The sequence below is a fragment of the Daucus carota genome, chromosome 8 (genome assembly GCF_001625215.2).
Source record: "Daucus carota subsp. sativus chromosome 8, DH1 v3.0, whole genome shotgun sequence".
Lineage (NCBI taxonomy): Eukaryota > Viridiplantae > Streptophyta > Magnoliopsida > Apiales > Apiaceae > Daucus > Daucus carota.
Window position 1 is genome coordinate 13,172,962 of NC_030388.2, and position 52,336 is coordinate 13,225,297.

Genomic DNA, 52,336 nt, shown 5'->3' on the forward strand with positions numbered 1-52,336 from the left:
GAACTTCTCAAACAAAAGGAAAGAGCATTCATCACAAAGGATGATTGGGCAGCTGGAGATGATTCTGATGAAGAGGAGGAGTTTGTCAATCTAGCTCTAATGGCCAACTCCACAGATCAAGAAGAAAACACTGGAAGCAGTAGTCAGGTATTCACTACAAACCTAGTTGAGTTAACTAAAGATGAATGCAATGCTACTATTAATGAAATGTCTACAGAATTGTATCATTTGCATGTTTCTTTAAAATCTCTCACTAAGGAAAATAGTAGGATTAAGGAAGCTAACACCTTTCTTAGTGATAGAAACAGTGTCTTAGAAGCTCAATTTATTGAGTTTGAGAAGCTGAAAATTGAGTGTCAGACAGCCAAGGATGATCTCTTGGTTGTTCTGAAAAGAGAAGAGATCATAAGAAAGCAGCTTGATAAGGAACAAGAGATTATTGCCAAATGGAAATCAGGTAGGGATGTTTCCACCAATATCATCAACATGCAAGGTAGAGAGACCTTTGTAGAGAATGAGTGGAAGAGGAATAAGAAAGTGCTTGAGATATCTGAGAACAGTTCAAGTGATGAGAATACTGATGATGATCATCAGTTGAAGAGCAAAGTCTCAACTGATGAGAGTCATCAGTTGAACAAAAACTCATCAGTTGACAAGAGTGTTCTCAAGAAGCTTAACAAGAAATATGGTCCTGTTAGAAAGAATTTTGTTAAAGGTGAGAATAGTTCTTCTGAGACCAGTAATAGTGTTAATAACACTCTTAATTCCAGTAACAAGAACAAGAAGAAGTTGGATACTAGTGAGCATAAATCTGAGGAGACTAAAAAGAAGAAAGGAAATAGAAATGGCAAAATAGGAGTTAACAAGCACACCAATTACACTCCCAATGCTAGTGCTCTTAGGAAAACCTGCAGTAAGTGTGGTAGTGTAAATCATTTATCTGCTAATTGTAAAACTGTGATTGCTCCTAATTTGTCTTTGCCTATTCCTATGACATCTGTTCCTCACATGAATTTATCTGCTATGAATATGATGCCTGGTTTATTGGCTCACAATCCTTATTCTCAGCCTAACATGCCATATATGTTCAATCCTTATTTCAATGCCTTTAACATGCCTCAATTTCATTCAAATTTGCATGGAATGAACAATGTATGCATGCCTCAAAGGCCTGTGTTTGAAAACAAAGTTGATATTCCAGTTTCTCAACCAAAACCAAAGATTGAACCTATTCAATCCAAGGAAAAGGTTGAGAAGGTGGAAAAGGCTGCTAAGACTAACAAATCTGGACCCAAAGCAATTTGGGTACCAAAATCAACTTGATCTGTTTGTGAAATGTGTGCAGGGAAACCACAAGAAGAATTTGTGGTACTTGGATAGTGGATGCTCCAGGCACATGACTGGTGATTCCTCCCTGCTCACAAAGTTTGTGGAGAAAGCTGGCCCTAGCATTACCTTTGGAGATGACAGCAAAGGATATACTATGGGATATGGCTTGATTGCAAGAGAGAATGTCATCATTGATGAAGTTGCATTGGTGTCTGGTCTTAAGCACAACTTGCTTAGCATCAGTCAGCTCTGTGACAAAGGTTACAAAGTAAATTTCACTTCTGCAGCCTGTGTTGTCACCAAAGGAGATGACAACAATGTGGTTCTGATTGGACAAAGAAAAGGAAATGTGTATGTAGCTGACTTCAATTCTGTCAAGTCTGAATCTATCACTTGCCTTCTCAGCAAAGCAAGCTCAGATGACAGTTGGCTATGGCATAAGAGATTGTCTCATCTAAATTTCAAAACCTTGAATGAGTTAGTAAAGAAGGACTTGGTAAGAGGTCTACCAAAGCTGGAATTCTCAAAAGATGGACTTTGTGGAGCCTGTCAGCTAGGAAAGCAAAAGAGAAGCTCTTTCAAAAGCAAAACTCTTTCATCAATTGTGAAGCCCCTTCAGCTCTTGCATATGGATTTGTTTGGACCAGTTAACATCATGTCTATTTCAAAGAAGAAATATTGCCTAGTGATTGTTGATGATTTTTCAAAATTCACTTGGACTTTCTTTCTGCATTCTAAGGATGAAGCTGGGAAAATCATCATCAATCATATCAAGGCATTAAACAACAATCCAGATGTCAAAGTTGGAAGGATAAGAAGTGACAATGGGACAGAATTCAAGAACTCTGTGATGAAAGAATTTTGTGAAGAAGAGGGAATTACTCATGAGTTCTCTGCACCAAGAACTCCACAACAAAATGGTGTTGTTGAAAGGAAAAATAGAACTCTTATTGAGGCTGCAAGAACCATGATTAATGAAGCTCAACTTCCAACCTATTTTTGGGCTGAAGCTGTGAACACTGCTTGCTTCACTCAAAACATTTCACTAATTACCAAACCTCATAATCTAACTCCCTTTCAACTCTTCAAAGGAAAGAAGCCAACAATTAGCTTTCTTCATGTATTTGGATGCAAGTGTTATGTTCTAAGAAATCAAGGTGAAAATCTTGGAAAATTTGAGGCCAAGGCAGATGAAGCTATTTTTGTTGGATACTCTGATGGAAAATCATTTAGAGTATATAATCTGAGAACCAACATTGTTATGGAATCAATCCATGTGGTTTTTGATGATAAGAAGATTCAAGGATTCTCAGATGAAGGATTTCATGATAATCTCAGATTTGAAAATGAAGGTGAAGGTGATCTGTATGACAGTGATGATGATGATGACATTATTCAAAATGTTGGAATTAATCCTGGAATTAATATTCCAACTGATGACTCTCTAGTGCAAGGAACAACTGCAACTGGAAATTCAACTGAAGCATCAGTTGAAACTACATTGGAGGGATCAGTTGAAACACCTCAAGGATCATCAGTTGAAAGAATGTCTCAAAGTTTCAATCAGTCTAGAAATTATGAGATGTCAAATTTAGGGGGAGCTTTCCAACATGGAAACCTGAACTTCAATAATGAAGCCACATCATCAAGACAATCACTTCCACCACAAAGAAAGTGGACAAGGGATCATCCTTTTGAGCTAATTATTGGAGATGCAAATGCATCTGTACAAACAAGAAGAGCAACTCAAGATGAGTGTTTGTACAGTGCATTCCTTTCACAGGATGAACCTAAAGTCATAGAAGATGCTCTCAAAGATGCTGATTGGGTTCTTGCTATGCAAGAAGAATTAAATCAATTTGAGAGAAACAATGTATGGAAGCTGGTACCCAAACCTAAAAACAGAACTATTGTAGGAACAAGGTGGGTATTCAGAAACAAAGTGGATGAGAATGGAGTTGTCACCAGGAACAAGGCAAGGCTTGTTGCTAAAGGGTACTCTCAATCTGAAGGAATTGATTTTGATGAGACCTTTGCACCAGTTGCAAGATTGGAAGCAATAAGAATCTTCCTGGCCTATGCTGCTCATGCAAATTTTAAAGTTTATCAAATGGATGTCAAGAGTGCTTTTCTAAATGGTGAACTGGAAGAGGAGGTATATGTCAGTCAGCCTCCTGGTTTTGAAGATCCAGAATTCCCAGAGTATGTTTACTTTTTATTAAAAGCACTCTATGGACTAAAGCAAGCACCAAGGGCATGGTATGACACTCTGTCTCAATTCTTGTTAGATAATCATTTTTCTAGAGAAACTGTGGATAAAACACTATTTTACAGAAATGTAAATGGTGCCTTTATTCTAGTTCAAATTTATGTAGATGATATAATTTTTGGTTCTACAGATGAGAAACTTTGCAAGAAGTTTGCTAATCTAATGAAAAGTCAGTATGAAATGAGCATGATGGGAGAGCTCACCTACTTTCTTGGTTTACAAGTTAAACAAGTTAAGGAAGGTATATTCATAAATCAAACTAAGTACATCTATGATCTACTTAAAAAGTTTGATTTATTGGATTGCAAAGAAGCTAAGACTCCCATGCCAACAGCCACCAAATTAGAGTTGAGTCCTAATGAGAAATCTGTGGATATCTCTAATTATAGAGGCATGGTTGGTTCTCTTTTATATTTGACAGCTAGTAGACCAGATATTATGTTTTCTACATGCCTCTGTGCTAGATTTCAATCTGATCCTAAAGAATCACATCTTATTGCTATAAAAAGAATATTCAGATATCTTAAGGGAACACCAAATCTTGGTATTTGGTACCCTAAAGACTCTGGATTTGATCTAATTGGATATTCAGATGCTGATTTTGCAGGATGCAAAATTGATAGAAAAAGTACAACAGGCACCTGTCAATTTCTTGGTGACAGGCTGATTTCTTGGTTTAGCAAAAAGCAAAATTCTGTATCAACCTCTACAGCTGAGGCTGAGTACATTGCAGCTGGAAGTTGTTGTGCACAATTATTGTGGATGAGAAATCAATTACTTGATTATGGATTAAATCTCTCAAAAATCCCAATATTTTGTGACAACACCAGTGCTATTGCTATAACTGAAAATCCAGTACAACACTCAAGAACCAAGCACATTGACATCAAATATCACTTCATAAGAGAACATGTGATGGCTGGTACTGTTGAAATGCATTTTGTTCCAAGTGAAGAACAGATTGCAGATATTTTCACAAAGCCTCTTGATGAATCCACATTCACAAGGTTGGTAAGTAAATTAGGTATGTTAAATTTCTCCTAATTTAGAGTGAATTTTTCTGTAATTTGGCAGCCAGAATTTGATTAATTTTGATTTATCAAAATTGAATTAATTATATTTCTGGATAAAATCTATAATATTTCAACTGATGGACTAGTGAAATTGTTTCAACTGATGCTTGAAACAATATCCTCTTGCGTTGTTTTTCATTCAACTGATGACACCAGTTGAAGACGCCTTCAACTGATCTTCATCAGTTGAATAGGAAGTTTAAAGAGGCGCTTATTTCATCCGTTGAAAGTATTATCAGATCTGAGCCGTTGAAATTTCTTTTGTCTCTCACCTACTTTATACATACGATCGTGTGTGTAATTTTTGTAGAGATAAATAAAAGTAATTTCTTCTCAACGGTAATTTCTCAGCCAATCACAGCAATTTTCTGAGAAAGTATTTAAGTGTTTTAATTTATTTTCACTTCTTTTCATCTCACTCTTTCGAATTCTTCAAGTTCTCTTCTCTCTCTGTGCAAAAGCAAACTCTAATTTTTCCTCAAGCTTTCTCTGTAACTACAATGGCACCCATGAAGAAGTATACTGCACCAAGTGGGTTTATTTATGAGAAGAACAACTTTGCGTCATTTGTGGATACTAAAGCTGTGGAGGAGAAGGAGTATCACAGGATGATGGAGTTCATCAAGTCAAGCCAGCTCTCTTATGCTATGACTGAAGCTCCTATCATCTACCATGAAATAGTGGAGGAAATGTGGACCTCTGCAGAGTTTAATAGTAAGGATGAAACTCTAACTTTCTCTGTCAATAATAAAATTCATTCTGTCAATGCTGATGTTATGAAAGCATGCTTTAAGATTCCTGAAGATACTGTTTTATCTTTGCCTAGTGATAATCAGTTGGTTAATTTACTTTATGCCATGAATTATGTTTTGCCAACTGATGCCTTAGGTAAAATAGAAAGAAGGGGTCTTAGGAGAGAATGGAGTTATTTATGTGATGCTTTTATTAAGGCATTTTCTGGTAAGATTAGTAATTTCAATGCTCTCACTTCCCAGATTTTACAAATGCTTTACATGTACCTGACTAATGAATATTTCAATTTTGGTGGTTTGATGATCCAAGAAATTGGGGAGAAACTAGGTGATAAAACTGGTAGACCTAGGAATATTTATTATGTCAGATTTCTGATGATGCTAGCTAAGCATCTCAACAAAAAGCTAGTTATTACTAACAAGGAAGCCAAGCTTCCCAGTTTTGTGCAGGAAAAGAGAGTCTTTAAAGACCTCTTCAGGATGAATTTGTACCCCTCCTTGGAGGTGGTGTACCTGCCAATAATGGAGGCTGGAAAGCAAAAAGAGGTACATGGCTTTCCTACTACTCTCTCTCAACCCTCAACTTCTTTGCTTTCTGCTATCAGGGCTGTTGAAGAGGCCCATCAACAGCCTACACAAGTAGCAAAACCCTCTAAAACCAAGTCTTCTAAACCAACCTCAGATGCCTCCCAAAAGGCATCTGTTGTAAAAACTAAGAAACACAAGCCTGAGGGGAGTGTGATTGGAGGAAGTGAGGGGGAGGGAAAGGGTGATCATCAAAGAAACCCTAAGGATAAGGATGGAGAGGTGAGTGCTAACCAGCCTAGCCACTCTGCAGTCTCCCAAAAGACTGTAGATGTTAATATGGATTTAAGCACATCCCTAGCAGCATCCTCCCAAAAGGATGTTGTTATTGAAAACAGTCCTCAGCCAAGGACACAGTCAAAAAGGGGGAGGGACACCACTTCTTCACCTGTTAAAGCCTATGGGAGAAAGAAGAAAAGAAGTGATGAATCAAAGCACTCTGCACACACACAGGAATGTATTCCTGTCATTTCTCAAATTCAGATTGATGTGACTCCAATAAATGTGGAGTCACAGCCCCCTTCTTCAGTAAATCCAATTACCCATATTCATGATCTTACTATTTCTACAACTCAAACACAATCCCCAACCTCTTCTGTGGATGTGGAATTGATTCACACCACACTTGTAAATTCTCCATCTTTAGATTTCATGGAGAAGTCCCCCTCTGAGATTGATCATCATCACTTTGATGATTTGTTGGATCTTTCTCTTCCAATTCCTTCTTTTGTGAAAGTGTGCTCTGTGGATATACCATTAAAATCAATCACCACAGACTCAACTATCACAGCCTCTAACCTATTTCTTCATTTTCTTCAACTGATCTCCCTCATCAGTTGACAAGTGTTTGTCCTTCAACTGATCTGCTTAACAGCTCTCATCAGTTGAATGCATCCTCTACTCATGTTTCAACTGATGTCTCTCATCAGTTGACAACTGCTGCTACTTCAATTACTTTACCTTCTTCTACAGCAGTTGATCACATGGTAGCACAAACACTTTTAGGATTGAGTGAAGTGAGCTATGGAGTGGAGAGGCAGCCTAGTGAGCTGGCAAAAGGAGAGGGTGTGGAGAGTCTGGCATTTTCTTCTAGCCAGGAAAAAGGAGAGGATAAGAGTGACCCTTTAGTAAGGGTAAGTGAGGGAGAGGTGAGTTGTGTGGTGAGCCAAGGGGAGCCCTTGATGCAAGAACAGAGAGAAATTGAGAGAAATGCAGGTGTCAGTGAAGGGTTTAGTGAACAAGAGTTTCAAGCTGAATACAGATCCATATTGGATGGTGTTTCACTAGACCCTGAGACTTTTACTCATGGAATGTCTTCCATTCAAGATTTTGCCAGATTGGACAATCAAGCAGCTGAGAGGCACCTTAATCTAATTCACACTACATCTTCTATGCTTAGAGCAAAGGAGGCATTTACAGCTCTGCCTGCCAATGCTGGAGATGATTTTCAATATGATGATAGTGATGAAGACCTCAATGATGCTCTTGAGGAATCCCTTGGTGAACAACCTACCACTTCTCTACCTTCATGGCTCTCCATGCAGTCTGCAAATGCAATGGTTGTTAGCATGGAGCTGGAAAGGCAAGCCTCCACCATTCTTCAATCACAACCTGGAAGCTCATCCTCCTCTCAAGCCATCTCTGCCACCATTGCCAGTCAAGCTTTGGAAAACCTCAAGCTTCACAAATATCAATCTCTCCACTTTCAGAAAGAGATAGAGCATCTCAGTTTTCTTATTGGCTCTGTTAAGACTGATCTGACCAAACAAATTGATGAAAAGCTTCCAGCTCAGGTCAAATCAGCTCTTTCTGCATCTGAGCAAAAACAACTACAATTGGAGAAGCAAGTGGAAGCTCTGGAAGGAAATGTCTATATCTTAAACTCTAGAATGGATGAGATGTTGCAGCATCAAAGAATTCAGACTGGACTTCTTCAACATCTTCTTCTTGCCTCTGGTGTTTCTCTTCCTAGTCCATCCCCTACACTTGCTGCTAACAAAAAGGGGGAGAAAGAATTACCAACTCCTGCAGAATTGATCAGCCAAATTCCTCCTCCTTTCCACACTGAAAGGGAAAAGCAAAAGATTGAAAGGATGAAAGAATTGGACTCCATTGCAAAGAGAGTGGCTCAACTAGGCAAGAAATCTTCCACATCTTCTACAGCCACTACAGCTCAAATCTCTTTTCCAACCACAACCACAATTCTCAGGGTGATTACACCTGAGATTGTTATTCCCTCCAAGACAGAGAAGGGTGAGCCATCATTTCTGAATGAGTTCAAGCCAACTCTGTTTCCAAACAATTGTGGTTACTCCAGGCCTGGAAAAGACTCAAGCTCAATCTACTTTCCTTTAGCCAGGCCTGACAAAAATGAATACAAGCTTTTGGGCCAAGAAATCAAAAGTTATAAAGATTGTGCAGATGTGGCCTTAAAGGCTCATTTTGCCATCATCTACAGAGAAGGCCAGAAGTTGTTTATTGGAACTGGCCATCCTCATTACTCATATGCAAAAGCTGAAGAGGTGGCCAGAGAATGTGAAAAAGAGGAGTTTGAATCCCAACTCTCTTTAAACCAAATAGAGGTGGATGAAAGGTTTGCTATTGAGCTGGAAGAGGAGTTGGCAGCTGAGCTTTTAAATGAGAAAGGATTGCCTCTTGAATCTTCTCCAAAGAAAAAGAGAGTCAAATCTAAAACTAAGATGCCTGAGGCAGCCAAGAGAAGAGAAGAAGTGCCAGAAAAGCCTATCTCAAAGCCTTCTTCTCCAATCAAGGATACCACAGTAGTACATCCAGATGTCAACTTCCATGATGAGCCAATAATGCCAAAGGAGGAGCCAATTGACTTGGAAGATATTCCAATTCCAGCTTTTCTTGTCCAAGAATCTTCCAAGCCAAAGAAGAAGGTCAAGTCTGTGGCTAAGAGGATGGCTAACCCTCCTAAACCTCCAAAAGAACCTGAAAATCCTGATGACTATCTGATCATTGCTAACATTGAAGAAATTTCTGAGTTGGAGCTGGAGCTGGATGATCTTCAAGAAGTAAGAGGAATAGAAGCAACTTCAAAGTTACCTGAAAGATTGGTATTCTCTTACAAAAACAAGGGTGATGTCATCTGGCCTCTTCACAGAGTTCTGAATTCTGAGGGATTCAGTTCTCTAACAAAAATATATGGATCTATGAAGAGGACTGGAGGATTTACACCACCTGCAAAGCAAATGGTACTAAAAAGAATCCTTGAGATCAGGAAGGAATGGAACTCAGATGCTAGTCTACAAAGAAGGCTGAAAATTCCCTACACTGGAAAGAAAATTCATCATGAACCTACTCCAGTTATGGAATTTAGGGACAATCAAGGTGTTAGGAGATTTTTCAGACCTAAAGATCAACTCAAGGTTGCTAGCTTGAATACTCTGAAGACTCTCCAATCCAAGCTCAACAGACAAGATAGTGATGAAGAATGGTTCTACAGGATCTTTCAGAAGCAAATCAATATTCTTGAAGAAAAACTTAAGTCCAGAAGAAGAAGATCTTCTAGGAACAAGTAACTGCTCAGTCTAGAGGAGCATAATCATCTGTAATCTTTTCTAACTCTTGTATTTAAATTCTGCATTTTATTTTATTAATGTTTTTGTTATCATCAAGTGTAGAATTTATGTCTGCATCTTCTCCAGTCATAAATTGGGGGAGATTGTTAGGAATCAATAATTTTTGATGATAACATAAACATTTTGTAACATGTCTTACTTAGAACCTTTATCAAATTTCAGTTGTAATTGTTATGTTTCTTGTCTTTGGGAATTATCAACGGATGGGTAGAATAGGATGGCTAATTGTAGATATCCAATGCCATGTAATTTTATCTAAGTGAAGGATATTCAACTGATGAGATGTAACTATTCAACTGATGAAGACTGGATGATGTTTCAACTGATGAAAATCAAGCATTCAACTGAAGACAAAGTGTTCAACTGATGATGCTGAGGAATTCAACTGATGAGACTGGAACAGCATTCAACTGATGAAGTTTGTAATTCATTCAACTGATGAGCCGGGCATTCAACTGATGAAGTCAAGAGCAGTTGAAAGTAACCAGAACTTTCAACTGATGAAGCAAAGAGCAGTTGAAAGTGACTAGAGCTTAAGTCTGACAAATCACATGGATCGAATTACACTAAAATAGACATGGAAGCCTAATTAGGAAATAAAGAAGAAGCAGAAACATACTTATCTCATGCAGTGCAATCTGGATCAAATCAAGATGATGGTCAAAGATGAAGACATCTCAGAAAGCATGCATAAGACAAAGTTGTGCAGCATTGTTTTTAGATTAGAGTGCATTTTGTAATCTAGCTAAAAGCTTTGTAAAACTTGGGGTATATAACCAAGTTAGTAGCATCAGTTGAACTTGTTCAAATTACTTGAGAGAAAAATCTGAGAGTTAGAACTTGTTTTGAGTGATGAACCAGCAGCTGTGCGAATTGTAAACAATCCACAGATTCTTCTATATAAAATCTCACGGGTGGATCATTCAATCCACCCGTATTTTTAATACTTGGTGTTTTTCTGTTACTGTGTTTAGTGTATCATTCTTGAATCTTTTAAATTGTAAAAGATTGTATTCACCCCCCCTCTACAATCTTTCTCATAGTGGTGTAAAATAACAAAGTTTTAATACTTTACTTATTCAGAAGATTCCATACTATTGTTACTAATGAAGAAGAACTACGAAGACAAAGAATCGACGAACAAGCCACGTCTCAAATGTTTATTTGATAAAGAATATTTAATTCAGCTAGATACAGATGACCAGACAGTACATTTGTGTGTCAGCTATCACAGTTAAATGTCAGATCAACTAGTATGACGATGACGTCAATCAAGACGAAGATCTATAAGCTAACATGTCTGGGTCCCTGCTGCTTAAAGAAAAGAATTATTTAAATATTTCTTTAATCACTTCACTCTTCAAAATAATTAAATTGTTGTATAATTTATTTATTAAATTGATTCACCTTCGATTAATTTAATTTATGAATTTATATGATTAATTAATTAATTAAGTGATTATTGAATATTTATTTAATTAAAATCAAGTGTTTACATACATATAGCAGTCGGTATGACATTATTCATTAATGTCATACCGTGTCACTCATCATGGCATTGTCAACATGACTTAGAAATGTCATTCTGGTGTGTTTTGTATGAGTGTATCATTCGGTATGAGTTTCCTTAGGAAAGTCATACCGTGTGCACTCACATGTCTTCCCATTGCATGACTTGAGAAAGTATAACCGTGTCAATCAGTATGACTTTCTTGGTTAATGTATGTCTTGTGCTTGTATGACTTTAATAAGTCATACCGTTTGAGCCCTTATGACTTAATATGTCATACCGATGGTTGTGTATGACTATGGCTAGTTAAGTCATGCCAAAGGACCCTTGAAGGCCAAGGAAATATGTCATACCGTGTGTGGCATATGACATTCCTTTTAAATGTCATTCCTTCCTTCCCTTTGGCATGGCTTTGCTTTGTTATGTCATTCCTAAGCTACTAAGTCATTCCTTTCAATGTCATACCTAGTTCCAAGTGCTTTGCCTTATATATGGCTTCACTTTCTTCATTTCAAGTTGTTCATTGCATTGTAAAAGCTTTCAGTTGTTTGTAACTTGCATTGTTATATCCACAGTTTTCTGTGCTTTGATCACTCGGTTGTTTTAATCACTAAGTTAGATACATCCTGTCGAATTTATTCTACGAACTTTAGTGGACATTAAAGAAACCTTATTAATTATATAACGACTTAAAACATTGTTATATTAATTAATTAAAATCTGATTAACTAGTTTAATTCAAATCAGATTATTCCGCCGCGATTTTTAGTGACGATTGTATTCAACCCCCCCTTCTACATCGTTTCCGGACCTAACAAAGATATCGCATGTCCATTAATTAATTAATTTATGACAATTAATTTACTTAATATCTTTTATCCTTGATCTCCACTCAACCTTATAATTATGCAAGAACAAATCTGCCTGCATGACTAAAGCATAATTATCTTTATGAGCTTTCAAGAGGACATCATCACCCGAATATATTTTTCGGACACGGTTTCCTTCTATAGTCAATATCCCACTCTGTATATAATGTCATTGCCCAACACATAAATTCGTAATTTAAAATAAATTACTTAATTTATGAGTCAAGGCATGTGCATTAAATACAAGTGTCAATCACTATATCCGGATTAAGAATTTAAGCATTAAAACATCATAGAATCTTAGTTCTTTATTGTCAGAACTAAAGAAACAATTATTCTACTATTTTGATCCCGTTCAATTACACAAAGTATATAAGTATTATTCAATAGTCAAGATAAACTATTTCCAAATAATACTTCAGCCGTTCCATTGGTTTGTCTAACACCACCTCGACTGTGACCTTTATTTATTATATAAGGAGTCTGTAATCTAATCTTCTGCTATCCCATTTGATACTAGATTGTCTACATATATAATATACAGACAATGTGAAAGCATGCATTGAAGATTCTCGAATAATTGTTATACTTCAAACGAATATTTCAGTATAACCCTAACATAGAGGAGTTTCCACTGGATTGGAACAACCTAGTATATAGTCCTCCATCTGGTCCGTCCATTTTCTTCTAATCTAACGTCTATCCTTTTTGTGGATTGTGTATATTATGCTTGCTTATTCATATACTTATTTTATACTGTGTAAAAAAAATTATGACGGTCTTTATGAATCATGCGCCATATTAGGACAGTTTTTCAATCATGTTTATCTCCAATTTATCCCATGTTCTGTTTATCTGTAATTTGTCCCCCTGTTCAGCTCCTTGTAGTTGTCCTTTATTTCTGAGTTGTTTTTTACTGTTAGGTCCAGATACGATTGTAGAAGGGGGGGTTGAATACAATCGTACCAAATATCGCGGAAGTGAATCTGATTAAATATAACTTGTTATCAGATTATAATTAATTAATATAACAATGTTTAACGTCGTTATATAATTAATTGGTTCAGTTTTAATGTCCACTAAAGTTCGTAGAATAAATTTGACAGGGTATATTCTAGATTTAGTGATTAAAACAACCGGGTTATCAAAGCACAGAAAACTGTGGATATAACGATCAAGCAAGTTCGAACAACTTGAAAGCTTTACAATGCTTTGAATTACAAAGTGTGATCACTTGAAATGAAGAATGAATGCCATATTATAGGCAAAGCATTGTACATGAAAGACAATCACTAGACAAGACAATTACAAGCTAGGAAAGACAAATACAAGGAGAGTATGACAATCTAGGCTTGGGCAAGACAATAAGAGGCAAGGAAAGACAATTACAAATTGTCTACCAAGCTTTAACCAAGTCAGAAAGACAATCTATTGGCAGAAAGACAATCACAAGAATCGGCAAGACAATCCAGGATTGTCTTGCACACCTACAAGCATTCGGCAAGACAAGACAAAAGGATTGTCTTGGCAGATGTGTGACCCTCGGCAAGACAAGACAAAAGGATTGTCTTGCTGCCATACTAAGTCATTCGGCAGACAATTCAATTGAATTGTCTTGCACACTATTGAATACACACGCAAGACAAGACAATTGAATTGTCTTGCACACTGATTTCAACCCATGTGGCTAGTTCAGTAAGACAATCATGGATTGTCTTGCTGAGCTAGTTTTGGTGATAAATAAAGAAATAAAATGGTATATTAAAATAGAAAATTATTCACTTAATTAAGTTAATCATATAAATTCATAAATTAAATTAATTCGAGAGTGAATTAATTTAATAAATAATTACTAATTAATATAATTATTTGAGAAGTGAATAATAGTCTATTAAATATTTATCACACACAAACTTCAGTAGAACTGCTTCTTTTCTTCTTTAAACTTGAATAACTTCTTCTTGATTTGTCGAACGAACGAACTACCACTTCTGCTTGACTTCAAATATTTAATTTGAATAACTGATCACAGATGTACTGTCTGGTTCATTTGTATCTATTTAAATCAATATTCTTCGTCATATAAACAATAAGATTTGGTTAGTTCGTCGAGTCTTCGTCTTGTACGTACATCTTCATTAAATGGAATCTTCTGATGAAATAAGTTATAACGACGCAGACTATATAAATCTTTGTATTTAGAAATGAAATAAGTTTAAACTTAACCTGATTATGCAGATTATAAAGCTTCCATCCATTACTTATTATAAAAGTAGGTGAATATGCTGATAAAAGGTTTTCTCCCGTCCTTAATAAAAATTGATTGATAAGTTAGGAATAACTAACCTTGAAGGAATACATCAATAAAGGAATACATATGTGATCATAATTCAGTTACATTCTAAAATTATGCTACAATTATGTCTATATTTAAAATTTTAATAAGAAGATACGTGATAAATATTTATAATGGAATAGATTCCGTATTGTTTTTATAACGGAATATACTTTTCATTAGTATCTTAATATAACCAAATATTTATATAATAATAATTTTTTATGTTGGATAAAAATTTATAGTTTATAGATTTATTATTAAATCAATATTTGTATAGTTAAAAATTTATAAGTTTATAGATATACTATTAAATAATAATTTGTATAATTTACTGTATGTAAAATTTTTTATTGTTAAGTTATTTAAACTTCTAATATGCTCATTTATCAGATTAATATATAAATAAATATATACTCATAGCATTTTGGCCAGTGCTACGCACACGAGTATGATTTTTGTTTTTTTATCTAATATATAAAAACTTCATAATTAAAATTTAAAATTGTTGAATGAAAAAATTCTTTGTTATTCGAAAACCATAACTGAAAGTCTTAATTTGAAAATTGAATGTGGTGAAATGGAAACTGCATAAATTATACGGAAAATACATTGTAGTAATATATGCTAAAATTAGTGATAATTAAATTAAGTTTGATTACGTTTTCTTATTTGCATATGAATTATAGCTTGCTAGATCCATATATTTGGAAATTTTAAAAATCTAATATATAAACACTTCATCATCAAGAACTAAAATTGTGGAGTTAAAAGGTGTTGCATTGATATGAAATTATATAAAAAAAATCTAGATTTGAAACTTGAATGTGATGAATATGGAAACCAGTACATATATTAGAAAAAAGGATTGTAATAATAAATGTCAAAATCAGCGAAAAGCAAATAAACATTGACTGCCTTTCTTTATTTACATATGAGTTATAGCAGGCTTGACCTATTTATCCGAAAATTTAAAAAGTCAAATATATAAAAACTTACTTATCGAGAGCTAAAATTGTGGAGTGAAAAGATACTCTATTAATAATGCAATTATAACAAAAAAATCTTGATTTTAAAATTGAATATAATGAACATGGACACCGCATAAATTAAACAAAAACGTATTGTAATAATGAATGTCATAATAGTGGAAATCAAATGAAGTTTGACTTCTCTATTCGCATATAAGCTATAGCAATCCAGATCCATGTATCGAAAGTTTGAAAAATCTTTGTATATGAAAACTTCCTTATCAAGAGCTGAAATTATGGAGAGAGAAAAGACTCAATTAATTTGAAATTATAACAAAAAGTATTGATTTGCTTATTGAATTGTTAATGTATATGGAAGTCACTATATTTTATACAAAAATGGATTGTAATAATAAATGTCAAAATCATTGAAAATCGAATAAATTTTGATTATGTTTCCTTATTTACATATAAGTTACAGCAGGCTAGATTCCTGTATCTGAAAATTTAAAATGTCTAATATATAGAAACTTCCTTATCAAGAGTTAAAATTGTGGAGTGAAGAAATACTTTGTTAATCGGAAATTATAACAAAAAGTCGATTTGAAAATTGAATATAGTGAAAATAGAAACCACACAAATTATACGAAAAAATATTGTAGTAATAAATGCTAAAATAAGTGGAAATCAAATTATATTTGACTATGTTTTCTTACTTGCTATGAGTTATAGTAGTGTATACGTATGTATCGGAAAATATAAAAAAAATTAATACATAAAAACTTTATTATCAAGAGCTAAAATTGTGGTGTTAAAAAGTCTAGATCCATGTATCCGAATATTTAAAAATCTAATATATAAAAACTTCGTTATTAAGAGCTAAAATTGTGGAGTGAAAAAAGACTCCATTAATTCGAAATTATAACAAAAAATCAAGATTTGAAAATTGAATATACTGAATATCGAAACCATTACATATTATACAAAAAAGGATTGTAATAATAAATGCCAAAATCATTGAAAATCAAATATATTTTGACTACTTTTCCCTATTTACATATGAGTTGTAGCAGGCTAGATTCATGTATCTGGACGGAAATTGCGTCATATTCATTCTCTGTGTCTCTTGTCAAAAAACAATGGCACATGATAAAAAGTTAACAAAAAGTCTAGATCAATGAAGTAGATGTTGAGGAAAAGTGAATACAAATCTTCACACTATGAGCATCCGATGGTGACCAAGACGAATCATCTCTGTTCAACAGTTGTAAGGAAAACTCAATAACAAAAAGAGGCTCAATAAATACAGTGGAGGACATATATGCATCATCATAATCACTATCAATACGAAAGGAAATTATGCAAAAAAATTAAAAAAATTAATTACAAATTATCATGTCATCTATACAAAATCAAAATAAACTGAATCCAGAAGAATTAAAAAACAAAACACTAAGATTACTTTTTGCACAACACAAATCCCAACACGAAGAGTTAAAAATGATGTTAAAAAAATAATCCCAATTTCTATATCACAACATAAATCTTTCATTTGCACTAAAGTGTTCGAACCTTTTCTCAAATTCCTGGAACATGAAATCAATAGAAATCGTGAGGACGGACCTCTCAGCTTTTCTCTGTAGCAAATTATCAAACACGTTAAATACAAAATCATGTACTGATTATGGTACCTGCAGCGTTCAAACAACAAACTTCAGAACCCGTTCAAAAATAATAGAATGAACAAATATACACAATGTAGCAAATATTGTAAATTAAGATGGAAATAGTGCAGACTTATTTCACGGCCAATGGTGTTATTCTCTTTTTGACTTCGAAACATCATCCTTTGTCGAAGCATCGTCGCAAAAGGACTTTGACGGATACTACCTCATGCATACACGGATCAACGCGATTTGTGCAAGATAAGTACAATTTGATTATACAATATAGTAAATAAGCGCAAAGCAAAATCCGTGGATAGAGAAATTAATGTGTAAAGAAAGCCAAGATCAGTAGTACTACACCAAAATCCGACCGAGAACACAAATCAGTTCGAAAGCCAAGCAAGAAAACATACTCGTCGCGATTACATGCGTGGAAGAAAGAATGATTTCGAATGTGAAATCCAACTAATCTGCTTTGATCTAATAAGAATATCATATGCAAATAAGTAGCAAAGCTTAAATCTAAACTGACATCGTGATTAGTGGCACGATTCAAGGATGTGTGATTAATGCTATTTTTAAATTCTGATCTTAATATGATGATCCTGATATGATTTGAATGAGCTCGTAACGAGTGGCTTGATCGAAGGGATTGCATTCAATGCTACGCTACTGATATGGTATGAACATGGTGCATATCCAGTATTATCCGGGTCGGGTCAAATAAAGATCCGAAATATCTTTTCATAGTGTTAATTTGAATGAGGAAGATGCCGGGTCGATCCAGAGCTTAATGGGTTGATCCAAGAGCATGTGAAATTACCATATCAGCCTTAATAAATGACTCATCCTTTAAGAAGTATATAGATATAGATAATTGAATATATGAATATTTGTAGTTTGGTTATCTTGTAATTTTTTTTACATTTAAACCGACGAGAACCGTTAAATACTAAAAACATATAGAAGTAACAAAATATATTATATTTAGTTTCAGAATTATTAGAAAATAAAAATAAAAATAAAAAAAATTAAGTATTATTAGAAAAGTATATAGTAAAATATTGCGGCTGGTCGAGTACAACTGTACAAGTACATAAATTGAAGAAAAAAAAGCATTCCCCAGGCCCAGTCCTCCATTGCTAGGGTTTTGATGTACAGTAGTTGAGCTTGAATCTGAATGATCCACCACAGAAAGGTACAACCACTTCTTCTTCTTCTTCTTTCATTTATAGTTTGTCTTGTTAAATTTCATTTTATCTTTATTCAGTAACTAATTAAATTTGAAATTCGTTGAACTTAGGATGGACATGGAAGGGTTTTACGAAATTGAAGCAGTAGCCAGATTCATACTCACCCGTGATTTCCGCAGGGTTGCTTTGCAGGTGCCATCTACTTTACTCATTCAGCAACTTCAACTTCAAGTGCACCGTATATGTTTGTTTTTTTGACTAACTTAATTTCAGCCTCACAGAAATTTTTATTACCAGTTGATCTATGCAACTTGTTACGTATGTATCGTATATGAAATATTAAGTTAAATTACGATTAACGGTGTTCTGAGCTTTGGAGTGAACAGAAGAAAGTGAGAGTTGGTCCGTATGGTCACATAGTGATTATTAGGAAATTTATTTGTCTGATGGCCTTTACGTATAATTTGTTGGAATATTAAAGAATTTGGTCTAGTTTGTTTTAAGAAGTTTGATTTTCACCAATTACACTACCTGATTTTATGTATGTAGGTGTCTCCCTCTGTTTTCAGCTCTTTAATACCGGATAATCTATATATCTTAACGTCTCCCATTTACTACACTTTCTTCTCGTGCCAATGTATTGAATTTTTTTAATATAATTATACATAGTTTGATAACTTGCTGCATCTTTTTGTGGTTTGCATTATCAGTTCCCTGACGAGTTATTAAAGGAATCAACAAGAGTGGTTAGGGCATTGCGCGAAAAGCTTCATGTGCTAAAAAAGTCAACTGGTGAAAGAGACAGAGATGTTAGGGATATTGGGTTATACGTAATGGGGGATACCACATATGGAAGCTGTTGTGTTGATGAGGTTGCCGCATCTCACATTCATGCTGACTGTGTTATTCATTATGGTCATACATGTTTAAGTCCGTAAGTAAATTTTGGGCACTAATTTTTTTTTATAATTGTTTACCAATGATTGTTTTTTTACGTCTGTAGTTAGTCGATGTATGATATAACCCTGTACCGTCTTTGTTAATCTTGTTGGATAGTGCAGGACATCAAATCTTCCTGCATTTTTTGTTTTTGGAAAGGCTTCCATCAGTGCATCTAATTCTGCAGAAAGTTTATGTAAATATGCGTCGGCTAGTGGGAAGCCTATTTTGGTAAACTTCCATTTACTTTTTAAATTTTTTTTTTTTTGTTTCAGACCCCCTTAATTTCCCCTTATCTCTATAGTTAAACTGTATCTGTACTTTGACGGTATCTATACTTTGACTTGGCAAGAATCCCTCTGAGTGGTTTGAGTAGGAACCTAATGAATGCACTTTTTACTTGTCAGCATGAGTATAAACTGGATAGATATTAGACTTAATTGGTTTAATAAAATAGTATATGCTTAGGAGTACAGGACCATATTATCATAAGAAATTATTTGTGGGCTGGTACATACTGCACTTGGGATGAATGTGTTCCCTGATTCCAACAAATTAATCTTCTTTTCTGCCCCTTACTAGAAGTAGTCTTTTTGTATTGTGAAGTGAAGCTTACGTTATATCCAACTATTATATTTCCATTAGCTATCCTTGGCCCATCTTTTCTTCAGGGCTAACTTGTTCCATTACTCAGGTCCTCTTCGGGCTAGAATATGCATATGCGATGGAAGAGATCAAAGAAATAATAGCTCATGAATCATCAAAATTATGCGGGTCAACAACTATATTAGATATTCATTATGCTGACGTCATATGCTCGATTATGAATCCAACAGGAAAATCTGAAACCTCGGATGAACATCTTGAATCATTTAGCATCTCTACTTCCGATGGATGTAGTGGCAAGACTACTGCTACGAGTTATAACATTGGAGGTTTGGGTTGGAGTGTTCCCGAGGGCAGCAGAATAGAGGATTACACACTCTTTTGGATTGGTTCTGACAACTCAGCATTTGCAAGTGTTGTGCTGACATTCAATGGTTGTGAAATAGGTATGATACTATTATCTTCTTTTTCATCACATGTCAGATATTCTGAATGATTTGGAAGTAAAAGAGCACTTCTACTGACTCAAATGACCTACTTTCTGTTCTTTGAACTAGTAGCACACATCTAAATTTAACATGGTGGTCATTTTCACTTTGTAATTATAGGTACTGATAATTTTCAGGAGCAGCATGTTTAAATTTTTGTTGCCGTCTAAATTGTTTAATAAGAGTATTTTGGGACATGACATCCTGGTGCCGTTACTACTTAATACAGACAAATATGGATGGATGGATGGATGGTTTAAATAAAAATAACAGAAATCATCATTATTGTTTATTAAAAGCTTTCAATCTTCCACTTTCAATCTTGAGTTCAGATTTATTATTATATATATTTATTAAAAATTATTGACGTGGAATAAGTTCTTAGATGTGTTGGAATATTGAAAAACTCTTCTACTGATCATTTCTTCTAGTGTTCCATGTTTACAGTTAATAGTCGACAGAGGAAGACATATAGTAATTGAGTGACATAGTTTATGTCTAATAAAACTGTGTCAGTCTATCTTAAGTCTTTAAGATTATAATTAGGATTTTGTCCTATTAGCTGCAATAAATTTTTATGGCCCTCTCTTTTCTTGTTAAGGAATGTAATATTTGTTTTACTTTCTGCTGGTTTTCATCTCAGTTAGATACGATGCCAAAGAAAATCACATTATTACTGACTTCACTCAACAGAGAAGAATTCTGAAGCGTAGGTAGTACCTCCTACTTATATATGTTTTTCTCCAAACCCTTTTCTAATAAACTATAAAAAATATGGTAGTTTCATTGTACTTTGAAAATGATCCACTGCAGATATTACCTTGTCGAAAAAGCAAAGGATGCAAGCATTGTTGGAATTCTTGTGGGAACTCTTGGCGTAGGTATGTTCAATTAAAAGATTTTTTTTTTTTTTTTGCTTATTATTACTTGAAGGTAAGAACTCTTGGATAGTTATGCATTTTATCTTTGCTAGTTCTAGAGTTGAAATGTAATATGATGCGTGTTTTGATGTACATTATTTCTTTCATATGTATAGTGTTTGAATTGGTAGTTTTTTGCTCTTAAAGTTTTCCTTCTTGGTGTGTACTGTTGGACTGTATCCTTGGTCATGTCAAGCCTCATTTTAAAAGCACTAATGGAATCAATGATTCACCAATATGTAAAGTTTACACTGGCATATTCAAGAATGCTTTTCTGTAATAGAGCTGGCAATGCCTCTTCATTAAATTACTAAAAACATAAATGCAGCTGGTTACCTTCGCATGATTCATCAGATGAAGGAATTGATCACAGCTGCGGGGAAGAAAGCTTACACATTGGCTATGGGAAGACCAAATCCTGCCAAACTAGCTAATTTTCCGGAGGTAAAGTTTAATAAGGGTGAACGATATTATTACGAGTTCTTTCTGATTGTCCAACTGCATGTAAATGTTTTCTTTTGATTTTTTTTCCACCAGTGTGATGTTTTCATCTATGTCTCTTGTGCACAAACTGCTCTTCTGGATAGCAAAGAGTTTTTAGCTCCTGTTATTACCCCTTATGAAGCAATGCTTGCGTTTAGCAGGTAATGAATATTTATAATCTACTCTTACGGTTTATGCAATTTTTTTTTTTCATCAACACACTGCATTAAATACATAAAGTTGTATTTTCTGGTATGTCAATATGAACTTGATATAAATTCAGTTTCCCTGGAAGACTTGTCAAATATTGGATTTTGTTTAGATATATGTTTGTTCATATCTAGTACATGGGGACTGATGTACTTTTGTTAAATACTTAGTAGTATACTATCTGATACGGTTAAACCTCTATAAATTATTAGTCTCTGGACCGACAAAATTTATTAATTTATCAAGGACAAATGTACACCATGTCTATTAGTTATATTCAGACCAAAAAAATACATTAATAAATTAACATTCTTAATTTATAAAGTTTCTACTGTGTGTGTGTGTGTGTGAATTTTAGATGAAGCTATATTGTAATATACTAATATCTATGCATATAGATATGTATACATTGAAATAAACTAGATTCAAAAAGCAGGAAAAAAAGAGAGGCACTACTCATGCTGTATCGATTTACTCAATCTGTCTTCCTTCTTTCTGTCTTTCAGTACCGAGTTCTTACACAATTATTTCTCCCTTCCGAGTGCTAATGTCTCCTCATATTCAACGGTATATATGGTAGTCTAGTCTAAGTCATCCTTGACCCTTGTACCTGACATGGACATGATAGCTGGAACATGATAGTTTTGTTGAAATAGAAATTGGAGGAATGTGCTACTATTATGATTTAAATAGCATGTCACCGAACTGTGGTCCTCTACTAAATTCTAGTGTAGAATTCTTAACTTTGAATGTACAATGTATGTATGAAACATTACAAAAGGTTTTTTGGAAATTGTCTTTGCCGAAGGGATTCGTTGAACATCGTGAACCTGTAAGCAGTTATTCCCCTACCCTTTCCCACAGTCCTTGAGGAATAAGAAAATTTTCCGATAACAAAAAAAGAACTGTAAACCATGTGAAGGAGTGTTTAAGGAGTTATACCTGATGGTCATTTACTATTCCCTTTGGGGTTACAAATCTCCTGCAGTGCTGTATATTTCAATTTTCTATGAAAGATATGAGAAGAGGTTTAGTCTGGAATTGGATTTTTTTAGTGCATTAGCTATTTTGTGTTCACACCTAAAATTAAAGAAACTCATCAAATTATTATTTGGCAGGCCTTGTATGCTAATAAGGCATCCCTTGGATTACATTTCCTCCATCTATATTATACTATTAAAGCCAAAACATTTAAAGTTTTGGTCGGTTTTTGGGCCGGTAATCAGGCCTTTTTATTTCATAACATGATTTAACGGGTCTATTTGTTTATAACTAAAACACATTCAAATATCTTAATTTAAACAAATCTTTCGGGTCTATTTATTTGAAGTCTATTTTAATGAATTTACAGGTGAACAAAAAATTAATCCAAATCTATTGTAATTAAAAGACGCATAATATTTAAGCACAAATATATCTTTTGGGAAAAATAAAGATTAAAACATATAAAATAAGAGCACCAATATTATAAGTCACCTGTATATGTCTATGCATAATTATATATAAGCCTAAAGATTTTGGTGATGACCGTGACCCCAAGTATTGAAATGTGAATGATGTTACCATTTGAAAATAGAGTCTTCACTGTTGGTGTGAACGGCTTTTGATTCATTCATCAGCTTCATCCCTTCATGTAACTTGAAATTAATTCATCAGAATCATGGTGTTACAGTGAGGTGAGGTTAAATTCTAACACCCACTGTCCAAATAAGTTTTCTTAAAAGCTGGGTTGAGTGGAAAAGCCTCTCCATTTCTGGGAAGAGTTAAGTTCTGTTGCACCAATCTGTACCCGGACTCTACATACAGTTTAGATATACTCCATATGTTTGGTTTATGATGTGATTGTCAGGATTATACATATTTTCTTAATGCATCTCTCTCATTACATTGCTTTCCCAGGAATACACAATGGACAGGAGCATATGTAATGGAATTTCAGCAGTTAATATCTTCAACTCAGACGGGAGTAAGAAGCCCATCAAAAGAAGCAAGGTTTTCATTTATTCAAGGTGGATATGTTGAAGACTCTGACCTGCAAGGTATTTATTTTCCTGTCACCATTAAAATTAAGCCCGGTATTTTTCAGGCCCATCATAAATTACTTAACATGTCATCCAAATATGCTTTAACAAGTATAACCTGTAAAGTATATCACGGAAAAAAACAATGTAGAGTTGCAAGCATTTGTTGTATGTGTACCTCATTCACACATCAAATACCGTTACCTATGCGTAATATATAATTGTAAAAGTTGTCTGTGGGTGGTAACATTTCATTAAAATATTTTATTGAATGTTTGAATAAGTGATGTTTACATGTTTCTGATTGAATAATTATCGATTATGCGGCTCAACCAGAGATTTGTGATGAAGAAGACGAGGATAGAGCTGTTGCGATAGTGAATATCATGGAGAAAGCTCTGCAGGTTCGTGATAAGGGCCCTCAATACCTGGTCAAGGGAGCAGCAAAATCTGGACCGGAGTATTTTGCAACCCGATCTTTTCAAGGTCTCGAGATTTACGGAAAGAGTTCTTTGCCGGAACCGCTTTTGATCGGAAGAACTGGCAAAGCATCGGGATATGAGGATGAGAGATGAAGGCAGCAGCTTTGTTACATCAGGTGACATGGAAGCTGGATTAATATGCAAGGGCAGAGCATAACAGAAATGAACATCAACCTTCAACTACTGTATAATTCACAGGCCTGCCTTTTCTGTTTTTTATATTTTTTGGGGTGTGGTAGTAACTAAATGGTGGTATGGCCTTATCCTGAGTTTGATTCTCCCTAACCCTGGATTCCCCGAGATTTAGTAGAACATATACTACATCGCAAGGCATATAAAAAGAGATGCTGTTATATATTTGTCTTTATTATCTACCAAATACACTTGCAAGACCTGCCTACTATGCAATAATTTTTTTTGCCGTGGTTTTTGGTCTATAATACAACATGGTTTTCATGTACCATATTTTGTGCTTGCCAAATTCCCTCCATGGTACTGTGTTCTATGGATAAGCGCTGTGCCCCTAGATACGTGTATTCTCGGTCTTGCACTCCAGGATAGGCTTCTGAAGAAAGGAAATCAGGATTCGGGATGAACGTCCAGCCTCATTGTGTTCTCTTCAATGCTCGCGATGAATCAGATAAACATCTTTTCCCATTCAGATGCACATCTTTTCCTGGAATGTTCTTTCATTTGTCACATTTTTGATGCCCGACCCCCATTAAAGAGCACCTGGAGTTCACATATAAAAGCACGAATGACATCAAGGTTAATATTAGCTTACTAATCATGGCTGCTGCTTTCTACCACACCTGGAGGGGGAAAAATAATACTCCTCCGTCTCATTTTAACTGCTTTTGACTTTTTTACACGTATTTTAAGGTGTTAAAAAATTCACATCTAAATATACTTATTCTTTGTAAAATTTATATCAAATAAAAGTTTAGAATCTAAACTTTTATTTGATATAAGAATTGAATTCTTTTATTGAGTGTAGATATTGTTTTTTTACACCTCAATATACGTGTTAAAAAGTCAAAAATCAGTTAAAATGAGACAGAAGGAGTACTAATATGAGCTTTATGCTAGCTGCGGCTTGCAGGTTGCTTTAGTACAATAATACTGCAGTCATCTGAAAGTCCTTCTGATCTATCATTTTATTCATCTAATCCCATTTATCTCCCTACTGTTACTGTTCCCCAGTCTGAATTCTATTCTGATCTTTTTCCTAATTCACCAGCTGAGAATACTGCTAATGAGATGGAGTGTGTTCATCTCTTTCAAGTCTTCCTATCTTTTTTAGTCGATAGAATACTTTATTTAGCACGAAAAACTAAAGAAACAAAATATTTGCTTGGCAAAAAACAAAATAAACAAAACGATGAGTGTATCAACGCAGCACATTGCATTTTCTAACCATTATTTTAATATTTTTGTCTAAATTTATAAAATACAATATAGTTAGTAGTAGAATATGTGATCTACTTTTGAATAAAACGTTAGATCTAGATATATAAACAAGCATTTTTTTTAATCGATATTATCAATATTATAATAGAGTTGTATAATGAAGCTGACCTGATTTCCACATATATTAATTTGGATTCGTCATTTTTATGTCTACTGATTAGTTGCAAATAACCAATAACTGCAAATAACCAAGATTAACAAACACTAAAAAAGTAGATATCATACGTGTCGAATACAATTAGCAAAGAAACATGAAATAAGCTCATGACTTTGGAGAAAAATACAACATGTATATTTGATGCTGGAAGCTGAAAATTAAGTGGACTGTCCACAGGATTACTTGATTCGAAGCATTGGCGGAGCCAGGATCAAATGTATAAAGGGACACCATAATCCTAATCACATAGTTCAGCTGGGGGCACCTGTTAATAATACATGTGAGACCCACAAAAATATAGTTTTTTTTTTGAAAGTTGGAGGGGCACGAGCCCCCTGGTGCCCTAATGTGGCACCGCCACTGATTCGAAGAGTGAATGATTACTATGACCATTAAGAAGTATGTAAAATAGTATAATTTTTGGGATATAATCAAACGACAATTGACTATTTTTTTCTTAAAAAAAAACATGTATATAAAGTTTGAAATAAAGATAACTAATGTTAGAGAAGAATTTTTATTTCAACCCGAGTAACCTACCGACTGTGAGGTAGTTGTGACTTGTGAGTTGTCTTTGCCGGTTGTGGAAGATAGTATAAGATTTTTCTCGAGCGTTGTTGACTGCATTGCACATCACTAAGGGCTTGATGTTTATTATCAACAAATGCTAGAAAGTATATCAGGTGATTATAGTGCATAGGGGAATCAAATTACACAGTTCAAGTAGTACTTACCATTATGGGATGAACATGGAGAGTGGGTATCGAGTGGATTCCGCTTCTGATGATTCAAACACACCCTAAATATTAGAGCTGTATACCAACCGAACTGTTCGGTGAGTTCGTTCGGTTCGGTTCGTGTCTATGTTACTCAGACTCGGGTACAGAGTGTCGGATACGACACATATCCTAGTGTCGGATTCGAAAATTCTGAAAATTAAGGACACGGGGACACCGTCCAAATTTTAGACACGGGTACGGGGACGCGCCATAATTTAAATTAGATTATTTAATTTTATATAATAGAATTAAAGAAATATAATTTTATATATCTTTTTAAATAATTATTATTAAAAAGAAACTAGGCCGGCATTTTTTTAAATGTAACGTAGGCGAATAATTAAAGTATATTTTGATAGACTACTTGGAGAATACAATTAGAAACAGGACATTTAAAACAGTACACATATATTGTGGAAGCCAGATGTCCTCATCTTTATCTCTTCAGTTCAAAATGAACGTGGACAAAATACAGTCCACATACATCCATTATACATACATACACAGTTACTATACATACTTCGTTCCACTTTTTTCATCGTCTTCTTCATAAATCATAACATCATCGTCTGTATCAACATCTTCTTCACTCCACCTTTGTTCTTACTTCTTATATATGATATCTTCATATGTAATCTCACTTCTGCAAGATGACAATTTTTCTCCGATGACCTTCAAATTTTTCGACGACGGAGGAGAAGAAGGGTCGGGGTTTTAAGTGCCGAATCCACCCCGTATCCCGCGTCGTGTCCCGTGTCGGGTCGGGTTGACACGGGTACGGCCACCGGAAATGACGGGTCTGAGTAACACAGGTTCGTGTTCGAGTTCGGTAAAATCGTCCTGTAAGCTTACCGAACACGAGTTCGAACAACATTTTCCGTCCGATAAGCTTAACGAACCGAATCGAACTTTTAGGGTGCTCGATTCGTGTTCGGTTCGTTTAACTCGTGTTCGGTTCGAGTTCGAGAAGTTCGTGTTCGTTCGACAATGAATAAAAATATTTATAACATTATATGTAAATATAATATATAATATCCATAATTTAGGTATTAATTTTATTTTGTAGTTGTAAAATTATTTAAAATTGATATTGTATATGTTGTAAATATATAAATAAGATATTTTGGTTAATTTTTTTCATTAAATTAATTTAAAATAACCTAAATATTATTTAAAAATATACATTGTTCGCGAACTGTTCGTGTTCGGTTTGGTTCGACATGTTCGCGAACAGTTCGTGTTAAGTTCGGTTAGTTACCGAACCGAGTTCGAACAGAAAATTTTGTTCGATAAAATTATCGAAAATTGTTTGGTTCGTTAAGATTTTGTTCGAGTTCGATTAGAGTTTGTCCGAGTTCGGTTCGCTTACAACTCTACTAAATATAATATATGGTCCACGTCCCTAGAATACGTATGTCAGGGATGTGTTACATAGCATATTGGTTCTTGGCTGTTAGGATGAAATACGTTTAGCGCTTAAAAAGTGTTGTACAAGGCCTGTATATATTAAAATTATGTTATAATCCTGGCCGCCGTATATTCATCCAACGGACCAGGAACCTCTATGCTACACAACTGATCCCTGCATAGGTATATCAAGTTCTTTTAGAAATGGTAGGATCTTTGGCGCAAGAAGGAGTTGATCCGTATTATCTTGACGATGATCCACATTGCTAGTTGGGACCTGGACCCTAATATAATATTTATGAACACAATGCTACAAAATCAAAGATCCAAAATAACCTGATGACTCCCTATTCGGTTTTCTGCATAAGAATTTGAGTAGATTAACGTGAAGTTTGGAATTTACTATGCAAGTTATGTGTATGGTGAGCATGTACATGTACGATGTTAAATTTATTAATTTTAAATTGTGAGAAAACGGAGAAGATGACAACCCATCAAAAATCAAGGAATGCAAAGATCATTTTTTTTCTTATTTTCAGCAAGCAAAACTTTTGAAAACTGGGGTGAAACTAGGAATGTGCGTGATGCGGTTTGGTGCGGTTTGCACCTAAAATCGCAAACCGAACCACAAGGTGCGGTTTTTAAAATTGAAAACCGAAACCACACCAAATATTATTGGTACGGTTCGGTTTATAATATGAGCGGTTCCGGTTTCGTATGGTGCGGTTCGGTTTTCAAACCGTGAAAAATCCAAGAAAACAAAAATCATGATATGAACACTTAAGGACGTAAACAAAATAAATTTTAATTTAGTTAAGTTATACTTGCAGTCTTGCAGTGACTTTGTTTATCAGTTAAGGCCCTTGCAATCATCCTTTGCTTTCTCGTCTGAATTTGTTGCATTCAATCCTCTTGTTTCCTGCATAAACGACATTAATCAAAAAAAGAATATCATACTGCTATGACCAGATTAATGCTTAAAAGACATTCAAAATTACATATATTTATTGAGCTATTAATCAAAAAACCCAACTAACTTGTCATTTTTTTTTGCCAAAAAACCTATAAACTTTTCAATTCACTAACAACTCCAATAAACTTTATTAAAATTATATAAAAAATACAAAAAAAAAAACCATGGTTAATTTTCTAATCTGACTTGTCAAGTATCTCCCCATGATTTGTATATTTGTGTACACGTGTGTGCCAAATCATGCCTATTCATTACACGTGTGTGCCACATAATACCTATTCATTAAGAGTAATAATTTATCTTTTAATAATTTATAATATTTCAATTTCATAAACCCTAAGAAGATCAGAGGGTTTTCTATCTCTATCAAAGTTACGCTCATGCAAACAAACACACACACACACACACACACACAGATATATATATATATATATATATATATATATATATATATATATATATATATATATATATATATATATATATATATATATATATATATATATATATCAGCCATAGCTACTTATTATAATCTCTCAGTGGATGCCTTTTATATGACTAGTATTTAATCACAGATTTTATCATCTTGGGTAAGTATTCTAATTCTGCTTTGATCTTGTTTAATTGATTTGATCATTGTAATTATATGCCGATTTTAATTATCTTATTGATTATTGCTTTGATCTTGGGTGAATAAAATATGTGAATTGAACTATGTATTGTAACTGTTAATTACTTATATGCATCTTTCATGCTTAAGCAACATGTGTATCGTTCAAAGTAGCCTGAATAGGTCAATTGATTAGCAGATTATACATTTTTATTTCTTGATCCTAGTCTACTAAATAGACATACCTAAGTTATTGATTATCTGTAATTTGTGTATGCCGGATGGACAAAGTAGACTTGGAGATTCATTTTGATGATACATTCCAGAAATCGCCTTATCTCAACTATGTTGGAGGTAAAATTAAAATGTGCAAGAATTATGATGTTGATATCCTTCGTTACTTTGAGTTACTTGACTTGGCAAGAGAAGATGCAACAAATCAATCTATACTGGGGTTGTATTTTCGACCATTTAGTAGGGGTTTAGACGCAGACTATATAAAATTACACAATGATGAGGATGTGATGCAAATGTTGAAATATGGTTCTGGGATGGACACCAAGTTTGAGAGATATAGTGAACATGAGGTTGGTGAGGATTTTGAAGTGGAGGATGAAGAAGAGAGTTGTGATAATATAACCGCTTCTCTTGATAATATGTCTGACATTGCTTTAGTACTGATTTGTTATAATTTGTTACCTATAACAGCTTGTGGACTTGTATAGAACAGTTGAAACTCCACGAAAAATCAAGACAGTGGATATAAATTCCACATCAACGTCAAGAAGTAAGCGATTTGAGTTGCTTTTTTAACTTGCTTCATTATTATTAAGTCATATATATTATTTATTTGATCATGTTCTAGTCTATAGGAAGTTAGTGATTTTGGTTGAAGTGAATAGTTGCTGGTATACTTTCTTATTATGCAATTTTCTTTTGTGTTTCTGCAGCTCAATGAGATAGCATTCAACATCTCTGCTGGAAAAGAGTTCAAACATCAAACTTATGTAAGTGAATTCAAAATGATTCTAATATGTATTAGTAATAAAAAAGGGCTGTTTTCCTGCAACTGAAAGTACTAGACTATATGCATTGGTACTTAGTTCTTGACTAAAATTTGTTTTGGCCATTTTTATAATTTATTAAAACTTTTGCATTGATGATTTCGCTTAAGTCTCTAACTTCTACCAGTCATATGTATATATCATAGTTAAGAATAATTGGTGGATTGTGATTTTATATTATGATATTTGTTAGTTTTGATTTAAAAAAAAACATGAAAACAAATAAAAATGATTTGCGATCTCTTTGAAGGTGGAAGAGTTGTAGTTATTGATTGGGTGGTTTTTTGCCTTAGGAGTTTTATCTGGTTGATCTGCTTGGGGCGTCAAAAAGCAGAAAATGATTGAAGACGAACCTATATATATTGACCACCAACAGTAGTGACACAGTACCTTAATATCTGGACACCAAAAAGCTAGGCTAGGTGATGTTTTGGTGGCCACTTTGAGTTATTTGAACCTATTCTTGTAGTGTGGGGTAGATTATTTGACAGATTCAGATTTGGCTCTGATTCTTTTGTGGTGAGCAGCTTTGGTCGAATTCTGGTGGTTCTTGGGTCTCAAGGGGCTTGAGTAAAAAATTTATTTATTTTTATTTTTTTTTAAATAATTATAATCATATTGCCACGTAAGATATGTAATGATCATGGTTAGTCCACGTCAGCGATAAGTAACTCTAGTTAAAAAAATTTCAGAGATTGAGTAAAGTTTGTTGGGGTTGTTAATGAAAAAAAAGGTTTAAAGGTTTTTTGGCAAAAAAACTACAAGTTGGTTGGGTTTTTTAGTTAATAGCTCTTCATTTTACAAATTTAAAGTATTGTAAATCGGTGTATCATCAATAAAGAAAAGATACATACACAGTATACGCAATTTGTCATATAAAGGACTTAAGTATATATTCTACTTGTTATATAAAGGACTAACCTTGATGTGTTTCCCGAAATTAGTATGCAGAAATGTACGAGTCATAACCATATCCGACTCAGTAGCCTCGTCCTCGTTAGCGAGTTCTTGAATAGTGCTTTAGGACATCATACAATCTATTCAGATCCTCAACTGTTAGAGGTTCGTCCGAATTATCGGAACAGTATACTTCTAATGTTGATTTAGATTCTGGCGCTCTAAGGAGCTAGCCTCCTCGAGGCTATAGCCCAACCATGTTCCAAAATCGTCAACAGGACACTCAGGACTATCCCATGTTTGAAGTTTCGAATGACAATATCTGCTAGAATTTTTTTTCTAACCGCCTCACAGAATATTTGAGTTAAACATAGAATATGCAATGCTATTGGAACCGCATACTAATCAACTGCACCACGACCAGAGTCGAAACTTGATAGGGGCAAGAGGGGTCAGTCGACCCCCTTAAATTTTTGTCCTTAATTAATTTTACATAATTACATAATGTCATACAACGGTAAAAAATTACATAATCTGAATATTAATTTTTTGTTTTCCATGTTATCATTTTGGTATCCACCATTCTAATCAACGTGGACATGACTTATTTATATTGTGAAACGGTAAAGAATTATATATATGAATATTATTTTTTCCCCGATGTTTATTCGTTACAAAATATTATATACAAACCCTCTTACTTTCGTAACTGTATCCGCCACTGACCACGACTAATTAAGATAAGTGTGAAGAGAAACTCAAAAACCTTAACTAGTGAAGGTCTTACCACTACAATCTCTGATCATTTCACTCATAGTCTAGATTTACAAAAACGACCTCGGAGTTGTGATAATGAGTTAGGTATTGTTTGACCTTTGTCATTTGAACGGATGTAGATGTCGTAGACAAAATATGTATATAGCTTGTGTCTTCTCTTTTACTCCAAAGATGTAAAGATCTACCGGATAGATTATTATGTCCAGGATCTCCCCATTGCAAGTAATTGGAATAAATTGAAGCATGTTCCGTAAGGTTTCACATCTTTTCTTGCGCTTTAAAATCCTTTACAATATGATAGGTATCAACCTCTTTATTTTTGAATCTACCATACTTTTCTTTGGATACCGAGTTTCGCAACTGTCGGAAATATTCACCAAAACTTACATCATCTTCAACTTGATCCAAGTTCAAAGTCGGAAGGCTTTACAACATAAATAAAATTGTTAGTTTTTTAAAAAGTAAACTACTTCAGAATATAAACACAAATTGCACATTCATTTGGACCTTAAAATAAAAGTTATTATGTTTATAATGATTAATGAAGTTGAAAATCGAAGATCATAATTTGTTTTAAATTTTATAAAAAATATTATAACAACATCATTCCTTTTTATAGAAGAAAATTCTTTTCTTTTTATAGCCTATCATCTGTTAGAGTTCTTTGATGAATATTCCAGTATTTTTCCATCACTCCCAAACTTTTCCTTGTCAATTGTCATCCCATGAGCTTGCGATCATCAAATTTAGGCATTGAAAAATCATTTATCATTCGTTCCATTAGCTTTCTTGGGGAAGACTCACCGTCTAAATTTGTGCTCGCTACACATTGGCATTGATTTTAAACATTAGCAACAAACTTACAGTAAATCCATAGCACAACCAGAACGCAGCGATGGAAAAATTATTAAGTCTAAGATGATTATAGTTGATCTGATTAGAGAAAAAAATGAAAAAAGGAACATGTAAAAAACTATAACCTATTTGAAACAAAAAAATGGAGTATCAAATTAAAACAACCACAATTATCTCTTTCACAGTTTTTCAAGAATGTAAATGATTGATTGATGATAATCGTGTAAATAGTGGTAAATAAGAACAAAAGACATATCTACAGATTTTGAATTTAAAATTATAGACCGAAACAGATAGAAATGGGGTGATGTGAATACAATTCGAACGACTCACTCTCTGAAGATATGAACTTGAGTCTCCTATTAACTTGTTTTATGCACTGGATAAAATCTCCAACCATAAAATTTAACCAATCATAAAGCACAATTCCTCATTCATTATCATAACCTACTGTGTCTACATCCTTTTCTTCTCTCGCTTCAAAGATACATAAGATCTTTCAAACAGGATTTCTCCGCTTCTCACAAGCCTCACTGTTGAGGATTTTCAAGATAATCAGTGTCACTTCACAAAAAAGAAACAAGATAAGATAACCGGAATCTCAAAAAATTGGTAGCATGTGTGAAATAACCTTACCATCGTCGTTAAACAAATCATAACGTCTTCGAGAAAAGTACTAAAACAACTCTTATTGCTTCATCATAACATCAATAATACAGATTTGCTAGACATATATAGAACACAAATATTCAAGAATACAGATTTGCTAGAACATATATTAAACACAAATACATATAAATTAAAAGAATGCTGATTTTATTGAACATATATAAAATATAAAAAATAAGAACCTGCTTTGAAATTTTGAAGAGTAGATGCAACATTCTGTTGGTCTATTTTCTAGAGTACCTCTTATTCTTTTTCGTGTACTTGTACCTAAAGGGGCAAATCTTTAAATACATACTTAATCTTAAACTTTATTCAATAAAATTTAGAAAAGAAATAGTGTGAACACATACCAAACTCAGATCTGAAAGAAGCAAAATTATCAAATTTGAGATGATTGTAATTAACCTGCAAGAAAATTAGAACTTATTTTTAAGATTAGTAATGCTCTCAGATGCTTTTTGTAACATAAATCAAAATCAAAAATATTATTAAATCACGCATCTTTCATTCTGTAACGGCCAGTTTTAAAAGGTAGAGAAAGAAAAAATTATTCAAGAAATTTTGTGGGTATACAACAACATTCAAAATTCAAATCGCAACGATGAAAGTAGTATGAATTCGAATTCTTTCTAAAATTGGGTGTCTGAATGAAAAGTTTAATGTATGAACATATCAATTCTTACCATTCAAAGGGAAAAGTCATGGACTGGAGTTGTAAATCTGAAAGGGGCGGAAGCGAGCATGTGAACATCTGGGAATGAAAGCAATTTTAGGTCATTTATGAAAATCGACAATGTGATTTATACAGACAAAAATATATAAAATAATGATCGGTCAAAACAACCGGATAGGTAGCCGGTAGGTACTCATTCAGCGGTTGAAAATGTTAATAAGTAGGAACATGTGGGATAGATCTCGGAAAAAGAAGATCAAATATATATAACAAGATTTATTAAGAGATGGTGGATCTCTTAAATAAGTATGCATCTACATGGATGATTGGGCCACATGATTCAACAAGCCCATTAGGCAGAGATGAAAATCAAACCGAATCAAAATAGTCGCGTATCATACACATAGATAGATAGAGATAGAGGTATCTTTTCTCTCTACAGAATTAGGGTTTATATACACACACAAACGCAATTAGTCAAATACTATATCATCTCTTTCTCCCCCCGATTCAAAGGTAACAAAGACTCAATCTTTATTCTCATTTCGTATTCGTATGTATTTCACCGTTGTGTATCCTTTGTTAATTTTTGTTTCAGCATCTTCTCGTTCAAGATCTATGTTGTTTTCAATCTCATTCTCTATGTTATCTCTTCTTCTTTCTTCTGGGGTCCTATTTTAATTTGACTTCAACTAAAACTGTTGCTTGCTTTTAAAAACCCTAATTTTTGATTTGTAAAAAGCCCTAATTTTTAATTTGCAAAAAGGGCATGATTTTTGGAGGAACTTTACTTATCTTGGTATTAGTGTTTCTGATAAAGAATTGCATAAGCTTTTTGCTTGGTTTTTGAATTCTAGAATCAAATGGAGTTTTGATGATAATTTCAATTGGGATTGTGCTTACAAAGCGGCTTTGTTAAGTTTTTTTTTTTTACCAATTGATGGAATTTTCCACCCTTCCCAAACACAGGGTTGGTCTTTCAACATTTAATAATTTTTCTTGAATTTTGGTTTTTGGGGCAGTTCTGAATTGAGGGTTTCTTGTGCATCTATTTATGTAAGCATATGTGTAGCTATACTCTATTATTTTGATTTTAATTTTGTTCTCTTCTTTGCACAGGGTTGGGTTCATACAAGGAATTGTTTTCTGAGATTAATTATTGGTATCTTGTGATCAAAGAACTTAGTGGTTACGTTAAAGAGAAAGATTTGTTTGATGGAGATACCAATTAAGCCAATTGATCAGCTTCTGGAGAAGGTTCTTTGTATGAACATTCTTTCCTCTGATTACTTTAAAGAGCTTTACCGTTTCAAAACTATTTATGAAGTTATTGATGAGATTTACAATCAAGTGGACCATGTGGAACCATGGATGACTGGAAACTGTAGAGGTCCTTCTACAGCATTTTGCCTTCTTTATAAGTTTTTCACCATGAAACTTACTTCCAAGCAAATGCACGTGCTACTGGATCACCCAGATTCCCCTTACATCAGAGCGGTAAGTTAAATTTCTTTGGGCTATATAATGTCATGCTGTGATCATTTAATTAGTGAGGATACACATTACATCGGATATGCATTTGTGAATGTTGTCATATTCTCTGTTGTAAACTTTTTTATTTTTTGATTCGGAGTGGAGTGGGGTAATTTGTTTCTCACGAGACCAAATTTTAAATGTATAGTAACCTTTAATTGTGAACTTTTTCTCCAATATACTACTACAATAAATTTATCTGTTGATATAATAATGCGCATAATAGACCTAGTCAACTATTGCCTGAACTTCAATATGAAGTAGGTTCTGGTTTACCAAGACTGTTTTTAAGAAGATACATGTGTACTGAAATGCTACGAAACCATTTCATGATTGTCTTCCTTGTATACTTTGTACACAATATGTATAGTAACAGATTCTTAGTACATGGTGCACATAGGTGGGGAAGGGCTAAAATTATGACAATATTGTTTTATATGCTAATTTCTGAAGCACAAAGTGTAAATATTATATATGTCTTGTCGTGGCTATTAGCTTTTCTTGACATGTATCTATATATAATAATAATGGCGTTTAACTATTTTTCAGGTTGGGTTCCTTTACCTAAGGTATGCTGCAGACCCAAAGACGCTATGGGGTTGGTTTGAACCGTATATCAAAGATAATGAGGTACTCCCTATTGATATTTATGAAAATTTTCTTGTATTGTCTCCATTAAGGTCTAAGCGGTAAAACAGAATGTAGATGGTAATGCTTAATTTCAGGTACTATGAGCGATTAATGGTCGGTAAGGTCAGATACAGTAATTCTATCCCAAATGGATATATAAATCTTCCCATACTCCTGCCTGGTTTACATGGCAGGGTTGTGTTTATTTTAATCTAGATAGGTATATGTATAATGTATAAAGTGCTTAGGATGCATATTCTATATCTCAATATTGGATATGATGAAATTTCTACTCATGGAGAAAACTTCCCTTGTGTACTACCATTGTCATATGCATTTAGTATGTGCTGGTGATGACAGTTTTCATGGTTGATGGAGGAAGCTGGAGATCTTTAGAAATACATTTCAATATCTGTTGGTAACTCATGTAATTTCTTTTAAATGCATTATTCAGTTTTTTTGCCTAATTTTTGTATTTGCCTATTTCTATTGTATTTTAGTCCTACTCCACAACACCTCGACCTTTGTTTCTACATTTTAAGAACTCACAAGTGAAGTTATGGACCTTTCCGGATATTTATGTCCACTTACATCTATGATTAAGGTTTTTTGTTCATTATTATATGGAATTTAAGCATTTTAATATTTATCCTAGTTATTGTCTATAAGTATCACATTCTTTTGAATCTGTTACTTTGTAGGAATTTTCTCCTGGATCTAATGGTCGAATGACGACAATGGGTGTTTATATTCGTGATTTACTTCTTGGACAGGTCAGGTGCCAAACTCTTTCTAGTCTCGTTCATCTTATATATTTGAGTCCGTTGTTCTTGGGTAGTAGTTTCCGAGTTTATTTGGAAGTACATGTAGGGTGAGGAAAGGTGATGGGTCTTTAAGTAAAACAAGAATAAACATTATGGTTGAACAAAAATATTGTTACACCAATCAGAACCAAATGACACTAAACATTGAACATTCAATATATATAGTCTGTTTTTTGCTCGAAACTGCACTGTTCAGTATAAGACCTAACTACACAAAATCTTTGGCACTTTACGGCTATTTAATATGATTCAGTTGAGGCATTTTCCAAAACCCTTAGCTTTTAGCCTTCGGGGGAGTTTTTTTTATTTGTTTCCATATTTGATGCGCTTCCTCCTGTATCTTCCAAAAGGAAAAAGAGTGACTTTTCCCCATTTCTGTGGTCAGTGTGGTTTATTACTTTGTTAGATGGTTTCATAATGAAGTATGCATTTCATGTTTTTAGTTTTTGTCAAGTAATTCAGTTGACATAATTAAACATGATTATCTATGTCGTCCATACTCATGCATCTATGTTACCCACACTCTTCATTTTGCCTTGAGTAACATAGCTCATGCTTGCGGTGTTTATGTAATTTTTTGTATTGTTTAGAGCCTGAATTTTGCATGCTTATATTGCAGTACTATTTTGATACTCTTTTCCCTCGTATCCCTGTCCCGGTAATGCGGTTGATTCAAGCCAATCTTGAGAAGTTGAAGCTCCCTACCAAGCATGCTGGTGTAACTGGTGAAACAACTCGTGGATCTGATGACACCGCTCGTCGGCCACCATCTGTTAAGGCATCACTGTCAGTCTCCTTTGGTCAGCGTGCTCCTCATCGTGCATCAACTAGGGACTCTTCTCCTGTCCGTCGTAATATGCTCCCGCCTTCTTATGACAGGAATCATGATGATGATGCACGGAGATCTCCCAACAGACCTCGTAGCAAAAGTCGTGAACTGGCTGATCAAGAATATGGAGACCGTGATAGGGACAGAGGCAGGGGAAGGGACAGGAATGGGAGTAGGGGAAGAGATAGGGAAAGAGGTAGAGACAGGGAACATGACAGTGATGGATACAGGGATAGGAACAGAGACAGAGATAGAAGTCGTGACAGGGAACGAAGACAAGACTATGATAGAAGATCCAGGGAAAGCAGCAGAAGTGATTATTATGACAAGAGCAGGAGCCATGACCGTGGTAGGTATCATTCTGAAAGTTCTCGTAGAAGCAGGAGCAGAAGCAGGAGCAGGAGCAGGAGCAGGAGCAGGAGTCATAGCATTCAGATGCAGAGAACATCTGCTGACCGTTTCCCAAGTCCACGGAAGGATGAAGGCCCAGTTAGAACATCTGCATCCAGCAACCTGGCGAAACTTAAAGATATGTATGGAGATCTAAGTACACGAAAGGAGGATGCTGAAAACAGAAACCCTCCTAACAGAATTAATGGTTCGGAGGAGGTCATTAGACTTGGTGGTTCTACTTGGAAGTAGTGGCAGGAGGTGACCAATATTAATGCTTGCTTCAGGAGACGAGTTAGATTTTCTTTCTTAGCAAGACACTGCATATGGTTCTGTCATCGTATGAGAAACAATGTTGCCTGGTGAATTTATTATGGTCAACATGATGGTGATATTGATAAATGTGTGCGCTGCATTTGCTGTTCTGAGAGATTACCATGTATGTATATTAGATGTCAGTTAATACATTACTGTATCGGTACGTCACTCCATGTAACGGATTAGTTTTGTTGAATTTGTTTCTAGAAAACTTTGTATTAAAATAATGCTGCTAAAATTGTTTTGATTTTGATACTTTTTAAATTCATAAATTGCTTTCCATATCCAGGAAAAAGAATTCATGCATTGATGGCATGCTTGTGAGGTTTTGCTAGAATTTTTTTTTTTCTTCTGCAACGGACTACCAATTCATGAAAATGTTTGGCATTATTTTTAGAGAAAAGTGCACTTTGTGTACCTGTATTATGGCCTATACAGCACTTGCAATACTGTAGTTCCAAATCCTACACCCGTGGTACTGGACTATCTAATTTTATGCGGTGAGTGTACCACCGTCAGTTTAACACTGACGCCGTGAGATTAATTAGGGTAGCTTTGGAAATTATTATCTCTCAAACCTCAAGAAAAACACTACTCTCTCTCTAGAAAATTAAGAGAGACACATCTCTCTCTCTCTCTCCTTACAGTGAACCATGATTTCTTGCTTACACACTGCCAGTATCTCACCCTCTCACAAATTCTTGAAATGAACACAATAATGCCTCTAATTCCTCTCTTCGTTCTCACTTATTTTCACATTTTTACTGCATTTGCCCACAACCTAACTTCAATTTCACATACAAAACTCACTGAACCCCCCATCAAAATCTCAAATTTAACTGGCCCAGATGCTCAGATTACACGACCCCTAACTCTAATCACCGGAAAAGCTACAATTTCCAGCCCAAACAAGACTTTCAAGTTCTGTACAAATGATGAATATAGAGTATATTTAGGCATTTGGTACGCTTCTATACCGAGCAAATCGTGAGTCTCCGACTCCGGTCGAAAATTTAGCAGCGGCGAGTTTGGTATATTCCGGTGACGAAAGTTTGGAAATTATTGATACTTCTTTGAAGTCACCGGAAAATGTTGTGCGGAGAAGTGATAATGTGCTTAATGGTACTAATGTGAAGCTTTTAGAGCAGGGTAATTTGGTGATTTTGTCGTATAAGGGTGAAATTGTGTGGAACAGTTTTGATTATCCGGCGTCTTTTTGTCTGCTTTGGGTGTTTGTTGTTTAAATGACTGAAATAATCATGACTTAAACTATTTAATCTCACGGCGTCAGTGTTAAACTGACGGTGGTACACTCACTGCATAAAATTAGATAGTCCAGTACCTTGGGTGTAGGATTTGAAACTACAATATTGCAAGTGCTGTATAGACCATAATACAGGTACACAAAGTGCACTTTTCTCTTATTTTTATTTCAATAGCCTTTGTTTATAGTATGTGAATCAGTTTTGTTATGACTTGCTAACAATTCCTAACAAAACATATTGTTATGGACCTATTTTTATGTTGCATATTTTTAAGAAATGATAACTTTACCAAATCATAACAAAACTGATTTACGTGGGACATATTTTGCTTTGTTTTTATGATTATATTTAATAATTTTGCATAACAATATGTTGCCTCATTATAACCTGAAAATGTTTGCATTTTCAGACGTTTGCTCGGGCATTCGCTTGGTGCTAGGACAAAAACGATTATAGGCTGTGCTTGGTTTTTGATTTCACCATAAAATTTGGGGAGCTTTCTTTTTTTACATCATGTGCTTGATTATTCAATAAAAGTCTTAACTTCGAGAACCAATTTCTTTTTGATCAAATTTTGCTTTGGAAACCAGAATTTACTTTTATAAACTGAATTCTTTGGGTAAATTTCTATTCAGGTGCTTTTGCTTGGGTAAATTTCTATTCAGGTGCTTTTGCTCTAAACTCTTTGATTTTAGAAATTTCGGATATTAGTTGATACCCTTGGAGCATCTCCAAGAGGCTCTCTAGATAAGCTCTTAACTTCAATTTTAAAGAGCAAGAAAAAAGTTAGAGCTCCAATGGGCTCCTAAAAGCTCTTTAAAAATTTAAGAGCTCATCATCTCTCCCTCATTTAAAGAGCATGTAAGAGTTCTTAACTTTTTTTCATGAATATTATATTAGTTTCTCTTTAACTTTACCTCCAACATCTCTCTTTTTTTACTTTTTTTCTCATTTTAATGAATAAAATATGAATAAGGAGCAAGTATAAAGAGTAGCATTGGAGTTGAAATCTTTTTCAATGTCTTAACTCATTAGGAGTCAAATATTATACTCCCTCCGTCCCAATTTTCTTGTCATGTTTGACTTTTTGTGGTCAAATTGATTCAACTTTGACCGAAATTTACATATATTAAATAATTGACAAAAATTATAAAAATATATTATTAGAATCTACATTTATTCTACTTTAAGATGTATTTTTCAATTACCTGAAATCATGTAAGGATAATTATTCATTAACGGTCAAAGTTGGGTCAATTTGACCACAAAAAGTCAAACAAGACAAAAGAAGTGGGACGGAGGGAATATTATATTTTAAAAATTGATTTAAGAATCCCATTAGAGATGCTCTACTCTTCTCTAGAGCTCAAAAAACCTTTGACTTATCCGGGGATCTTTGATGTTCCTTAGCGTTGGAGGCACTTTTGGCTTCACCCTGAAGTCCTTGGCGTCCGAGGCACTCCTAACGTCACCCTGCCATTTCTTGGCTCTCAAGGCAGCTTGGCATCATCTTGGCGTTCCTTGACCCCCGAGGTGTTTGAGGGAGCGTGAAGCTTCCTCGACTCTTCTCAAGGATCCTTGCCCCGGTTCTCTAAACGAATCTAATTTCTTAATACTCACACCTAACATATTTCTTACTATAGCTATTTACTCATCCTTACTCTGAGCTTTATCAATTATTTTATGACTTTTTGTATCCACACCTTATATGCATGTCTTTCTTGAAATTATCCAGCTATTTTCACCTTTTCCTTGCCTATGAAAGATTAAAGGGTGAAATCTTTGAATCGCACACCTCCGGTTGCAAACTTCTCCAAATTTTCCTCTAGTTAGTTCTCTAGGCTTTTTTTTTTCCATCTAGTTTTAGGAAGAATCTCTCAAGTTCGTCAAGTATATTCAAGCTTGTTCTTGAGACATTCAAGCATTCGGGGTGGAAGTGTTGTTCGATCTTCAAATAGGTTGCATTTTAGGGACCATTTCTCACCTATAATTCTGTAATTTTACCAACTAAAAATCTGTAATCGAACATATCTTCTCCTGCAAATTTCGATTTTGACTGTGACGAAAAGGAACCACCTGGACACTTTGTTGTTTTATCATGTGTATTTACCTGTAACAAAAGGTAAGGATTTTCTAAAGGGTCTAGGTCTCTGGCATATGTATGTCAGGACCAGTTACATGACCTGCAGCTTTTTGGTCAAATGAATATCCAGCGGCTTGGATTTAAACTATGTTCAGCGTTGTACGAGGCCTTACAACGCTTTTTAACAGTTGTATGGGGACTGGGGTTACATTATGTAACCGCATACAACGGTTCGCTGTATGTTTAAAATTTGTTATAATCCTGTCGCTAGATATTTATCTAACGGCCAAGAAGTTGTTAGCTATTTAGCAGGTTCCTGACATATGCATCGCCAGAGCCTGGACCCTTTTCTAAAAGTGTTTATCATTCATATGATTAAAATAGTTGCGTGATATTTCACTTAGGTGTATCAAATTAACACAGAGAGTAATTATGCATATATACTAGTGAAGTTTATGTGTTTATTGATAGTACAATTTCTTCTCTCTGGGAGGACTTATTATGGCATAATTGAAATAGAAATATAGTAGCACTTTGATGTTCTAGCATCGCTGATTATCACCAGGTGCTACACCAAATTTACTACAATACGAGTTGTAAAGACTAACACGCGAGTTGACAGCATCCGGGCTTCCACCGTTGCACTCAATGCTGTTGATGGCACGGATGGTTGCCCCGAAACCTTGGGTAGTGACAGACTGAACTTTGACCTTCCAGTACCACAAGGCCGTCCTGAAGGACACCACGGCATCTGAAGCCACGATGTCGGGATTGTTTAGCCCATCAAACTCATTACTCTTTCCGGCATCAATGTAGTTATAGTTCCATGTTAGCTGAAGAGGGCCGCGGCCAAAATACTTCACATTTGCGTTGCATGGGTACCCTGCCTTTGATTCGCAGTAATTCTTGTCGCGACCATTTGTCTCTTCTTTATGACAGAAGTCTGCGCTCAAATTCAGTTGTGTTAGAACATTTTTTGATGAGCAACAAATCATTAAATTAAAAGTTGAAACTAAGAATTATAGATTTAATTACTCAAAAATATTAACAGGCCGTTTGAACAAACTTAAAAAAACTGATTTCTTACTTAAAGTAAATAAGTGGATTAGAATTGAAAAATAAAAAAATTAATAAAGAGTTTGGAAAATAAGTAGAAGCTCCGAGAGAAAAGTTAGCATTCTCAACTTCATAAAAGTGCTTCTACTTATTTACACAAACAGATCAAGAAAAGCAGAAGATAGAAATATCTGTAAAGGACAGAATTCATACATCCGGTCTCATGGGTAGCATGGGCGAAAAAGGCTGCAATCTCACGCTTAGAATCATCAGCAGAACCAGAAGTTCCGAACGAGGAGTAGGATTGAAGTGCATTAAGAAACGCTGATCTGGTGTAAAAGTTCTTTCCGTCGCAATCTCCTGTGGCTTGACTAATGATTCCATTAAAGAAATCGTCGGTGACAATATCAGCAACCGAAACACCATTACCGCCTCCAGTTGGTGCAGTATTTGTGCAGGGACCAGCTTGGCATCCCTCGCCACAATAATCGGAGGTAGTGCCACAGTAACCGTGCTTGCTGCAGCAGAGGCCTGCAGCACAGTTGCAGTTCTGGGCAGAAACTAGTGGGGCGGCAATCAAGATAGCGGTTAGGAAAATGAGAAATGTTTTCATTTTGTTGTTTGTAGCAGAGGATGATGGAAAATTAGGTTGGCGATGAAGGGTTTTATAGGCCAAGGCATCAACTAGGTTCTGAAAATTGGAGGCGAGAGTTTGAAAATTGTGCTGGTATAATTTGACTTGGCAATAGGGAGGACTCCTACCTATTTGCGATTTCTTTTACCGAATGAAATGTATCAAACTACATGCATCATGTTGTCTCATTCAATCTTGTCCTTTCTTAACTCGAATAACAACCTACATGATATTTTTCAAAATATTCTTAACTCTTAAGTAAAAAAGATGAGGAAAAGTTAAATGGATCCAGATATCCGATCCGTGATCCGTGCTTCTAATAAATCCGGATATGGATCGGTCTAGAAAAAACCCAATCTCGATCTAATTCGAATCCAAATCTGATAAAATAAATGTATATAAATATGAATTTAGGCTGATCGGATCCGGACCCAATCCATCGACAAACCTAAGTAGGCAGAAGTATATGTTTTGGCATGGCTAAACTAAAAGTCAAGTTGCATAACATGTACGTAATAACTTTGACTGGGTGGACTGCTGCCACCGCTGCCAGTCTACCATATTCCGTGGATATTACGGAGCAGGAAAAACACAATTCATACGGACGTTTGATTCAGCCATATGACTTATGTGATTTTTGATTTAATGTCATTTAGGAGATAGGTTGGCAGTTTAAAATATTTGTTTTGATAAATTTGACATATTAATGACTAACACGTGATTAAAAATATAATAATAAATATAAAAATGATTTATATGTATATTATGTCTTATGCATAATTTTTATTAAAAAATTAATTCACTGAAAAAAATATATCAAACTAACTTCTTGCTCATTTCTGATTTTAAGTCAGAATCGGACTTATAATAACACAAATATACATTTTTTAGTTTGAGTTAAAAATAGTTTTAAACCCACACTTTAAGCAGGGACAAACAGATTCTCGTACAATACCTGTATGATTATTTTGTAAAATTGTAAAATGTCCATCACAACTCGTGTATTGAACGGAGATAATAATATTCCTCGAGAAAATCTCAGTATAAAATATCAATCTCAATTTTCAGATAAAATGATATATTTAGTTATATATATATATATTTAAATGCTTCATGACGAGAACAAAATTACTTATAAGTTTTTTATTGAAAAAATGAGACTCTCTTTTAGATACTCTGAAATGGTATATTTATCCAATTTCTCGTAGACATCTCGATTAATTAATAATTAATTAACTAGTAACTCGTGATCAATTAATATTTGAACAAAAAAGTTTGAACTTCCAACATGTTAGGGACAACACGTATTCAATCTCGATTAACTTATAATTGCGATAAATTAATATAATTTAGTGGTTTCAGCATTATTTATTCAATGAGAGGGGCCGTTTTGTTGAGCTTAAAGTAAAAAAATAAGTAGAACTTAGAAACAAATTAAGACTTATAAGTGATTACAGTGTTTGGCAAAGAAGTAGAAGTCATGAAACAAAAGAGTTAGCATTTTTAGCTTTTTATAAGTATTTTTTGACTTTTTACACAAACTGATATATTATAATCCGGATCGGGAGTATTAGCAAGGTGCGGGGTTCAGATAACATCTTAGCCCGGAGAATTCTCCCCACAAAAAGGAAGAATAGACCACAATCACAGGACGTCAATCCGGGTCAATACATATTGAGGAGTACGATCCCAGAACCCGACTCGGTCTCAAAACATCTAAGGGAGTCCCGCTCTTTGATAGGTCACAGGTGACATGGACATAACATGAACGATCAACTGCTGTCAAGAGATGACAAGTTCCTAACGTTCCAAACTACCGTCCATCGCTGATAGATGGACACGTGTAGGGAATTCGAGACATGCAGATGTATGGCTAAGATTCAGGTTTCCTACCCTTAAACCCTAATCCTTGGCCTATAAATAGACCAAAGATAAGAGGTTTAAGGGTCTCTTCTCTCCACACTCATATTTAACACACACATATGCACTCAGCAAAATATATACACTTAAGCAACCACATATAACAACAATCATACACACACCCCCTACATTGATAGATAGCTTATTTTTAGTCCGTCTACTTTCGAGTCCGCTCTTACTCTCACGTCGGAGGCGTCGCGAGGCTCAAACCCCCTCCGATGTTGTTTTGTAGGCTCCCATCCAGTAGCTACACCGCAAGACGATGACTGAGCACGGTAGATAAAGAGCTGGAACGGAATCTGAAGTTATCATTTGGCGCTAGAAGCTAGGAGGGGTGGTGTATTCTCCGTCTTGTGGTCACGGTGCTACTGGACTCATCTTCATCAACAAATTCCCGACAAGGGAGTCCTGTTTCATCTCTGTGAGCTTCAACAAACTCCAACCTTCAAAAAACCATCTCAACCATGGCTATTTCGTTGTGTGCACGTTAGCAAACTCAACCCGTAAGAAATACAAAATTTGTCTCTAGTACATTAAACACTTTGTCTGGTAGCATCTCATAGTTTCCCAAAGTCTGCGGAAGGATGAAGGCCCAGTTAGAACATCTGCATCCAGGAACCTGGCGAAACTTAAAGATATGTATGGAGATCTAAGTACAAGAAAGGAGGATGCTGAAAACATAAACCCTCCTAAAAAAATTAATGGTTCGGAGGAGGTCATTAGACTTGGTGGTTCTACTTTGAAGTAGTGGCAGGAGGTGACCAATATTAATGCTTGCTTCAAGAGATGGTAATTCCAGATCCCGTTCCGGTACTTCCTCCGTCGTGTACTGGTGTATTGCGGTGTTGTTGCTGGATGGGAGCCTACAAAACAACACCCGAGGGGGGTTTGAGCCCCGCAGCGCCTTCGGCGTGAGGATGAGTACAGACGTCGGAATAGATAGACGGAAAATAAGCTATCTATGTGTGGTGGGTGAAGGTGTATGGCTGTTGTGTATGGTGGCTTGGAGTGTGTGAGAAATATGAGAGTGTGGAGAAGAAGATCCTTAAGCCTCTCATCCTTGGTCTATTTATAGAACAAGGATTATAGTTTAAGGATGTGTAGCTTGGATCCTGTCGTCCATCTGTAGGGCTTGGATGCTTGACACCTGTCCAGGTGTCATTTAAGGAATAATATTTTGGAGCGTTCTGAGGTTTGTCTTCATAGTGTCAGTAGCTGACCATTGTGTGACTTGGATCCCGGTTCATATCCAGACTAAGTTTTGGAAAGATTGGTGCCCACCAACCTGGGTTGATTGCCTCTCCAGGGTCATGGAATTCTCTCCGGGTTGGGTGCGCCTCCGGGATTGCGTCCTTGCATTATTAGTCCCTCGAACCGTGGTTGGAGTTGGTCTTGCTTCCGGTTCTTGGCGGGACTGAGGTAACCCAATCCGGATTGGGATACCTGTCAGGACATGGTTGAACTACCCTCACCAGTCCGGATTGGTGCTTCTGTTATGATCATGTTTAAAAGTGGTTGGACTATTCTCCGTTGAGACGAATTCTTCCCGGAATTGTGCTGAGTCCGGACCAGACTTGGCCTAGGTTTTCGAGAATACGGTCGGGTTGGATTATATACTATCATTTGCCCCCAATCCCTTATACAGATTTTCTATGTGAGGGAGTAGTGAATAATGCGAATCTTGCCTCCAATCTGGACGGGAACGGAGTAGGAGTAAAGATTTGCCTCGACTCTTTAATCCGGACTGATCTGGACTGAAAGTAGTAAGTTTCTGTTGCGCCATGATCTGGGTTGATATGGACTAGGGGTGAATCTTTGATTTTTGCCCCCCAATCCGGGTTGATCCGGACAAGAGGTGAGATTTTGCTTTTTGCCCCCAGTCCGGGTTGATCCAGGCAATAGGAGGTTTTCGCTCTCGTCATCTGATCTGGGTCGCTACAGATGGTTTCTAAGTAATATAGTATGAATGAGTCCGGGAGAGATTGCTTGACATGATTCCGGACGGGACTGCCTGATATGAGTCTGGACGGGATTGCTTTACAGATATTTGCCTTAGAAAATTTTTCTAAGTAATAGAGTGTGTATGAGTCCGGACGAGATTGCTTGCCATGAGTCCGGACGGGATTGCTTGACATGAGTCCTGACGAGATTGCTTGACATGAGTCCGGACGGGATTGCTTTACAAATATTTGTCTTATAAAATTTTTCTAAGTAAGAGATAGCTCATAATTGGACCCGGGTTGCATTTGCTTTTTTGCCTTAGAAAATTTTTTCCAATTAAGAAGTAGCTCATAATTGAACCGGGGTTGCTTTTGCTTTTTTGCCTTAGAAATTTTTTTCCAAGTAAGAGATAGCTCAAAATTGAACCGGGGTAGCTTTTTTTTTTTTTTTTTTGCCTTAGAAAAGTTTTTACAAATAAGAGATAGATCATAACTGGACCAGGGTAGCTCTTGCTTTTTTGCCTTGGAAAATATTTCGAAGTAAGAAATAGCTCATAATTGGACCCGGGGTTGCTTTTTCTTTTGCTTTTGCTTTTGCTTTTTTGCCTTAGAACATTTTTTCCAAGTAAGAAGTAGCTCATAATTGAACCGGGGTTGCTTTTGCTTTTTTGCCTTAAATTCAAAGTTAGAAATAGCTCATCATTGGACCCGGGGTTGCTTTTGCTTTTTCTTTTTTCCCTTATAAATTTTTTTCCAAGTAAGAAGTAGCTCATAATTGAACCGGGGTTGTTTTTGCTTTTTTGCCATAGAAAATTTTTTCCAAGTAAGAGATAGCTCAAAAGTGAAGCGGGGTAGCTTTTGCTTTTTTGCCTTAAAATAATTTTTCCAAGTAAGAGATAGGTTATAACTGGACCGGGGTAGCTTTTGCTTTTTTGCCTTATAAAATTTTTCTAAGTAAGAGATAGCTCATAACTGGACCCGGGATTGCTTTTGTTTTTTTTCCCTTAAATTTTTTTTCCAATCAAGAAGTAACTCATAGTTGAACCGGGGTCGCTTTTGCTTTTTTGCCTTAAATTTTTTTTTCCCCAATTGAGAGATAGGTCATAACTGGACCGGGGTAGCTTTTGCTTTTTTGCCTTAGAAATTTTTTCTAAGTAAGAGATAGCTAATAATTGGACTCGGGGTTGCTTTTGCTTTTTTCCGTTAGAAATTTTTTTCCAAGTAAGGAGTAACTCATAATTGAACTGGGGTTGCTTTTGCTTCTTTGCCTTAGAAAATTTTTTCCAAGTGAGAGAGTGGTCATAACTGGACCGGGGTAGCTTTTGTTTTTTTGGCATAAAAAAAATTTTCTAAGTAATAAATAGGTCATAACCAGACCGAGGTAGCTTTTGCTTTTTTGCCTTCAAAAATTTTTCTAAGTAAGAGATAGCTAATAATTAGACTCGGGGTTGCTTTTGCTTTTTTGCCTTGGAAAATTTTTCTAGGTAAGAGATAGCTCATAATTGGACCGGGGTAGCTTTTGCTTTTTTGCCTTAGGAATTTTTTTTTAAGTAAGAGATGGCTAATAATTGGACCCGGGTAGCTTTTGATTTTTTGCTTTGGAATTTTTTTTCCTCAAGTATGATTGCTTAGTCCGGACTCATTTGAGCCAGGACTTATGGTTGCTTAGAAAAAGTATTTTCTAGTGCCTACTCTGGACTCATTATTGAATCAGGACTAGTATGGTTGCTTAGTCCGGACTCGTCTAAGTCAGGGCTGGTATTTTCTAATGCCTAGTCCGAACTCATCTAAGTCAGGACTAGTGTGGTTCCTTCGGTCCCGTACCTGGAGTCCCTACTAACTTTTGTTTTTAGCAGCTCATGGATCATGTCTCTTAGACTGGTCTGATCCTCATTATTTTCATCGTCTGAGATCAGCTCTAGGGTTGGCTCATTCCTGGACCGCTTGGAGCGGGACTTGCTCATAAGCCTTTTTTTCTTCTAGCCGGATCCTTCTTTGAATTTTCTGCTCTAGCTTTTCTTCTTCTTCCCTTCGGATCTATTCTTTCTTTTCGGCCAGGATCTTTTGCCTTGCGGCATCACTTTCTCTCTGCTTCTTTTTCTTGACTTTGTCACCAATCCGGTCAAAGACGAAACCTCGGGATTGGAGTCTTGCCCGAGTCCTCAGAGTTGGCGACATGTTCAGCTTCCTTGCGAGTATCAGCTTGGCGTTCATGATACTGCCGGATTGCCTCGGCTATTTCCTTGCTGGTGAGATTTGCCATGTGGTCGGCCGTTCCCGGGACATCTGTGTACTTGAACTTGTTCGTCTCGATAACAACCCGGGCATCATCCGGATTAACCTGGGTCAGGATTTGCTCGGAGTTCAGGTCCTGGAGTGGATTCGCTTGGTCAGGACCTAACCCATGTTGCTGGGAGCTGGTGGTAACCTTGGTTGATCGGGTCTTTCCCCCTCTCACTATAGTTCCGTAGATGGTTTTGACTAGAAAACAAAACAAGACCAGGACAAGGCTCCTACTACAAGTTTTTATGGATGCTTTTTTCGAGAGGTATATATGCACTAAAAATGGCAAAGGGATGACTAAGGGAGTGGAGACAGACAGTCAACTTACTATGACCAGAAATGCAAAAAATGGCTAAGTGACAAGATGTGTAAGGAACTACTAGACAGAGTGTTTAATGAGCTTGGGACAAATATTTTGGTTTCTTGAGATCGGGATTTGCTAACGTGCACACCAACAAGAAAATCATGGCTGAGATGGTTTTGAGAGATTTGAGTGTTTTGAAGCTTACAGAAATGAATCAGGACTCCCTTTTCAAGAGCTTCCTGAAGAAGACGAGTCTAGTGGCATTGTGACCACAGGACGGAGAATACGCCATCCCCTCCTTCTAGCGCCAAATGATAACTCCAGATCCCGTTTCGGTACTTCCTCTGCCGTGTACTGGTGTCTTGCGGTGTTGCTGTCGGATGGGAGCCTACAAAACAACACCGGAGGGGGGTTTGAGCCCCGCGGCGCCTCCGGCGTGAGAATGAGTACAGGCGTCGGAATAGATGGACGGAAAATAAGCTATCTATGTGTGGTGGGTGAAGGTGTATGGCTGCTATGTATGGTGGCTTGGAGTGTGTGAGAAATATGAGAGTGTGGAGAAGAAGATCCTTAAGCCTCTCATCCTTGGTCTATTTATAGACCAAGGATTAGGGTTTAAGGATGTGTACCTTGGATCCTGTCGTCCATCTGTAGGGCTTGGATGCTTGACACCTGTCTAGGTGTCAGCTAAAGAATAGTATTTTGGAGTGTTCTGAGGTTTGTCTTCATAGTGTCAGTAGCTAACCATTGTGTGACTTGGATCCCGGTTCATATCCAGACTAAGTTCTGGCAAGACTGGTGTCCACCGACCCGGGTTGATTGCCTCTCCAGGGTCATGGAATTCTCTCCGAGTTGGGTGTGCCTCCGGGATTGCGTCCTTGCATTATTAGTCCCTCGAACCGGGGTTGGAGTTGGTCTTGCTTCCGGTTCTTGGCGGGATTGAGGTAACCCAATCCGGATTGGGATACTTGCCAGGACATGGTTGAACTATTCTCCAGTCTGGATTGGTGTTTCTGTTATGATCATGTTCTGAAATGGTTGGACTATTCTCCGTTGGGACGAATTCTTTCCGGGGTTGTGCTGAGTCCAAACCAAACTTGGCCTAGGACTTCGAGAATACGATCGAGTTGGTTTATATACTATCAGGAGACAAGTTATATTGATAAATGTGTGCGCTGCATTTGCTGTTCTGAGCAATTACCATGTATATATATTAGATGTCAGTTAATACATTACTGTATCGGTACTTCACTCCATGTAACAGATTAGTTTTGTTGATTTGTTTCTAAAAAACTTTGTATTAAAATAATGCTGGTAAAATTGTTTTGATTTTGATACTTTTTAAATTCATAAACATGCTTGTGAGTTGTTTCAAGCAAATATTTTTTTTCTTCTTTTCCTCGTGTGCTTTTTTACTTTTCGAGACTCGTATGGCCTTTAAATTTCTCCCAACACATTCGACTATTTCCCTAAAATTTCCTAGAAATTTTCAAAACTTCTCAATAACTTTCCTATAATTTACTAAATTTTTAAGCAAAAATCAGCAATTTTGGCTTTAAAATCAGTTTTTGGTTTTACAGTTTTACCCGCCCAAACAACTCTCAGTCAGAGGGACTTCTGCGCCCTTTTCTTGGCTGTTTTGGTCTATGTAATGCAGAGGTGTTATAATAATAATTGGAATGAATAAAT

The 52,336-nt window shown here is 35.5% G+C and overlaps 3 protein-coding genes across 4 annotated transcripts; 2 read left to right on the top strand and 1 right to left on the bottom strand.

Moving 5' to 3' along the window:
• Positions 1-18,025: 18,025 nt before the first annotated feature.
• LOC108198148 (uncharacterized) lies at positions 18,026-24,686 on the top strand. Its single transcript, XM_017365918.2, has 11 exons — positions 18,026-18,163; positions 18,269-18,350; positions 18,869-19,092; positions 19,220-19,328; positions 19,792-20,149; positions 20,835-20,904; positions 21,005-21,072; positions 21,440-21,555; positions 21,649-21,755; positions 23,704-23,843; positions 24,162-24,686. The coding sequence occupies exons 2-11, from the start codon at positions 18,270-18,272 to the stop codon at positions 24,398-24,400; spliced, it is 1,512 nt and encodes a 503-aa protein (XP_017221407.2). The 5' UTR covers positions 18,026-18,163; position 18,269; the 3' UTR covers positions 24,401-24,686.
• Positions 24,687-34,893: 10,207 nt separating this feature from the next.
• On the top strand, positions 34,894-39,446 carry LOC108199862 (pre-mRNA splicing factor SR-like 1). 2 transcript variants are annotated; one of them, XM_017367861.2, is made up of 5 exons: positions 34,894-35,154; positions 35,758-36,135; positions 36,721-36,801; positions 37,503-37,574; positions 38,245-39,446. In XM_017367861.2, the coding sequence occupies exons 2-5, from the start codon at positions 35,854-35,856 to the stop codon at positions 39,094-39,096; spliced, it is 1,287 nt and encodes a 428-aa protein (XP_017223350.2). In that variant the 5' UTR covers positions 34,894-35,154; positions 35,758-35,853; the 3' UTR covers positions 39,097-39,446. The 2 variants fall into 2 exon arrangements, with proteins under 2 accessions (XP_017223350.2, XP_063938965.1); XM_064082895.1 differs by lacking the exons at positions 34,894-35,154; positions 35,758-36,135; positions 36,721-36,801 and adding an exon at positions 36,814-37,405.
• A 3,505-nt stretch (positions 39,447-42,951) lies between these two features.
• On the bottom strand, positions 42,952-44,271 carry LOC108197588 (endochitinase PR4-like). The gene is made up of 2 exons (XM_017365242.2): positions 43,780-44,271; positions 42,952-43,453 (listed from the first exon to the last, which is right to left on the bottom strand). Exons 1-2 carry the CDS (start codon positions 44,177-44,179, stop codon positions 43,053-43,055), a joined length of 801 nt encoding a protein of 266 aa, XP_017220731.1. The 5' UTR covers positions 44,180-44,271; the 3' UTR covers positions 42,952-43,052.
• Between the last annotated feature and the right edge of the window lie 8,065 nt (positions 44,272-52,336).

What these genes read in the sequence shown, in the direction of transcription:
- LOC108199862 (XM_017367861.2), top strand. Translation starts at nt 35,854, where the DNA reads ATGGAGATACCAATTAAGCCAATTGATCAGCTTCTGGAGAAGGTTCTT. An exon ending in ATTCCCCTTACATCAGAGCG is followed by an intron (nt 36,136 to 36,720) that starts GTAAGTTAAATT and finishes ACTATTTTTCAG; the next exon opens with GTTGGGTTCCTTTACCTAAG. An exon ending in GTGATTTACTTCTTGGACAG is followed by an intron (nt 37,575 to 38,244) that starts GTCAGGTGCCAA and finishes CTTATATTGCAG; the next exon opens with TACTATTTTGATACTCTTTT.
- LOC108198148 (XM_017365918.2), top strand. Translation starts at nt 18,270, where the DNA reads ATGGACATGGAAGGGTTTTACGAAATTGAAGCAGTAGCCAGATTCATA. An exon ending in TCCGCAGGGTTGCTTTGCAG is followed by an intron (nt 18,351 to 18,868) that starts GTGCCATCTACT and finishes TTGCATTATCAG; the next exon opens with TTCCCTGACGAGTTATTAAA. An exon ending in AGAAGAATTCTGAAGCGTAG is followed by an intron (nt 20,905 to 21,004) that starts GTAGTACCTCCT and finishes GATCCACTGCAG; the next exon opens with ATATTACCTTGTCGAAAAAG.
- LOC108197588 (XM_017365242.2), bottom strand. Translation starts at nt 44,179, where the DNA reads ATGAAAACATTTCTCATTTTCCTAACCGCTATCTTGATTGCCGCCCCA. An exon ending in TGCTACCCATGAGACCGGAT is followed by an intron (nt 43,454 to 43,779) that starts GTATGAATTCTG and finishes ATTTGAGCGCAG; the next exon opens with ACTTCTGTCATAAAGAAGAG.